The 70,540-nt window shown below is 57.5% G+C and overlaps 1 protein-coding gene across 3 annotated transcripts; it reads right to left on the bottom strand.

Annotated features, from left to right (window-relative positions):
• Positions 1–3,940: 3,940 nt before the first annotated feature.
• Positions 3,941–57,461, bottom strand: LOC102931110 (leucine-rich repeat and fibronectin type III domain-containing protein 1). Of its 3 annotated transcripts, none has more exons than XM_037884680.2 (4): positions 56,862–57,461; positions 21,685–21,742; positions 10,260–11,668; positions 4,783–6,358 (listed from the first exon to the last, which is right to left on the bottom strand). In XM_037884680.2, exons 3-4 carry the CDS (start codon positions 11,633–11,635, stop codon positions 5,533–5,535), a joined length of 2,202 nt encoding a protein of 733 aa, XP_037740608.1. In that variant the 5' UTR covers positions 11,636–11,668; positions 21,685–21,742; positions 56,862–57,461; the 3' UTR covers positions 4,783–5,532. The 3 variants fall into 3 exon arrangements, with proteins under 3 accessions (XP_043390709.1, XP_037740608.1, XP_043390708.1); XM_043534773.1 differs by lacking the exon at positions 56,862–57,461 and adding an exon at positions 37,570–38,291; XM_043534774.1 differs by lacking the exon at positions 21,685–21,742 and having other exon boundaries at positions 3,941–6,358.
• Between the last annotated feature and the right edge of the window lie 13,079 nt (positions 57,462–70,540).

Here is a 70,540-nt window from a genome sequence, read left to right on the forward strand (position 1 = left end):
GAGATCGCAACCCCGTTGGGAACTGGGCTTTGATCCTAGGAAAGCCAGGTCTCTTCTCCTGCCTTCCCTCACCCGGCTCCTGGGGTCCCTTCTCCCGTCAGGCCAGATCATTGCAGGGAAGCATTTGATTGGGCGAGCTGGCCAGGATCTTTCCATGACCCCTTGGGGCGGGTGGGTTACCGGGCCCGGATCCACGGATGATTTGAGCCTGGTCCAGCACCAGCCCCCTGGCTGATTAGCTCACGACGTAGAAGCCCCTGCTGCAGACAGTACCTCCGGCATGCCAGCCAACCAGTGCCCTTCCCAGCGTGGCAGACGAGCTCTGCACAAGCCGGGACTCTTGTCTCCGTCCCCACCAGCTGCTGAGCCAGCAAGAGACATTGCCTCGCCGCATCTTGTCTCTCTGCTTCCCTGGGACCAACGACACAGTTGCAACACTTCCACTGCACTGCAGGGGGCGCAGTAACTGGAGGGGTCGGAAGTGATGCATTGTGGGACAGTAGCAGGAGGACAGGGCAGGGGGGCGACTTTGGGAAGTGGGAGGACGGTAAGAATCCCTGGCTCTTATGATTAGAGCACCCGTAGCGCTTTACAATGGATCATTAGCCCCCTTTTATCGCTGGGGAAACTGAGGCACGGAGCAGGACAGGGACAAGTTCACCCAGCAGGCCAGTGGCAGCGCTAGGAGCAGATGCTGCTGAGTCCGAGTGCAGTGCTCTGTCCACTAGACCGCACTGTAGCAGCCCTTGATTGTCAGGTCACGGGACCAGGCGTCAGAGGGAGCAGCTCTGATGGGAAACTCTCTTGAGCCTGAGCCTGTGTCCTCCCACCCCAGTAGTGCGAGCCCCGTGACCACAGGGTGCTCCAGCCAGGCATTGGGGGTTTGTGGCTGTCTGGGGCTCAGGTGCCATTGCTGGCATATGGCCCCCGGGCATCCCCCAAACCAGCCTTTCCAAATCTCCCTCGAGCTCCATGTCTTCGTCACCTCGCCCTAATCCAGGCCGCAGCGCTGGGCTCCGCCTGCGGCTTGTTCTCCGCAGCCGGCCTTCGCTCACACCCCCAAGCCGACTACGCCCTTTCTCTGCTCACACAGCCAGGAGGGACGGATTGGCCCCCAGGTCATCAGGTACTGAGCTGGTTCCTCCAGGCAATGTGCCTGCTCAGAGGGGAACCCAGGAGTCCAGGATCCCACCTACCTGCTAGCTACATTGCATGCTCCTCACGGAGATGGGAATAGAACCCAGGAATACTGATTCCCATCCCCTCCAGCCAGGTCCCCCTAGAGGGGAAAGGCCTCATGTCCCATTCCCCGCCCCCCTGAGCCAGCTAATTATTTCTTGAAGATTTTATACATTTCCAGCATGGTTTAGCTATTGGTGGTAAGCCAATAATAATAATAATAACGAGCTTGTTTCCGTAATAAGTTAATTATCATGGCAAATCATTAACATAACAATGAGCCTCTTTATCATAACAAGCTAATTGCAACGAGGTGCTTACTGTAGCCCCTCATTAGCATAGCAGCAAGCTAATTACCACAATAATGAGCTCATTATGGTGCATCATTAGCATACTAATTAGCTCATTTGCATGGAAGCATCTGATCTCTTTTACTGGCTTCTCACTGGTAATTGTTCTTGGCCTTCCCATAATCGCCAAGACATCACAAACGTACAAAAGAACCAGACAGGGGTCACACTGAGTCCTGTATTTCACTTCCTGGAAATTAGTCAAAGCCAGCTCATCAGGGATTAGTCATCTGTGCATTGAGCCAATGAAAAGTTACAATGTCACATCACAATGGGGTGGTGTCATGTTGAGATGTCGGAGGTCGCATCAGGTTGCGCTGACCCAAAAAAAGACCAGGAGCTGGGATCTTGTGACCTAAATATCTTACCAAGCTGGGCTTGTTTTTTAATCTTCCCGGTGAGATCTACCAGACAAGACAAGTTTGACGTTTGTCCTCAGCCGCTTCTGAGTGAACCCAGGGAAGTTTTTCCAATGGGAGCATGGGAGGGGGTTTTTTGGGGGGAGGCGGCGGGGTCTCTCTTTAGACTTACCCAAAAGCAGCTGGGCTGACTGCCTGCGAACTTTCCACCCCGGCGCGTGGAAACCTGCCGCCTGGATGGGAAACTCTTGGGAAAGTTATGAGCAATTGGAAAAAAGGGAAGAAAGAATTCACAGCAAGAAGGGTTGTTAGCTGGGTGGATTGGACTAAAGTTATGGGAAAGATGGGGGGCGGTGGGGGGGCGGGATTAAGGCCAGATCAGAGACTGACTCACAGGCACGTTGTAGGAGCTCTTCTTGTTGCATCTGCCAATGGCTTCAGTGAACTGCTCAGCGTCCCATAAAATGCAAGGAGCTGGGCTCTCCGGGGAGCTCCTGTGCCTTGCTCATCCAGCTGCTCCAGCCGCTCAGCCTGCCATCCGGGCTCTGCGGCCTGGCACTGCCCCGTGCGGCTTGGGGGGCGGGGGAGAGAGTGACGGCAGCGCTGAGAGCTGGACAGGCTGGGCAGGCCAGGGGGGCAGAACCTGGCAGGCTGACACAGCCCCCAGGACACACAGGAGCTGATCAGCACTGTGCAACGCATCCCCTACTGCATGTGTGCAGGCAAACTCGCAAACACTACTCCTAAGACACACACACACACTGCCCCAAATCAGTACACACACACACTGCCCCAATCGGTACACACACACACACATACACACTGCCCCAATCAGTACACACACACACATACACACAGCCCCCAATCAGTACACACACACACACACACACACACACTGCCCCAAATCAGTACACACACACACTGCCCCAATCAGTACACACACACTGCCCCAATCAGTACACACACACACACAGCCCCCAATCAGTACACACACACACACACACACACACACACACACACACACACTGCCCCCAATCAGTACACACACACACATACACACACACACACGTCGGCTCTGCCCTTCACCGGCTGTACCTTCACAGAGACTGTTTGTAATTTCACAGGGTGTCCCCGGTGCCCTGCCCCCTTCCCGGCCCAGGGGAGGCTGAGTTCTGGGGCGGGCGCACAGGCCAGGGGCACCTTCCTGGCCCTTCCTTCAACATGGCAACCTCCCCCCGGCTCCACCAATCTTCCGCCTCCAGCAGCTTTCCTGCGCCCAGAGAGCGGGGTCAGTGCCCAGCCACACGCAGCGGTGGGGGGACTCCCAGCTACTGCAGTCCTGGCCTCTCCCAGCAGGGGGTGCTGTGGGGAGTGGGGCAGGGGCACTGGCTATGGGGGGAGCCCCAGCTATTGCAGTCCTGGCTTCTCCCAGCAGGGGGCGCTGTGGTGAGTGGGGCAAGAGCTGGGCGTGGGAGGAGCTCCCAGCTGCTCCAGTGCTGGCCTGTCCCAGTAGGGGGCGCTGTGCAGAGTGGGGCAGGGGCACTGGCTATGCGGGGAGGGCCCTTCCGGCTACTAATTCCATGTTCATGGACGTGCCGTTCTGGGCTCATCCTGTCTCTGCCAGGCGGGCAGGACGGGACCGGAGCCAGTGGGTCGCGAGATGGGCAGCAAACGATGTAGCCGACAGGGTCCAAAAGAACCGGTTCCGCCCGCCCCTCTTTGCTCGGCTCTTGGGCTTGTTAATTAGTAACATTTGCATATATTTCCATAGCCCCAAAGGCCTCAGTGCCCACCTGTAGTCCCCCCAGCACCCAGGTTACCCCCCGCCCCCAACCTGCCTGGATCCCAGCTGGTCTCTCGTCACCCCCACATCACTGATGGATTTGCCCTCAGAATCCTGCTCTCCGACACCCACCTCTGCCATCTGTGCCCCCCCCCGCCCTGTCTGGGCACCACCCCCATCCCCTCCCCCGCCTTGCTCTCTGCGCCTGCCCCCCCCACTCTGCGTCCAGCCCCCACCCCCGACATGACAGACACAGGCCGGACCCCGCTGCAGTTCACACATAAAAGGTTTTAATCACCTCCTGAAAAGGGGGGGCCATGCCCCAAAAGGGGACAGTGGGGGGGAGAGGGATCGGGGGGGGGGATGAGGAAATAAGGAGGTTCGGGGGCAGAGGGCACAGGTTTTTAATGTAAAAACTTGTGTTCGGTACTCAAACAGCGTTTTCCTTTTAAAAAGTCATGATGGGGGAAGGATGATGGGAAATGGGGTACGGTGGAGGGGGTGGGGGGATGGATGGGGAATGGGGTACAGCTGTGGGAGCTGGGTGCATGGAAGTGAATGGGGTACAGCTGGGGAGGCTGGGGGAAGGATGGGGAATGGGGTACCACTGTGGGGGATGGGGGGATGGAAAGGAATGGGGTACAGCTGGGGAGGCTGGGGGAAGGATGGGAATGGGGTACCACTGTGGGGGATGGGGGGATGGAAAGGAATGGGGTACAGCTGGGGAGGCTGGGGGAAGGATGGGGAATGGGGTACCACTGTGGGGGATGGGGGGATGGAAAGGAATGGGGTACAGCTGTGGGGGTGGGGGGATGGATGAGGAATGGGGTACAGCTGGGGAGGTTGGGAAAAGGATGATGAATGGGGTACCACTGGGGGGGCTGGGTGGATGGATGGGGAATTGGGTACAGCTGGGGAGGTTGGGGGAAGGATGGGGAATGGGGTACCACTGTGGGGGATGGGTGGATGGAGAGGAATGGGGTACAGCTGTGGGGGTGGGGGATGGATGGGGGATGGGGTACAGCTGGGGAGGTTGGGGGAAGGATGGGGAATGGGGTACTGCTGGGGGCCTGGGAGAGATGGTGGGGGATGGCTCTGGGGGTTGGGCAGGTTGTGGGGGGATGGTGGGGGAATGGGGTACTGCTGGGGGGCTGGGATGGATGGAAGGGGAGGGCACGGGGTGTAGGGGGGAGTTTGCTAGAGTAGGGTACAGTTTGGAATAACAGGGAAAAGGGCGATGACTTTTTCGATACTGAATACACTGAACACAGAAAATGATCTAGACCAGCCAGATACAATAAATAGGCCCCCCACAGTCTGTATCGGGGAGCAGGTGCCTGTCGCCCCCTTCCCAGAAACACTTGCGGGGGCAGGGGGAAATAGGTTTATTTTGCAACTAAACTCTGCTCCGTCCCCCATCCCGGACAGTTATTAATGCATAAAGATTTACTCAAGGTAAAAGGATCTTTGTAATTTCGTGTCATCTGTGCATGTGTCTTTGCTAGTCCTGCTCTGTCCTTCCCGTGCCGCCCGGTGCAGATGGGGTGGAGGGGGTCTCTGGAAACTCATCCCGTAGCCCCCCCACGCCCCTTCCTCTCCCTGCAGCCGGGCAGTCCCCTCCTTGCCCAAATGCTTGCGTTCGCTCCGTCCGTCGGGTGGCGTTTTCAGTCTCTGTCCTCCGTCTCCGCTCTTTAAGGCACCGCAGCGGAAGAGAGCCGGCGTCGGCGGGATCGGCGCAGGACCCCCGTCTGGGGCGGGTGGGTGAAACCGGAGCCGTCCCCTCCAAGCCCCCGGGGAACTGGTCGTGCGCCCCGTGGGCCCGACGAAATTGCCACCCCCGCAGCCCGCCCCGGGGCCCGTCTCAGACGGTGCTCTCCAGCATCCACTCGGTGCTGCTGAAGGTGACCCGGCGTTGGCTCAGCGGGCAGCCCTCCGCGTTCAGCTGGGACGTGGACATGTGCCGTTTTGTCCGTGCCCGGCGCGGGTAGCTGTGGCTCTGAAACAGAGAATAGTCCCCGTCGAAGGAGTGACGGTGGTGGTGAGTCCTCGACAGCTCCCGGGGAAAGAGGCCCACGCTGCCCAGCGTGGCCCGGTGTTGGCCGCCCGGCCCACTGTCCCGGAGGAGACCCAAGGAGCTGGTCACGCTGCTTTCGGGCTGGCCCTCCTCCGAGGACAGCAGGGCCACAGTCTGGAGGTCTGCACCTGGCTTGGGGTCTCTCTTGTCCGGTTCGGGGGTGACGGGCGTGTCCTTCTTGGGCTCCGCCTCCATAGGCCCCGCCTCCTTAGGCCTCGCCTCCTGGAAGGTCTCGTATTTGTCCTCGGCGGGCTTGGAGGCCGGGGGCTGCCCGCCGTTGGTCTGGGAGTAGACGTTGCTGACCTTGGCTTTCTTGGGCCCCTCGTGCCCGCCGTGGACCTTGTAGCGGATCATGAGGATGATGATGAAGACCAGGACGGAGGCGACGATGATCCCGCCGATGATGATGATCATGGTGCCGCCCAGGAACTGGGTGTGCAGGGCGTGGCACTGGGCCGTCTCGCCCTCCGTGGTGAACTGGACGCAGCCCACCACCCTGGTGGCCGTCAGCGCCGTCACCCCGTCGTCGTAGACGGCCAGCACACACAGGTCGTAGGCCCGCCCCGCCGCCAGGTCGTTCACCAGGAAGGCCCGGCTGGACGGGGGGATCATCCTGGGAGAGGGGAGACACTGGTTAATTGCTGGGACAGCCCCTTGCCCCGTAGCCCAGGCCCCAGCCCCCTGGCACATCCTAGGGATATAACCCTAACCTCATAAAGCTCTCTGGGGTAGTGACCATCTTCCTGCTCTGTGTTTGTACAACATCTCACGCCGTAGGGTCCTGGTCCATAACTAAGAGTGCCAGGTGCTACTGTAACACCCCCTAATAGTGATAAAATGTACAGCTCCTGACACAACAGGACCCCTAGTTATGGGCTAGGACCCCATTGTGCAAGGTGCTGTACATTTTATCACTATTAGGGGTGCTACGGTAGCACCTAGGCACTCTATTTATGGGGCAGGACCTTCCGTGCTGCCGTAATGTACCTTTTATTGCTCTTAGGTGTATTATGGGCAGAACCAAGGCTCCAACCCCATAACTAGAGTGCCTAGGTGCTATCATAATACACCTAATAGCAATAAAATATACAGCACCTAGCACAATAGGGCCCTGGCCCGCAAGTAGGACTCCTACCATGACATTAACTGTCATCTGTAACCGATCATTTCAATCAGCTTCTGTACTAGACGACTGGAGGGTAGCTAATGCGACGCCAATTTTTAAGAAGGGCTCCAGAGGTGATCCCGGCAACTACGGGCCGGGAAACCTGACTTCAGTACTGAGCAAACTGGCTGAAACTACAGTAAAAGAACAAAATTGTCAGACACAGAGATGAACCTAATTTGTTGGGAAATAGTCAACATGGTTTTTGTTTAGGGAAATCAGGCCTCACCAGTCTACTAGAATTCTTTGAGGGGGTCAACAAGCAGGTGCACAAAGGAGATCCAGTGGATATAGTGTATTTAGATTTTCAGAAAGCCTTTGACAAGGTCCCTCACCAAACGCTCTTAAGCAAAATAAGCAGTGATGGGATAAGAGGGCAGGTGCTCTCATGGATCGGTAACTGGTTAAAAGACAGGAAACAAAGGGTAGGAATAAATGGTCAGTTTTCAGAATGGAGAGAGGTAAATAGTGGTGTCCTCCAGGGGTCTGTACTGGGCCCAGTCCTATTCAACATATTCATAAATGATCTGGGAAAAGTGGTAAACAGTGAGGTGGCAAAATTTGCAGATGATACAAAACTACTGAAGATAGTTAAGTCCCAGGCAGAGTGCGAAGAGCTACAAAAGGATCTCTCAAAACTGGGGGACTGGCAACAAAATGGCAGATGAAATTTAATGTTGATAAATGCAAAGTAACGCACACTGGAAAGCGTAATCCCAACTCTACATATACAATGATGGGGTCTAAATGAGCTGTTACCACTCCAGAGAGAGATCTCGGAGTCAGTGTGGAGAGTTCTCTGAAAACATCCACTCAAAGTGCAGCGGCCCTCGAAAAAGCCAACAGGATGTTGGGAATCATCAGGAAAGGGAGAGAGAATAGGACAGAAAATATCATGTTGCCTCTATATAAATCCATGGTTCGCCCACAGCTTGAATCCTGCGTGCAGATGTGGTCGCCCCATCTCAAAGAGATATATTGGAATTGGAAAAGGTTCAGAAAAGGGCAACAAAAATGATTATGGGGATGGAACAGCTTCCGTATGAGGAGAGATCAATAAGACCGGGACTTTTCAGCTTGGAAATGAGGCGCCTAAGGGGGGATGTGATAGAGGTCTATAAAATCCCGAGTGGTGTAGAGAAAGTACATCAGGAAGTGTTATTTACTCCTCCTCATAATGCAAGAACAAGGGGCCATCAAATTAAATTAATAGGCAGCAGGTTTAAAACAAACACAAGAAAGTATTTTTTCACGCAACGCACTGTCAACCTGTGGAACTCCTTGCCAGAGGGTGTTGTGAAGGCCAATACTATGACAGGGTTCAAAAGGGAGTTAGATGGATTCATGGGGGATAGGTCCACCAATAGCTATTAGCCAGAATGGGCAGGGACGGTGTCCCTAGCCTCTGTTTGCCAGAAGCTGGGAATGGGCGATAGGGGATGGATCACTTGATGATAACCTGTCTGTTCATTCCCTCTGGGACACCTGGCACTGGCCACTGTCGGAAGACAGGATATTGGGCTTGATGGACCTTTGGGTCTGGTCGTTCTTTTGTTCTTATGTTCATAATACACCTAATAGTAATAAAATGTACAGCGCCTGGCACAATGGGAGGCCTAGTTATGGGCTGGGACCTTCAGTGCTACCATAATCACCTAATAGCAATAAAAAATTCAGGTTCAGGGGAGTGCTGGGTTTGGGCCAGTTTCGCCGGCCTGTTTGTGTCCTGAACATCAGCGAAGTAGTAATAATAATTCCGAAGAGGCTATAATTGTCTTTTCTTTTTTGACCTTTCGCTTGAAAATGTCTGCCAAATTTAAAACCTACAATAAGAAGCCCTCCCTTTTGAAAGAAAATGGTTTCTTTGACCGGCCATGATTTTTTTGGTTTGCTGAAAAATTCAAAACACATTTTAATTTCAGTTGGTCCGGAATCAATTTTTCCTCCCCCCACCCCAAATTTTTTTGAACCTGCCAGCAAACCAAAAAAATCTGTTATTTGTACAGCTCTACTTTTGGTCCGTGACAGCCCCTGTGCCTCACCCTAGAGGTAGCTGCATCTCACTGCTGAGCACAGGATCTTTGTATAAACAGCTGTGATGCCCCACCCCAGAGCTGGCTGCATCTCAGCAGCAGGGGGAGCAACTCCTGCACTTACCTACGCACAAAGAGTAATGTCACACACACAAGAATGTCACAAAACACGTGTGCGCACAGTAGTGGCTCACATGCACGCACACACACACACTGGGGCGCTCACACACATTGAGAAATGGCTTATAACTTACAGACACACCCACACACGGTAATAGCTCACACACACACTAAGCAATGAGCAATGGCTTATAACACAGACACACACTCTCTGCTGTCCCTGTTTTCAAAGGCTGCAGAGGGAGCCATTAGCCCTTTGTAATTTCCCTCCATTAACTCCCTGCCCTGTGCCCCCTGCCTCCCGCTCACACCCTGCTGACCCAGCAGTTGTTAATCCCACCCAGAAATGGAGTCACAGGGCCCGGATTCTGCACCTCGCTGGACTGGAAACCCCGCCATCTCCTGATACAGATTCCAGCCGCGTGGCCAGGCTCGCTACTGGTGATGACCAAAGGGTTCAGTTGCCATTCACCCCAAAGCCCAAGGCTAGCCAGGATCGCACTACTGGAACGCAGCCACCTCTGGGGTGGAGGGCGACAGCCAGGTGCACAAGGAAGGGGGAATCTTGGGCAGAGGGGCTTGGATCTGAAGCAAAGCTGTGCCAGACCTTTAGCATCTTGTAAGCTGTGGAAATTGAGGCAGCGGCGGTGGGATTTGAACCTGTCACTCTGGGAAACCTAATTATATGGAGCCAGATAATTGGAGCTCAAAGCCCTCTGCCCTGCCCCTTCCTTCCCTGCAGCATTGCTTCTCCTGGCCTGAGTTCGCCAGGGCATTGGGGTGATCCACAGCTCTCTCCCCGCATCCCCCACCCACGGAAATTTCCAGCCAGTTTCATGGCTGTGATGCTTCCCCCAGAATTTCCCCAAGGGCAGAACTGAGAGAGACCCCCACAGGGCAGTGCAGGCTGGGAGCTAGTGAGCAGAGTCTGTCCATATCCGGCCACTCTCCTACCCTTCCTCTGCCTCTGGCTGCACTGTGGCCAGTGGGGCTACCCGGGGATGAGAGAGGCCAGGCTTCAGTTACACCTGGTGCATCGCCCACTCGTTAAGTGGTGCGTACAAGCTGGGGGTGCTATTAAGAGGATAACAACCTACTACTGCCACCAGTGGCTCTTCTTTAGCATCTGCTTCTAATGCCCCTGGTTCCAGCCCTGCTGATGGCCCATGGACTCCGTCCGCCAGCCCAGCCCTCACCTGTACACCAGCGAGTCATCCAGGGAGCTGTTATACTGAATCTGGTACATGCGGATGCCGGGAATGTGCCGCTCCGAGGGCCAGTGGATCACCACCGAGGTGGAGGTGAGCTCAGCCGCCACAATCTTCTTCTCCAGGTGGTTCTTGGTGTCGTTGGCACCCGACTTGGCGGAGGTGGTGATGTCGGACGAGCCGGGGTCGGGCTCCTTCATGTGGCCCGTGTTGTTGACCAGCAACGGCAGCGGCACGATGCAGACCTCCACGGGGGCGGTGGCTTCTCCGGCGGCATTGGAGGCGATGCAGGTGAAGACCCCGTTGTCCTTGAGCGTGGTGATGTGCACCTCCAGTGTGCCGTTGTCGTAGACCGTGGCGCGGGTGGTGTTGTGGATCATCTTGCCGTCGGGCGCGATCCAGTGGATGGAGGGGTCGGGGTCTCCCACCGCCTTGCACTTGAGGCTGACTCCCTGGCCCTCCATGATGAAGGCCTTGGAGGAGTACTGGCGCGTGATGAGGGGCTGCTCGCAGATGAACTCCTCCTCGGGGATGGACCAGAAGTACTTATCCATCAGGTGCTCGGGAGAGGCGCAGGTCTCCAGGTCGTCCTCCCGCGTCAGGCGCCGGAGCCAGAGCAGCTCGCAGTTGCAATGCAAGGGGTTGCCTCCGAAGCTGATGGTCAAGGTGGACGGGTGGGAGCCCCGGACGTTCGCCAGCACCTGAGCCCGGAGGAAGAGGTTGTCCGGGGGCAGCTTCTGCAGCCTGTTGGAGGTCATGTCCAAACGCACCAGCTTGTGGAGCTGGGAGAAGGTGCCCTCGGCGATATGGTCGATGAGGTTGTGATCCAGGGTCAGGGTGTTCAGACTGACCATCTGCCCGATGGCCTCCCACGGCAGCGTCTCCAGGTTGTTATAGGACAAATCCAGGTCTTCCACGGTGGCCAGGAACTCGTCGAAGGAGGCCGGCTGGATGTTGCTGATCTGGTTGTTGCCCAGGATGAGGTGCCGGAGGTTGCCCAGGCCTTTGAAGTGCTCGTTGCGGAGGGAGGCCAGCCGGTTGCTGTTCATATGCAAGGCGCGCAAGGCCCGCAGGTCAGAGAAGGCGTAGGGCATCACCTGGCTGATGGTGTTCCGGGAGAGGGTCAGGTGCACCAGGTTGGTCATGTTGGAGAAATCCTTGCGCCGGATGATGGTGATGAAATTGTCCGTCAGCCGCAGCTCCACCGTGCGCCGGTCGATGGATGGCGGCACGAAGAGCAGCCCCGTCTTGGCGCACAGCATGGTCAGGGTGGGCGAGATGTTCTGGCAGATGCAGCGGCCGGGGCAGTGCTGACCCTTCGCCATGGTGCCGAGCATCAAAAGGGGCAGGAGGAGTTTTTCCATGGTACTGGCCCTTGCTTCCTCCCTGCCCGGGCTCTGCGGGCAAGAGGCACAAAAATCATTGGTGACAAACCAACAGCGGCAAATTGCTTCCCAAGCGCTGTCCCCCTCTACTAGCCAGCCTAAGCATTCAGGCAGCTGCAGCCCATTCGTAGGGGCAGCTCCGTCCCAGCGCTGGGTGAGGGATCCCTGTATAAACAGCCTCTGTGTCCCACCCCAGAGACAGCTGCATCTCACTGCCGTGCAAAGGATCTTTGTATAAAACAGCCCCTGTGCTCCACTCTGGATTCTAAAGCTCAGATGGCAGAGGTCCCGCCCAAGTGCCCCCCCAGCTTCTGGAGCTGTGAGGCCCCCCCCCCCCCCCAGTTCGATTCCTGTGACTGACGGACCCCTCTGGGGACATCATCTTAAAAAAAAGGGGTCCCCAACAGATACTGCCTGGATCTTTTTGTGGCTAGCCCCATCCCAGCGTCACCAGGGGGGGAAATCGTGAATCATGCCCCTAGAGAAATCGTGAGATCTTGCTCGAAAATCACGAGGGTTTACCCTAAGCGAAGCTTCAGAGCAGATCCTTTTTGTGAGTCGCCTCCTGGTTTTTGAAACGTTAGGGGTCCCGTTGCCAAGTTTTTCTCGGCCACCACCAATCTACTTATTTTTAAATGAAAGCTTAAATCCTTACAGGATCTCGTGCCTCCGGGAGCTGGTGATTGAAGGAAAAACACCAGGCATCGCCAGGCTTGGGATAAAAGCATGAGAGGTGACAACGCGGCCAACACCCACTGGGTTGCTTTCTCATGCTTGATTTGCTTGGAATTTTCCAACCCCGCCCCCGCAAACCCTCCTCATTTCCCCTCCCCCCACCTGGAAGGGGTTTTTTTTTGTTTTGTTTTATTGGCCAGTTGTTTGTGGTTTGCTGGGGGTTGTTGTTTTTTAAATTTTGCACGGTTTGCCATTTTCCAAAAATGAGACATTTTCAAACAAGGTGATTTTAAAAAAAGAAACAAAGAAACTTTATTTTTATTGGGGGGGGGGCCGAGAATATCCCATCATTTGGTGAAAAAAAAATCATTTTTGGAAAATTTCTATCTCCAAAAACAGAAAAAAAAATGAAAAAATCACCCCTCCCCTCCCTCCCTTTTTCATAGATTTGAACGTCTGAAAAGCCAGGTATGATAGTGTAGTTTGACCTGCCCGGATATCCCGTCCCGAGGCATCAATCAGTCCATACAGCGGGCAAAATTCCATTTCTAATCACGGGCCTGTGGGTTGGGGTGTTCCTTTCAGCCCCCGTGTTCACCCCAATTCACCGTTGGCACAGACATTTGCTGATCTTTGTGGGTGTGCAACCCCCCACCCCGCCCCCCCAATCTCAGTCACTGCCCAGCACAAACAATCTTGGTCAGGCCCTCTACACACCACTGTCATCTACCTAATAAGAGAATGCCTTGAGACCAGTCAACGATCAGAGGTGAAGACACCATTAAAAAAAAATCTCCCCCACCCCTTCAGAAAACCCTTGAACAGAAACAACTGGGAAATCTTCAGATCCTCAAATCCAAGGTTCCTTGTGGCCCAGACACAGTGCCTCAGTTTCCCCACTATGCTCTTCAGCCTTGGGTGTGACTTGATTCCTCTCACCAAGCCGCTTCAGAGAGTGTCTCCCACCTCCCCCGCGTCTGGGGCAATGGACTGTGACAAAGTGGGAATTTTCTGTCATATTTTTATGAAGCCTATGTGTGCCTTAGTTTCCCCTATTTTTCACAAGGCTGTCGGGGTGGGGAAGGACTGTTGGCTCTCCGGAAAAGTGCAGCCCTCCTGTCACACCGCTGCTCACATTTCTCTGAAATAGATGTCAACTCCCTGACATGAGGGATAAATAGGGACAGGACTGATGGCTACAAAACCACGAGGGGTGTGGGGGGCGGAGAAGGGCGATCAGGAGCTTCGGCTCACCCCCTCTCGTCATCCAAGGGCGAAAGGATGTTGGGCGGAAAGGGGACAAATTCAAAGCCAGTCCCTTTCCACATGCCACGCCATTGGCCTGTGGAACTCACAGCCACATGAATCCCACCCAGGTCAGGATTCAGGGAGGGATTGCTCATGGCTCAGATATGAAGACTAGCCGGGATTAGAACAGCTCATGCTGACAAGGATGAAACAGCTTCTCCTGGGCTTACGCCGCTCTCTGGCTAATAGAGACCAGCACGAGCCCGAATGTGAGGGGCAGATTGTCCCCCATCTGCTACTGTGGGGTTCCTACCCTTCCTCTGGAGCCATGCACACAGCCTCACCCTGGGAGACCCCCCCAAAAACATGCTCTAGGCATGTATCCCAATATCCCCACACAATCTCTCTCCAGAGACTTTCCGGTGCCCAGTAGGAGCGTGGGGGGCTGATGCAAACCCCCATGGCAATGAGAAGCAGCCGCACTCAGGCACCTGGCTAGCCTCTCATCCTGTCTCCATCGGGGGGAGGGCGGCTTTGACCCATCAGTATTCCCCCCACCCCACCCCCAAGCGTCTAGTCGTGGCCCAGCGCTGCGCTGTCAGCCTGCACCCTGGCAGGCAGGCTGGTGACGGGATCGCGGCTGACAGCTGCGATGTGACTTTTATCCGGAGCAGCCGAGTGTGACGGCACTGAACCGGGCCCAGGAGATGGAGCCGGATCCAACACGTGGCGGCTCAGACACGGCCCTGGCCCCCATGGGCTGCCCAGGCTCAGAGCCGGCGCCTCCTAAAGGCCCCATGTCCCATTCCCTGAGCCAGCCAGTCCCCTGCCCTGGGCTGGATCAGAGTCAGCGCCCCCTCCTGGAAGAGACTGGGACTGCGGTAGCTGGGAGCCACCCCAGCCTCCCCCAGCTCCAGAATCTCCCCCCGCCCCCACTCCACAAAGCAGAGGCCTGGAAACTCATCACAGAATCTCTGGCCATTGCAACAAGCCTGTCCCCTCCACTCATTCACGCCATCCGTCCCTCTAGGTCCTCAGCCTGCCTCCGCTGTCCCTGAGCACCCCCGTCCCCATGCCCAAACCCCACAGCGCACCTCCCAGCCAGAGGGCACCATGGCCGGGTAAAGGGGCACCTGACTCTCATACCTGGCTGGCTGCATCTGTGAGGTCCGCTCCTCACACTCCGGGCCAGGGAGATCTCAGCCACCCAGCTGCAGATCCCCAGCATGGTGAGGCCACTGCCAGGCAGGCCCCGTCATGTTACCAGCCTTTCCTTGGAGACGCAACCCTCGGGGGGCAGGGGGTGTCTTTGCAAGCACCTAGCCTGCCACACGGGGGTATCTACGAACTTCCAGAGCCACCCCCACCAAACTAAGGGGATCCCCACTGCAAACCATAGGCTCTCATCTCCTTGACCAAGGAGATTGCCACCAGCATCTCCATTTTGCAAGTTGGGGAAACTGAGGCACAGAAAGAGTAGCGAGCAGCTAGTCAGCAGAAGAGCCAGCATTAGAACCCAGGCATCCTGCGTGCCTGTCCCATCCTCTTCACACTGGGCCAAGCAGCTGCTGTGGAATAAGGTTACACTTGAGAGAAATTGTGACCCAGTGCAGAAATGCTCAGTACACCTGGGTTCCAGTCATAGAATCAGAGAAGATTAGGGTTGGAAGAAACCTCAGGAGGTCACCTAGTCCAATCCCCTGCTCAAAGCAGGACCAACCCCAACTAAATCAGTCTGGTCTCTGTCACTTCTCTGCTGGGTGAGCTTGGGCAGGTCATCTCGCCGCTCTCTGCCTCAGTTTCCCCGTTCAGTCTTTAGCTGTCAAGACCGTGAGCACTTTGGGGGCAGGGATTGTCTCTCACTTGGGGTCTGTGCAGCACCCAGCCTGACAGGGGACCCCGTCTGATCTCGGCCGGCGTCTGGCACAGCACCTGGCCTGACAGGGGACTCCCCGCGCATGGCCAGGGTCTGACACAGCGCCCGGCCCGACGGGGAACCCCCCATCCTGCTCATAGCCGGGGCTTTTAGGTGCTACACTTAATAATAATCCAACACAGGTGACGGGGAAAGTTTCACCCTCAGCCACACACTGACCACCCCGCTCCAACTGGCTGCAATTTGAGAACTGGGGGGCTAATTCCTAGCCCCCGCTGTCTGTACCATGATCTTGTTTCAAGGGGCGGAGGGAAGAAAGCACCATACGAACTGCAATGGAGGGAGGGTCCTGAGTCGTTATGGTTCAGTGTTTTACAAAGGGAAAAGCAACGCTTGTTATACCCTACAATCCCACCACCCCCACCACGTTTTTAACCCCCCTGGGGAGCTGCCTTCCTAAGAGGAGTCACACACCCGAGACGTGAGTGAGAGCCTCTGCTCCTCATCATTGCAATATCTGAGCACCTCCCAGGCTGCAGTGTATTTATTCACACTACCCCATCCCCACAGGAGCCCCATTGTACTGATGGGGAAACTGAGGCATGGAGCGGCTGCTCAAGGAGGCGCATCAGTGGGAGAGCCGAGACACTAGTGCCCTAAGTCTGGCGCCATCCTGCCGCTCTCAAGCAGCTGCTTAATGCCGAGCAGTTTCACGAAAGACCAGAATGCAACTCAGGAGTCCTGACAGCCAGTTAGCTTGGTTCAAACCTCTACACGCCACTCCCCTCCCAGAGCCGGGGATAGAACCCAGGAGTCCTGGCTTCCAGCCCCCCTGCTCTAACCACTAGACCCCACTCCCCTCCCAGAGCCAGGGATAGAACTCAGGAGTCCTGGCTTCCAGTCCCCCCAGCTCTAACCAACCAGACCCCACATCCCAGAGCCAGGGATAGAACCAGGAGTCCTGGCTCCCAGCCCCCCAGCTCTAACCAACCAGACCTCCCCTTCTCAGAACCAGGGATAGAACCCAGGCATCCTGGCTCCCAGCCCCCACTGCTCTAACCACTAGACCCCACTCCCCTCCCAGAGCCAGGAATAGAACCCAGGAATCCTGGCTTCCTGCCCGCCCCCGATCTAAACCCTAGAACACCGCCCCTGTGTGCGGACGAAAACAACCCCTGCTGTTGCCAGGCAGATGTGGATCGAAGTCAGCGGCGGCTCTGAGCCTTTATCTCTCTTTCTCTCCCCAAGGAGAAGAGAATCAATTACACCGAGCGAGAGAGAAATGGCGGGGAAGAGAGAGAAATGGAGGGCGGGGGAAGAGGCTACAGCCACTGCCCTGCTAAGCTCAGCTGGTCAGCCACAGCCCCTCCCCACGACTGGGAGCCAGACCCTCCCCCTGCTAACCCGAGTGCCCCCTCCCAGCACCTTATCATGGGGGGAAGATAGGAGCTACAGAGGGCATGGCTGGGGCTTTTACTATGGTGGGGGTGTCACAGGCTCAGCTGCCGTGGTGCACCCCCTGCTGGCCAAGCCTGGCGGGGCAGGCACGCCCTGCCTCCGTTTCCCCTCCCCCAGGTGTTTGGTCTTTCCCAGATCACTCTCAGCGTGAAATCCCCTCCCAGGGTAACAGGCCAGGCAAACAAACAGTCAGTTCCTCCACCCGGCTCAGATGCCTCTTCACCCACCTCCCGGACTCCCGTTCCCACTCCGGGGCCAAGCCCTGACTCCCAGGAGCCCCTCCCCCAGACCAGCACCACGTACTCCCCATAGTTCCTGTCCCCACCCCCCTGTGTTCTCTGCCCTTTGGTGGGACCCAGACATTTCTCAGGCTGGCTGAAATCCCAGTTAGTCCTGGCTCTTAGGCTGGCAGACAGCAGGTACAGCAGATTGTACATGGCTGGCTACCCCAGCACACTGCCCCATTACGGGGCTGTGGGGGGGGGGGGGTAGGTACAGAAAGAGCATCAATGGAGCTTTTATTGTGAGGGGGGGTACGAGTTGCATAGAGCACGGTTGGCTGCTATTGTGGCGGGGGTATTACAAATGCCGTGATGGCAGGACTTGTATTCTGGCGGGGAGGTCTGCGTGTCAAACAAGAGCCATCCATGCTTTTCTGCTGGCATAACCCCGCCCTGGGCCCGGCAGTGCTGAGGAGCAGTGCCTCTATTGGGGTCCATCCAGGCCCTCTTCTATCCCCGCAGACAATTCCCAGACGGGGGTGTGACGTTATTGACTTGAACTGGGACCGTATAGAACACTGTTGCAACCAAGGTCCTGTAGTGGCACCAAATCTTGTATAAAGGGGGTCAGATAAGGTGTCTAAGACAAGGTTATGGTTTGCTGGTTATAATGCTGCTGTCTGTTTGCGTGTATCATTTTTGTATTTAAAGATATAAGTATTGGCTCTAGACTGTCTGTATTTCAAACTTGTGCTCTGCTTCTGGGGGACACCCCAGACAAGTTGGTCTCAGCTCTGCCTAGCCTGCTGGATGGCCCATTAAGGACCATCAGCGACACAAGTGACCCACTGAGAGAAGGCAGACACGCCTGGGGACTCACCAAGGTGTGCAGGGACCTGCCTGAGGACAGAACTCTGAGGTTTTTCCAGGCCGTGTGCTGGGCAGCTTGTCTTTGGGACAAAGACAGAAAGACCACATGGCAAGAGACTATAAAAGGCTTCTGCAGCTCCTCCATCTTGTCTTCAATCCTGCTTCTGACCTCTGGAGGGGCTTTGCTACGCTGAAACTTTGAACCAAGGACTGAAAGACCCATCCCAGCTGTGGATGGACTCCAGAGACTGGATCTGAACCTGCAGCCTATTCCATCCCTGCGACAAGCCTGAACCAAGAACTTGGCCATGACTGTATGGAATTGATTCCATGTAACCAGTTCTCGCTCTCATCTGTATCTTTTTCCTTTTATGAATAAACCTCTAGATTTTAGATTCTAAAGGATTGGCAACAGCGTGATTTGTGAGTAAGATCTAACTTGTATATTGACCTGGGTCTGGGGCTTGGCCCTTTGGGATCGAGAGAACCTTTCTTCTTTTACTGGGGTGTTGGTTTTCATAACCATTTGTCCCATAACGAGTGGCACTGGTGGTGATACTGGGAAACGGGAGTGTCTAAGGGAATTGCTTGTGTGACTTGTGGTCAGCCAGTGGGTAAAACCAAAGTCTTCTCTGTCTGGCGGGTTTGGTTTGCATTAGAGGTGGAAAAACCCCAGCCTCGGGCTGTAACTGCCCGGCTTGAAGCAATTTGTCCTGAACTGGCACTCTCAGTTGGGTCCCGCCAGAACCAGCATCGTTACAGGGGGTAGCTGCGCCATGCCAGCTGCCGCTTGGCTACCCAATGGATGGCACAGCAGGGACACAGCCGTGGGTGCTCATTTAGACACACATCTTAGCCGGCCCATGTTCACAGCCCCGCCGCACTGACGCCTCTGTTTATGGAGGAGCTGGGACAGAAGCACTCTCCTCCCCACCCGCTGTTCTCAGGGGCTATATTTAGGAACAGAACCCAGGTGTCCTGACTCCCAGCACCCCCTGCTCTACCCAGCCTGGCTTCCCGACTCTTCCATTGATAGAGTGGGGTGCGCCCCCTCTCCGGCCCGTACAGCTGTCTGCAGCCCTGAGCCCCGGAGATAGGACCATTAATTTTTCACAAGCCCTAACGAGCTGGAAGTGGAAGTTAGCTGCTCCGCACAGTGGCATGGGCACTAACCCTGTAAGCATGATAATACAATCCCGTAATATACCAGCGAGCGGAGTAATGAGGCAGAGGAGGGAGTGGGAGCTGTCCCCTGATGGATGGAAGCGGACTGCGTTTCATAGGACCTATACCGCAGACATCAGTCCGGGGGGGCGGGATACTCCATGATGGCACAAAAGGCTCCTCCCCGAGGAGCAGCTTTGGAATTGAATAAAGCTAAACAGAATTAAGGCCCCTTTAATTCTGAATCAGAGTGTCCACAAAGGGTTTAACTAACCCATTTTAAGAGTTCATTTGGATTAGCTCCCCCTGTAGACAAGCAAGGGTCTGTCGCAGTTTGCTGCCAATGCAGGATTCAGATCCCCTTGGAACCTGGGGTGCCAGCCTGGGGAGGAGTCGCCCGGGCCAGCCAGGACATAGCCAGATAGGCAGCCACCACCCAGCTGTTCCAGGGCCTGGGAAGTGGGTTACCCTGCCATTGCCATTCACATCATTTCCTGCCGGTGTTTCCCTCCACAGATCCCTTCAAACGGCCATCAGGCCGGTTAACATGGCACCGATCAGCCGGGGGGGCAGAGGGTTCTCATAACAAACATACCACCCTCCTCCGCCCCAAGACACAACCCTCGGACTGTCTCATCTGCTTAGATGGGCAGCGCTCTGGGACAGGGACCGACTTTGTGTTCTGCATCTGTACAGCACCTGGCGCCCTGGTCCAGGAGTGGGGGCGCCTGGGTACTACTGTAAAACACCTAATAGCAACAAAAAACGTACAGCTCCTGGCACCATGAGGATTTGGTGCATGCCTGAGGCTCCTAGGTGCTACCGTAATACAACTAATAGCAACAGAAATGTACAGCTTGTAGTGCCATGGAAGCCGGGTCCATGACGGGAGCACCTAGGTATTACCATAATACACCTAATAGGAATAAAAAGGTACAGCCCCTGGCATAATAGGGTCCTGGTCCGTGCCTGCAACAGAACCTTGCAACCCTGCTGTTAATCGCTCAACACCCTCTCAAATTCTGAGTAATCCTTTAAAATATTCTAACCCTATTGCATACGTCTAAATCGAATGAATTATCATTTTAAATAAAAGCCGGCTTACTTGCATTAGTCTTTCATCAGCCAAAAGCGCGGTGTTCCCATTCATGTATTCCTAATGCCGTCCAAAATAAACCAGTTAAGGAACCACTGCTCTGGGCTCTGAAACCCCCGGGGAACAGACTGGGCGAGACAGCCAGGAGTCAAGCACAGAATCTTCTGATTCCAATAATCAATGGCAATGTTTTAAAGTATTGGCGAGATGCCCACCACTGTGGCTGGCACCCCAAGGACTGAACTCGGGTCTTCCAGGGCTAACAGCACGGGTGGCTCTGGCTTCAGTTAAAGCTTCCAAGGCAGGGCCATCCCTGACCCTCTTCTCTGCAGATGTCACACACACTGGCCAGTGGGTCCCCCCAGTGTCTAGCCTAGCGGTAATGCAGCACATGTCTGAGAGGGGCCTACACGGGTTCATCAGCGTTCAGCTTTAGAATCATAGAAGATCAGGGTTGGAAGGGACCTCAGGAGGTATCTAGTCCAACCCCCTGCTCAAAGCAGGACCAATCCCCAGCTAAATCATCCCAGCCAGGGCTTTGTCAAGCCGGGCCTTAAAAAGCTCTAAGGAAGGAGATTCCACCACCTCCCTAGGTAACCCACTCCAGCGCTTCACCACCCTCCTAGTGAAATAGTGTTTCCTAATACCCAACCTAAACCTCCCCCACTGCAACTTGAGACTATTGCTCCTCGTTCTGTCATCTGCCACCACTGAGAACAGCTGAGCTCCATCTTCTTTGGAACCCCCTTTCAGGTAGTTGAAGGCTGCTATCAAATCCCCCCTCACTCTTCTCTTCTGCAGACTAAATAACCCCAGTTCCCTCAGCCTCTCCTTGTAAGTCATGTGCCCCAGCACCCGGATCCTTTTCGTTGCCCTCCACTGGGCTCTCTCCAATTTGTCCACATCCTTTCTGTAGCAGGGGGCCCAAAACTGGACACAATACTCCAGGTGTGGCCTCACCAGTGCCGAATAGAGGGGAACGATCACGTCCCTCGAGCTGCTGGCAACGCCCCTACTAATACAGACCAAGGTGCCATTGGCCTTCTTGGCGACAAGGGCTCACTGCTGACTCTTAACTTGCCTTCTCAGAACAGCAGCGGGGCAATGGGGTCTCCTCGCTGCTCATTGCGCCGAATGCTCCTTCCGCTGAGATGGCCTGTGCCTGGCAAGCACAGAGCCTGCGAGGCCCATGCCACGCCTGCGCCAGGCCTGCACCAGGCCCTGCAACACCCATGCCAGGTCCACCCAGGCCCTGCAACGCCAGCCAGGCTCTGCGATGCCCTCACAAGCACAGCCCAGCTGCCCTGGGCTCGCCCTGTGCAATCTGGGCCCATCTCAGGTCACACTCGCACCCCAAATCTGGCCATGCCCTCCCCCCCTCGCCCTGCCCCCACCCAGCACATGGCACGTTGGCAATTACCTCTCCTCAGGAATTCATCCCGCCTCTCGCCGGGCATGCAAGCCTCCACCGCCACTGCCTGGGGAGAGAGAGCGAGAGAGATGTCAGCAGCCATCCCGCCTGCCCCCATCATCACCCTCCCCAAGTCCAGGGGCCAGGGCCATGCGGAGGTGGAGGGGGTGGGGCCTGAGGGCGAGGTGGCACGGCCTCCCCCCCATGGCATAGTGGCTCACAGCACCTAGCACCACACCTCGGCACCACCATAATACACCTAATAGCCATAAACATGTACAGCACCTAGCACCATGGGGGCCTGGGGTGCCTCGGTGCTACCGTAATACACCTAATAGCAAAAGAAAATATACAGCACCTGGCACAATGGGAGCCTGGGCCATAACTGGGCCACCTGGGTGCTAACCTGATCTCCAGTCCTTTCTTCCTAGGGACCCTGCGGGGCCCCTTCTGCCACTGCCCCTTTTGGTCCCTGGGAGATCTCATTCTGCCCATCTTCAGGGCCAACTCCAGAGACCCACCATTCTTTCCCCAGGCCCCCCTCTCCCATCAGGAGGAATCACGCCCATCCCTCAGCTGTGCATTAGTACAGAGCCTTGAACTCAGATCCTGGACTCAGGCCCCTGGGTGTTGCGTGTCTGCCCTCGGGTTGGTCTGCAGTGGATAAGAGCCTACTGCCGCAGGCGGCTGGAGGAGTCCCTCCCTTAGCCCAAGCAGTGGTGGCTGGCACTCTGCGCACTGCAAGGCTCAGGTTCCACCCGCTGCGGCAGCTCATGACAGTGGTTGTGTCATTTTCACCCTTCCAGTGCTTGTAGACATTGTCTGTCCTCAAATCTCTCCTTCTACGTGTCCAGCCAGGGGATCCCCCGTATCTCTCCATCCTTCTGTCTGTCCAGCCATCTCCCTCCAACCAGCCACCATAGTTATCCATTGCTCTAACTAGCCATCCAGCCATCTCTTTATCCCTCTGTCCATCCATCCCTCCCCAGTATCTCTCCATCCATCTCTCTCCGACCTTCCATGGCTCTACCTATCCATCCATCCATCCATCCATCCATCCATCCATCCATCCTTTCCTCCTATCTCTCTCTCCTCCTACCCACCATTCTCTCCATCCACAATATTTATCCACCCCTTGACCTATCCATCTATCGGTTCACCTCTCTATCCTTCTACCTCACCTTGCGTCCCTGGTATCTATCCATTTTTCCATCCTTCCCTCTCCATGCCAGGTCCACCCCAGGCCCTGCAATGCCAGCTAGGCCCTGCAATGCCCTCACAAGCACAGCCCAGCTGCCCTGGACTCGCCCTGTGAAATCTGGGCCCATCTCAGGCCACACTCACGCCCCAAATCTGGCCATGCCCCCCCCATCACCCTGCCCACTAGTTAGCCATTGTTCTACCTTCTACCCACCCTTCCATCCACCCTCAATATTTAACCATCACGATCTATCCCTCCATCCTTCCATCCATTCATCCATCTCTCTCTAACCTTCCCTGGGTCTAGCTAGCCTCCCATTCATCTGCCTATCCTTCTATTGCGCTATCCTTCTCCTCAGCCTTCCATTTATGCACATTTACCTATCTCTCTTCCTATCTATTTATTCATAGTATCTGTCCATCTCTTTATCCATCCATCCATCCATCCATCCATCCATCCATCCATCCATCCAAAGGATTTAACCATCTCTCTGTTCATCCTTCCATCGTACTTCACAAACTCTCTTTTAGTTTATCCAATCCCTTCTGTAGTCCCCTAGCAAATCTTTCTCTTGCTTTATTATAGCTAGCTGGCTATTTGTATTATGTAGCACCTAGGAACCATAGAATCAAAATATCTATTTACCTATTTATCCATCCATTCATCACCAGAAAGTTGAAGTTTCACGGACATTAATCAAAGCAGTGTTGCCGTGAACTCACTGTCCCAATCAGTGAGCTCACCCAGGATTATTTAGCTCAGTACAATATCCCAGTGATTTGACAGCACCCGAAATGTTCAGTTTTTCCCCTCCAGATGAAGCCGAAGGGCAGTACAGGGGTTTTGGGGAGTACGTGTGAGTGGGGGGAGCTCTCAGCACATGGGGAAGAGGTTTAAGATAGGCACATTAGTTGGATGTTCTCACTAAAAGGCTCAGTGGTGAAATGGTTCATACGGTTCGAGTGAACATCACTAGGTTTCAGAGTTGACACCCAATTGAACTGCTTAAGGTCTGAGAGGTGAAACTCAGTGGGACCTTCACTGCCAGCTTTGACCATCTTGGGTGGTTCTCTGATTGACCCGTTCTATCTGATTGGGGCTGGGGGGAATTGACACTGCTGAGAATCTGGGATTCCCCCCTCCCCGATGCTTTGACCTCTGGGTGGGCATCTTAGAGCTTTTTCCCCAGACCTTCCTCCCCCTCGCACACCCTGTGCGAATCGGGACCATCCACAAGTGTCTCACGCCCACCTCGTACCCATGCCAATGACGGCATGAGGGGGCCAGGTGACAGGGCCCTTTGGCTCACATGGGGCAGGAGACGTGGCAGGGAAAGGCGGGCAGGCGGGCAGGCTCTCCCCCCTGGGAGAGGACATCTAAAGCTCGGGCTGCTCACAAGCTCTCTCTGTGAGGTGCTTTGAGAGCCGCTGCTGGCCCGTGCCAGAGGAGATTCCCACGGCAGCAGCAGGCGAGCTGTGTTCCACCGTCACGTCACAGCCCCCGGCTGGCAGTGCCAAGGCGCAGCGCCGGAGATCCCGCACGGCTTAGCACAGCAGGGGCTGGCTGCGCGCGTTTGAACGGCGGCACCTAAAAGAGCTTGTCGGAGCCCGTGGTGCTGCCCTTCCCAGCAAGGGGTGTCTAGCGAGCCCGGGGACCTGCCGAGAGCCCGGGGACATGACAACCCCGCTCGGACCGGGGTGATCTTTGTTTCAAAGGCTCTGGGAACAAGGGCGAGGGGAGGGGGAGCAGGCCAGCAAAGGCAGGGAGCTCCCACCTCACCTGCTCTAGCCTGAGGCAAAGACAGAAAAGGAGCCTTGGAAAACAGAGAGCAGGAGGAGACTGTTGACATGAGTGCGGTTAGAGGCGGGCGGGGTGGCTGGGAGCCAGGACTCCTGGGTTCTGTTCCCAGCCCTGGGTGGGGAGTGGAGTCTAGTGGTGAGAGCATGGTGGGGCTGCAAGCCAGGACTCCTGGGTCCTATTCCCAGTTCTGGCAGAGGTGTGGGGGCTGGTGGTCGGAGAGGGGGGAGCTGAGAGTCTGTCCTTGAGCTATTCCCACCTCTCCTGCTCTGTGCAAACGCAAGCAAGTCACTCCCCCTCTCTGTGTGGGGCCTTGCCCCTTGGGCAGCGCACAGTGCCAGTTTCCCTAGGGAGTGCCCCCTTCCTGGGAGCCCGGCCACTCCTGGGTCACGGGGGCCACAGCAGCTATTTAACAGGCAAACTCACCCCTGCCCCATTCCAGAACAGGGCCTGAGAAACAGCCCCACGCCCTGTGCTCTGGGCTCTGTGTGACGATAGACAGGGTGTCTGCCCAGGGCCCTGAGCCTCTCGGAGCTGAGGCCAGAACCTGGCCCTGCTGCGCTGGCAAGGGGGCCCTGTGAACTGAAGGCGTGCTAGAAATAAAGGAGCACGTAACAGCAGCTCTCTGCTGATCCCAGGGCAGGGGGAGGTGAATGCTTCGGGCCCGAAACCAAAGGGAACAGGCAACAAATGGAATCAACCGGGTTTCCAATTGCAGTCCCCCTGGGGGCCTCTAGAGGGCGACATGACCCACCCAAGGTCGGAGCAGCTCTGGTCCCATCCAGCAGGGGGCAGTGGGCTTGATCTAGACCCTGGTGCTGGCGGTGGGAGAGGTGATGCCGCACAGACAGACCCGGGGAATTAGACGGGGACCGTGGGGCCGAGGCTGGGCACAGCAGGGACAGACCTAACCGGCGCCGGTGCCGTGCTCGGGGCCGCGGCCTGGGATCACCGGGGGATAAGGCCACTAAACCCACGGGAAGGTGAAAAGCCAGGGGGGCTTCAGCAGGACCTAGATTTTACATATTGTCCGAAAGAGGGCACGGCTGCCTAGTACCAACTGAAAGAGCAGAGCGCCCCCTACCGAGCCCCCCGCCCCGCTCCCCGCAGCCCAGTGCCCCCTACCGAGCCCCCCGCCCCACTCCCCGCAGCCCAGAGCCCCCCGCCAAACCCCCCGCCCCGCTCCCCGCAGGCCAGCGCCCCCCGCCGAGCCCCCGCCGAGCCCCCGCCCCGCTCCCCGCAGCCCAGAGCCCCCCGCCGAGCCCCCGCCCCGCTCCCCGCAGCCCAGCGCCCCCCTGCCGAGCCCCTGCCCCGCTCCCCGCAGCCCAGCGCCCCCTGCTGAGCCCCCCCAGCCTTCCCCACATCACGTCTCCCCACCGCTCTCCAGCCGGGGTCCAGCCCTGCTTAGCAGGACGGCTGAACCCAGCGGCTGCCAGAGAACAAGGCCCTGGGCACAGGGTCAAAATCTACTCACCTGACCCCAACCTGTCTGGACTCCCTTCGCGGGGACCTGCCAGCTGCCTGGGCTGGGCGGGGAGGGGGGAAGGGGGGCATATTACAGCCCTTATCTGCCAGGCTGGGAGGCGGATTTAATATCCGAATCCTTATTGAGCTTCCCGGCTCCCTCCCTGCCAGAGCCGCCGGCTCCAGGGCCCTCGGTCAAGCTGATGTGGCTAATGCACCTTGTATTCAATTTCGGCAATAAGGCGAGGTGATCGTGGAGGGGGACAAGGGGGGGCTGGTAGAGAGGGGGATCAGATGGGTTGTTTTTTCCCTCCTATTATCACCGATTCACTCGCTCTTGCAGGCATGAGAAGCCCCCGATCGGCCTCATTCCCAGCAAGGCCCTTTTAGCCCAAAGCCTCTTAGCGCCAACAGGCCAGGGCGGGGTGTCAAAGCCCGGCCCCCCCATCCTGCCCGGGGTCAGCACCGGGGCATCACAGGTTAACCCCCCCCCCATCCCTCCCTGAGCCCCTCTCTCGCCAGCCTGGGGACGCCTGTGATGGGGGGGCCGGGGCAGTGGGATCTGGGGTGGGGAAGGGGAAGCAGCTGGGTTTGGGGGGGTGGCTAGGGGGAGACAGCAGGCCAGAAGGGGAAGGAGGTGGCTACATTCGGGGACCCAGCTGGGGGCCTGGCACCGACGCCCTACTGAGCTTGGCCCGGTTCACCCCCTGCCCCGTCAGACTGGGAGGGCAGGAGCAGCTGATTTCAGTGGGGAGAGAGCAAAGCCTGACGGGCCTGGGGAAGACAGCGCCCCCCTCTGGTGCGTGGCAGCAGCACTGGGAGGGATGGAGCCGTTATCCAGCGGGCTCAGGCTGGAAGGGAAAGAGCACAGGGGCCAGGATGGGCTTGAGAGGAACCAAAGCGACAGGATCAGGACAGACCCTGTGAGCTCCCTGGCTGTCAGCCTGCCCCATCCCGGGACCCCCAGGGGCTCCCTGCCACCCAGGGCTACGCTGCACAGGCCCGATGTCAAATTCAGAGCTGGGACTGAGGGGTTCAGAGGGCAGGAGAGGGATCAGGGCTGGGACAGGGGGTTGGAGCATGTGGGAGGCGGGGCTCAGGGGTGCAGGCTCTGGGCGGAGCAGCCGCCATGTCCCCCCTCCGGTTCCTACCTGGAGGCACGGCCAGGTGGCTCTGCACACTGCCCCGCCCACAGGGGCCGCCCCCGCAGCTCCCATTAGCCACGGTTCCCAGCCAATGGGAGCTGCAGGGGCGGCGCTTGACGCGGGGGCAGCGTGCGGAGCCCCTGGGCTGCCCCTACACGTAGGATCTGGAGGGGGGACATACCGCTGCTTCCAGGAGCCACGCGGCGCAGAGGCTAACAGGGAGCCCGCCAGCCCCGCTGCACGGCACCGCCAACCGGACAGTCAATGGCCCGGTCAGCACTGCCACCAGGATCCCTCGTCGAGCGGGTGTTCCGGTCCAAAACCAGAGACCTGGTCACCCTAGCATGGGCCCACCCCTCGCCCGTCCCCAGTTCTGAGAGCGGGGCCCCTCCCTCCACCTGGCACTGCCCGCGGGGGTCCCCGCTCCCCTGCCACCAGGGAGAGGGGCTCAGCAACCCCACAAAACAGGACAGGCTGCCGAGCACAACCCCCCCCACCCCCGCAGGCCCAGATCCCCAGCCTCCCCCCCGGCACACACCCCAGCCCTCCCCACCACTTCTCTCCTCTCCCTCCCCAACCCATCCCTTCCATCCCCATCCTCTTCCCAGCCTCCCTTCCCTTCGACTTCATCCTTCTCTTCCACCCCGAACTCCTTTGCCTCGACCCCCATCACCCTAGTCATTAGCGTCCCCTGCCCCCTGGCACCGTTTTCAGCCCCCCGCAATCCCTCCGGGACAGGGGGCTCTTTCCTCCTGCTGGGATGGGAGGTCACCAGCATCGAGGATCAAGCCGGCCCCAGTGGGTGAGATCTCAGCCCTGGGTGATGACCCCTTGAGCCCTGCTCCCTCCACCCCATGGGCTGCCCCCTCTTCCTTTCCCTGGTATTTCTGAGCGGGTGCGGGGACGTGCTGGGAATAACACAGCGGGCCCCAGCTCCACCTGACATGCTTTGACTCAAAATCAGTGCTTGATAAAAGTGAGATTGCTTGTCGACAAACAGAGCCGCCAGCTGCCGGAGCCGCCCCGCCCCCCCCCGTCTCCCCCCGCAGCACCGTGCACAGACTGCTAATAATGCCACCCCCGCAGCCAGCCACCCAGGTGGCTGGACGGGGGGAAGGGAGGCCGGCTGGCTCCAAAGCCTGGATCGCACAGCCCTGGTTAAAGGGCCGCTGTGCCACAGGGAACAGGGTGGGGGCGCTCTCCTCTGGTAGTGAGGTCTGCCCCCAATGCCCCAGCATGGCACTAGGGGGTGCTGTGCTGCAGGGAACAGGGTGGGGGTGCTCTCCCCTGGCAGTGAGGTCTGCCCCCAATGCCCCAGCATGGCAGTAGGGGGCGCCATGCTGCAGGGAACAGGGTGGGGGCGCTCTCCCCTGGCAGTGAGGTCTGCCCCCAACGCCCCAGTTTGGCACTAGGGGGCGCTGTGCCTCAGGGAGCAGGGTGGGGGCGCTCTCCTTTGGTAGTGAGGTCTGCCCCCAATGCACCAGCGTGGCACTAGGGGGCGCTGTGCTGCAGGGAACAGGGTGGGGGCGCTCTCCCCTGGCAGTGAGGTCTGCCCCCAATACCCCAGCATGGCACTAGGGGGCGCTGTGCTGCAGGGAGCAGGGGGGGCGCAGTGCAGGGGCGTTCTCCCCACTGAACCAGCCATGCAGCAGCGAGAGGGGGACGCGCCCCACAAGTCCCGCGCAGAACCCATAGCCCACACGCTGCGATCCACCCATCCTTCCGCCGCGTCTCCATCCTTCTGCGGTAGCTTTCTTGCCATCCGCCGCAGGATCTGTCTGGCTTTTGACCCTCTCCCCGATCGCCACAGCAACTCCGCTCCCGCACTGAACTGCAGACAGACTGACATCAGCTGGGAATCTGGCCCTGAGAGTAAAACGTTCCCACCGCTGTCATCCGAGGGGGAATGTTTCGCACCGATTTGCCCAGGTGTAAATGATGGTACAAGAGTGATGGACAATCTTACCTTCATTATGTGACTCTTTGCCAGCTCCCCCTAGAATAACTGGGGACCCCTGTATTTAGGTTGCCTAATTCTTTCCATTAAAAAGGAGGCCTGTGACCCTAAGCCCTCATCACTTGCAGCAGGCCTATGAAATGAGACCGGGAGAAAACCCTCGAGTCAGGAAAGTGCCTTTTCTTTGTTACAGCAACTTCCATTCAGGGTTAGCTGAAGCCATCACAAATCCCCCTTTCTCTTCTATCACTTGCATTGCTAAGAGAAGTGGTAGCAGCCTATCAGAAGCCGTAGGTCTCAAACCATTTTACAAAGGAGGCATTAACAGAGGGGGGAAACTGAGGCATGGGGCGGGGGCAGTGATGACATGCCAGTAGCAGAACTGGGATTTGAACCCAGGTTGCCTGAGTCCCAGTTCAGGGCTCTGACCACTAAGCCCCCCCGCCACCTAATAAAATAATACTTGACAAATTAACAACAGAACAGGACCGTTCTAAACCTGGGCTGACAACACCAATGCAGATGCTGCATTGGGAATGCACGGGAATTGCCAGAGCACCTGGGGGGAATAAGGGGTGGGGAGTAGTGGGCTGACTTCCCCCTGTACTCCCAGCCCCAGCCCAGCCCCTCACTTTGGCCTCTCCCAACCACCCATGGAGCCAGCATATGGCTGCCAACTTGGTAATATTTAAAAACTGGATGCTCTCCTGCCCCGCCTCCTCCCCCCGAGACCCCACTCCTGTCCCGCCTCTTCCCCCGAGGCCCCGCCCCATCCACTCCTCTTCCCCCTTCCCCACTGTTGCTCGCTGCTTTTCCCCTCTCACTCCTCCGCCCGGGTCAGGAGGGACTCGCCTGCAGAGCCCGGGGTGGGAGCTGCAGCCGTTTGATGCAGGTAGGAGGCAGCCCTGGCTGAATAGAGGCTGGCGTGGGTGATGACCCGGTGCCTTCCCCGCCTGCAGTAACCGGACATTGGGTGTCCAGTCAGTAGATCTGACCGGACACAGTCATGTCCCCTTTTTGACTGGACTTTCCGGTCGAAAACTGGACACCTGGCCGCCCTAATAGCTAGTTCTGAAGCCCAAGGTGTCAAAAGCCTGTTTCTTAAGAGAGAAGGCTGAGACCGCAAGTCCTGCAAAGGGTGCATAAGCCACCTTATTTTTCTCTTTCACAAATAAAAATGGCAGGAAATGCCCTGCAAAAAACTCCGTTCGAACGGTATTTAGGGTGCAATGCCAGCTGGACAGTGGCCGTGCACCTGACCACTGTCCCGTTGTGCGTGCGCCCTGGAATCTCACCTTTGGTGTCCTCTGGGCCCTGCCTCCTTGCAAGTCGGGCACAGAACCGCACAAGCAGTCGCAGAGTTGGCATTTCCTGTCGCTTTCCCAGGCCTCGACTTTGCAACCTACATAACGTTCTTTTAACGACAGGGGCTTTTTCGCATGTGTCTGTAATTCTTGATTCAGTCCTCTGAATCATATAATGATGCTCCTGGACACCCTGTCTGCCTGATGCCCTTCCACTGAGATCACGAAGGAACCACAGGGCTGACCTGAACCGCGATTGTCTAAGAACTGATATTAGCTTCTATTTTCCTATTAAAGATAATCACACCACTGCGTTGCAGTCGCGTGGGGTTTGCCCCTTTTCTCAACGCTTGATCTGATCTCCTCCCTCTTGACCAGGGCTGCAAAGGGCGGAGAGGCTGGCGTAAACCAGCATGGACGGCAGTAGAGTGATGCCAGTTTACTCCAGTGAGGATCTGGCCCCGTCTGATGCTTTTTGCCACGCCGTGAAGCAAGCACAGAACATCAACTTTTCACCCCTAACAAACCCTGCAGCCGGAACGGCCAGTCCAGGCTGGATTCGAACCAGCGCCCTCGAGGGCCAGCCCCTGAGCCACTGCAGCTGCTAGGGGGGGCCCAAGTTCAAGCCATCCAGCCTCCTTTCCTTCCCCTGTCGCATCCAGCCACCTCCCTGCCCGCAGAGTCAAGGGGCACGTGCACGGGGGTGGCGCGGACGCACGCAGTCCTAGTGAATTATCTTCCCCATTTCAACTGTTCCTTTCGGGCACGGCTTAATTAACCCATATGTCATCCTCCTTAGGCTGCTTCCAATTAGGTTAGCAGAGCCAGCGAGATGTCGGCTGGCTTCTGGAGCCGGCGTGGGCGGCGGGGAGGACGGGCGAAGACCCGTGCCATTTCGTTCGGGATGTGTTTCTATTCCTGTTACCCAGGCAGGCCTGCACAAGGCCAGGAGGAAAGCGTGAGACCCGAGCGCACTGGCTTGGCTGATCGCACGCGGCCTGGTGCAACCGCCGGGCCAAATGCCGACATGGCGGCTTCCCGCACGCAGGCCCCTGGAGCCCTCCGGTTGGCCTCACGCCCGCGCTCTGCCATGTGCCGCCTGGCGCATCGATGCCAGATAGGGTGACCAATTTGGTAATATTTAAAAACTGGACACTCCAGCAGGAGAGCGGGAACCTCCCTTGCCCCGCTTCTCCCCCCCCCCCGAGGCCCCACCTCTTCCCCCGAGGCCCTGCCCATCCACTCATCTTACCCCCCCACCCTGTCACTAGCTGCTTTCCCCCCCCCTTCCGTCTGGGGGGACTTGCCCGTGGAGCTGGGTCTGGGAGCTGCCCGACGAAGGAAGGAGACGGTCCCGGCTGAGTAGGGGCTAGCGCGGGTGATGACCTGGCGCCTCCCCCGCTCCCAGTAACCGGGCTTTGGGTGTCCGGTCAGTAGATCTGACCAGACACAGTCAGGTCCCCTTTACGACCAGACTTTCCGGTGGAAAACTGGGCACCTGGCCACCCTAATGCCAGACAAGGCAGCCACGTGGTTGGGGCTCTGCTGCCAATCTCCTGTGCAACCTCCAGCCGGTGGCGTGGGCGGGGGAGGTCTTTCAAAGCCAGGGAGGACAGGCAGGTAGCTGGGAGATGCCACCCCCACCCCCACCCAGAGTCACTGTGCCTTTGAACAAAATCTCCCCCCTCGTTCGAGAAGGGTTTGATAATTTCATGAGCAGGATTAGCAAGAGGGGGTACGGGGATTAGAACCTGGGCCTAAAATGGGACACGACGGCCTCGGAAGGAGCACTGCGGAAAGGGACCTGGGGGTCAGAGTGGACCACAAGCTAAATATGAGTCAACAGTGTAACACTGCTGCAAAAAAAGTGAACATCCTTCTGGGCCGTATTAGCAGGCGTGTTGTAAGCAAGACACGAGAATTAATTCTTCTGCTCTACTCCGCGCTGAGTAGGCCTCGATTGGTGGATTGTGTCCAGTTCTGGGCACCGCATTTCAGGAAAGATGCGGACAAACTGGAGAAAGTCCAGAGAAGAGCAACAAAAACGATTCAAGGTCTAGAAAACATGAGCTATGAGGTAAGATTGAAGGAACTGGGTTTGTTTAGTCTGCAGAAGAGGAGACTGAGAGAGGACACGATAACAGTTTTCAAGTACCTAAAAGGTTGTTATAAGGAGGAGGGAGAAAAATTGTTCTTCTTAACCTCTGAGGATCGGACAAGAAGCAATGGGCTTAAATTGCTGCAAGGAAGGTTTAGGTTGGACATTAGGAAAAACTTCCGAACTGTCAGGGTGGTGAAGCACTGGAATCAATTGCCCAGGGAGGTTGTGGCATCTCCCTCATTGGAGATTTTTAAGAGCAGGTTGGACAAACCCCTGCCAGGGATGGTCGAGATAATACAGAGTCCTGCCTTGAGTGCAGGGGACTGGACTCGAGTCCTCTCAAGATCCCTTTCCGTCCTAGGATTCGAAGTACCACCCTGTGGAAGGTTGGACTGATAACTTCCCTTGCGGTTGGGCCCACCCCTGTTTAAGCAGAGAACGAGGTGGACGTCCCAGCTACCCCAGTGGCAAAACTTTCCATTTTTGAGGGTTTTTAACCTATTTTTCATGGGTTCATTTTTCCAGTAAATCGGAGCGAAATTCCAAAATGCAAAATCAAAACATGTTAACGCCAAACAAAATGGCCTTCTGATTTTTTTTTTTAATTCAACCAAAACAAAGTGCCAAAACCATGCTGGTGTTGCCAGTTGTTTCCATGGCCCCGAATCTGTATTTTTCAGCCCAAAAAAGAGATATGCACAAAAAATGTCACCCAACTCTATTTTCAGGACTCTGGAAATAGCTGGCAAAGGCCCTGTGGGTGGAGTCACAGCCCCGCTTAGCAATCCTGGAAGCTAGATGTTGTGTTCCCAGCAGACACCCAGAGAAGTTAGATAAAACCATGCAACACTCTTGTGGGAAGGTTGCAACTTAACACGACTTTATTTCTCACAGTCCAGACCCTTAAAACGCAAGAACCCCAAAACAGAGAGAGACAAAGCAGGCTGCTCACTAAGGCAGAGGGGCGTAATTCACTCCACCTTGCTGTCGGTGGCTCACTGCCGATTGAATCTGATCGCACGCAAAGCCCTCTAGCTTGGCAGCAGGATCCGGGAAACCCCTTCACGTCTGCAGTGACAGCTTGGAATTCCAACACAGTCCTCAGTACACCACACTAGACACACACAGCTCTTCCCTAGTATGTCAACCTACGTGGCTGTTCTCGGAGCTATGTACCCATCTTAGGGTTTTTTATGAGCCTACGACTGTAATATCCAAGTGCCTCACAAGCTTTTAAGGTATTTATCCCCATAATACCCCCGGGAGGTCAGGCAGGGGCCCAATTCAGGCAATTATCCCCATTTCAGAGGCCCGGCTCCTCAAAGGTATTTAGGTGCCTAACTCCCATGGGAATCAGCCCCTTGGGGAGGAGACGCCTAGCTCTCTTGAGGGATCCAGGTCGAAGTGTAAGGATTGGTGGGACTTGAACGCAGGACCGCCAACACCACCCTGCTCCCCGCCCTCCTCAGAGGCGGCACGCCACAGGAAGTTCCGCCTTGAGTGATCTGACTGACAGTTGTATTGGCAATCCCCGATTGGCTCCTTGATCCTATATAAGGGGCCTACCAGGAAGCGTCCAGGTAGCAATGGGGGTCTCCAGCTCGCTGCTGTGACCACCCTGCTTCTGAGCTCCCGGCATTGACCTCAGGTCTGACTAGGAGCCTGATTCCCGATCGATTCCCGGGGCCCCCCCAACACTGACCTGGTACCTGGTATTGCTGACCTTGACACCAGCGGTGACCCCCAGCTCCGGTTCCCAGCTCCCAAGCTCCTGCCACTCGTCCTGCCTGCCTTCACCCAGGATCCCAGTCACCCAACTGGCTCCCTCACCACTAGGCCATCCTTCCCCCAGCTCCTTCTGGCTCCGGACCAATCAGGACGTCCCAGGTCTGGCTGCATAGAACAGGCCTCGCTTCCCCCAAGCGTGCAGCCAGGGCTTGCCTCGGCTCCCCTCTCTCCACCGCCTGCCGGTGTCCCCGTAGCCGAGAGCCGCGTAGAGAAAACAAGCAAACCAGGTTTTGCAAAGAGAATGGGCAGCCCAGATGCCGGCCGGGCTCTCCGAGTAGGCTGCGAGCTCCATAAACACACAGCCCCAGGCCGGAGTGACTCACGGGGCTGGCATCACAGCCGGACGCCCTCCGCACACCTCCAACGACTTCCAAGGCCACCCGACTCACAAGGTGGGGGGGACTGCTCAGCCGGCGCAGAGGGCAGGCAGTAGGAGAGCTGAGCCCTGCGCACGTGGCATGACCAGAGGGCTGGGCTTCAGGACGCCTGGGTCCCAGTCCTGGCTCTGCCACTGAGCTGCCGGGTGACTTGGGGCAAGTCACTGCCCTGCTCTGTGCCTCAGTTTCTCCTCCTGTCCTCTGTCTCCATAGACTGTGAGCTCTCTGGGCAGGGGCCTATGCTGCACCTGGCCTGTCGGGGGGCCACTCCCTGAGCTGGCAAGGGCCTCTAGGTGCTAGCTAATAATAATCCACCAAAAGGAGCAGGAACCATTCGGTATGTTGCCATGCGATAGGCCCACCCCCATTTTAAGGGATTCACCCCTACGCCCTGAAGGCAGTCACCAATGGCATCTTTCTACCCCCACTGCCGAGGGTCAGGATTCACTCAGGACACTGCCCCTGTCCTCGTTTATCTGGTCACTGCTTTGATCTCTTGGCCATCCTCAGAAAGGAAAGGAGTGGGCAGGTGGGAGACGGAGAGCTGGGGACGAAATGGGGTCAGGAGCATTATCCCCATTTGACAGATGGGGAAACTGAGGCACCGAGAGGGGTGACTTGTCCAAGGTCACCCAGCAGGCAGAGCTGGGACTCAAAGTCCCAGCCCAGGGCTCTCCCCACTGGGCCACACTGCCTCCCTCCCAGCCAGCTCTCCCAGGGTGGGAGCAGGAAAGTGAAGTCTTGCTCTCTGGGCCAAGGAGACGCCCCGAGGCCGCGGCTGAGTGGACATGTTGATGGGGGGCTGAGTAGCGAGCACCAATTCGCCTGGGGTGGGACCAGTTAGCCACGCTGGTTGGGGAGCGCCGCGTGCCGCCCTTCACACCAGCGCAAACTGGACGTGCGACACCACTGGATCCGAATGGGAGCGCTTCACACCCACGGTGGGCTGCAGTACGTGAGCGCCCGGGGCCCCCGTGCGACGCACAAACCGGGGGTCTTTGTTTGCAGCTCAGTCACACCAGATTTGCACCAGTGTGTCGGCTGCGGAGCGACTCCTGATTTACACTGGCAGAGAAACAGTGGAACCAGCTCTCAGACTCCCCCCGTCTCTCTTCCTCTTCTCCTGGGTGTACACCCCTTACTCAACCCTCAACTGCCGAAAGGCACCGGAACCCAGTCCCCAGCTGGTGAAAATGGGGGCAGCTCCCATGGAAGGCATTGCTGATTTACACCAGCTGAAGGCCTGACCCACATGCTCACTGTAAGAGCCTTTCACGACACCCTGCATCTGGAAGCCAGGCAAAGACTATCCAAGCAGTGATCTTATGTTGCCACGAATAAAAGATGTCTTAAAATTATCTGTCCATCCCCATGCATGCCCATCTAGCCACCCATCCGTCCCCATACACATCCCTCTATTCATCCGTCCATCCATCCCTATACACATCCCTCTATTCATCCGTCCATCCATCCCTATACACACCAGTTCATCCATCCATCCCTATACACACCCCTCCATCCTCATACTCACCTCTATCCATCCATTTGTCCTCATACACATGCCTCTATCTGTCCATCCCCATACACACCCCTCTATCCATCCATCTCCATGCACACCCTTCTATCCATCCACCCATCCATCCATCCTTATACACACCTCTATCCATCCATCCATCCCCATACACCCCCCTCCATCCCTTCATCCATCCCCATACACACCGGTTCATCCATCCCCATACACATCCCTCTATTCATCTGTCCATCCATCCCAATACACACCCCTCCATCCCACTACACACCCCTCCATCCCTCCATCCATCCATCCCCATACACACTCCTCTATCCATCCACCCATCCGTCCATCCCCATACACACCCCTCCATCCTTCCCCATACACACCCATCTACCTATCTCCATTCACATACCTCTATCTATCCATCTATCGATTTACCTATTTATTTCAGGAACTCAAAGAAACACAACCCAAAACCAAGTGACCCAACAAGCCAGGAAAATACTCACGGAAATGAAAATCTACCCAAATGTTATTAATTATGACGTGGTCATAATAAATAACGATTCATAATAAATAATAATTGGACAAAGGTTAAACCTCTGGAAAACAAACTCAACTCACTTTGCTTCTTTGTATAAACACAATTTTTTTAAAGGGCAGCATGAGGCAGGAATCCAATTAAAAAATAAATAATAATAAAAATCTCCAAGCAGGAAAAGGGAATTTTAATGAGCCGTCGTTTTAATATAAACACGGTTTGACAAACAGAAATATCAAAACAAGCGGAGAAATGCAATGCAATGCAAGTGGGGATGGGGGGGGGGGGGCTAAAAAAGCACCATCTGACCTCACTGCCTTCATTAATTATTATTACCTGGTGTCTAGTAATGGGTAAGGGATTGGGAGTCAGGACTCCAGGGATCTATTCCCAGCTCTGGGAGAAGAGCGAGGTCTAGTGGTTAGAGCAGGGCAGCCTGGGAGCCAGGACTCCTGGGTTCGCTCCTCAGATCTGGGCAGGAAGAGGGGCCTAGTGGTTAGAGCAGGGGGGGGGCTAGGAGTCAGGACTCCCGGGTTCTATCCCCAGCTCTGGGAGAGGAGAGATATCTATTGGTTAGAGCAGGGTGGGCAGGTGTCAGGGCTCCCAGGATCTAATCCCAGCTCTAGGAAGGGAGTGGGGTCTAGTGGTTGGAGCAAGGTGCAATAAATCAGGCCAGCCGGGCTCTAGCCCCAGCTTTGGGACTAACCTGCTGTTTGACTGGGCTCCAGAGGGATTCCCTCTGCCCTGGGGGGCAAAATTTCACCTTTCATGCTCCCCTCTGGTCCTGTTGCAGCCAAGGGAAGGTCTCCACGTAGAGGAAGCAGATTTCAAAACAACCAGCCTGCCCCTGCCCGCTGACACACAAGAGCAACTCTGCATGGGGAGCTGCCCATTCAGGTCACTGGCTCTTCCCAGGTGTGCAAGGACCCATCCCTTGGAAGCCAGAAACTCAGGCCCAAACCCTCCACTGATGGCCAGTGGCATCATCGGATTCACACCAGCTGAGATCTGGCCTCATTGAGTCCAGTGGAGCTATGCCCGATTTCACAGCTGGGGATGCGGCCCATGCTCTGGAGAGCCCTGTCTATTTAAATGAATAATGACAACGCCCTACTCTTCGTCTTCAAATGGACCTTTGCGTGGCACGGGCCGTCCTGCGCCTCGACGCCGAGGCTCTCAAAGAATTAAGGGCCAAATCCCCAATCAGTGAGGCCACTTGCAATGCCCTGAAGGAGAAAGCCAATTTCTTACCTCCAAGGGGGAAATGGCAGGACCATGGTCACCCAGTGGGTCAGTGGCAGAACTTGGAATTGAACCCAGGAGTTCTGACTCCTAGGCCCTGCTCGACGGACAGATGCCTGAAAGCCTGTTCTCTGGGCAGCACGAGTGCTCCTTGGGACCGTGCCTGGCTAGCCGCCAAAGCTCTGTACAAAGACAGAGCGAGATTATTAGCCCTACTTTACAGATGGGGAAACTGAGGCACGGAGTGGATGGGGGTAGAGACACTTGCCCAAGGTCACGCAGAGCTAGGAAAGACAACCAGAAGGCCCGGCTCTGAATCCCCCCTGCTCAAACCACTGGACCCCACTCCTCACCCAGTGCTGGGGATAGAACCCAGGAGGCCTGACTGCCAGCCCACCCGCTTCTAACCACTAAACCCCACTCCCCTCACCCCTGAGCTGGGGATAGAACCCAGGAGTCCTGACTCTGCCATTCTGCCCAGCTGTCAGAGGGGGTCAGGAGAGAACTGGGCAGCCCAGAAAGGCCCTGGTCCCGAGTGGAAAGTCCAGTGTACCTGCCCACCCAGCGCCAAGCTGCTGGTGGTTGCATGGGGGTGGCCAGGGTTATAAAAGATCCCTGCATGATGCACGGGTCACCCAGACAGCAGGTCGGGGGAGACACAGTCAGGGCGGGTGGATGCCTGAAGCGTGAAGCCGGCATGGGCCGGTGCTGGGAGAGGCTCATTGCAAGGCTACTATATCGGCACCGCAAGTGCTGCAAAAGGGGGAGGAACAGCCCCAGCCCGCCAGGGGGAGATCCCAGGCCGCACGGCGGGTGGAGCCCCCCTGTCAGGTTGTCATTCGTGGCAGGGCCCTGGTGCCCGATGTCCAGCGGGCACAGCCCGGCCTAACCTGGGGTACATCAACCCCCAGAGTTTTGCGCAGAGAAGGGTTGCCCCAGGCACGGCAGCCTTGCTCCCATGCCTGGCCCCCCAGCCCCGCGCTGGGTTGTAGAGGATGGCTTCTGGGTGCTCCGGCAAAGCCAGGGAGGGGAGGAGGCGGGCGCAGAGCCAGTGGACGAGCGCCAACGTCCGTCTGTGAGCCAGGAAATGGAGCAGAAAATCCCCTTTGTTTGAGGGGCAGCCGGCTGTGGGCAGGGGCACTCTGGCTGACCCCGCTGTGCCTCCCCCGAGTGCCGGGCACGGGGCGGGCAAGGGACTGAGTCCGCATTGCTTGATCCCCTCCCCGCAGCCGCCAGCTCCCTCCTTGGCGGGGAGGGCGGGGGGAGGAAGGAGACTCGCGCCCTGATCTCTCCAGCTTGCAGCAGGACCAGACGGCCAGGTGACCCTGCAGCCTGGGCCCCCCCCGGCCTCCATTTCGCCCCGACACTTCTGTCACGGTAGCGGTACCAAAGAGGGGCGCAAGCAAAGCCAGCGCTTCCCCTGCTGCTCGATCGCCTCCGTTGCTCCCGCCCTGGGCTGGGCTCTGAGTAATGCTTTGGGGATGGGACTGGACCCGTGAGATCTACCACCCTGGGCAGGGTCCCCAACCCCGGCACAAGGGCCCTGCCCGAAGCGTCGAAATCTCCAAAATTTTCACAAATGGAAAAAACAAAACCAAAATCCGCCCCCGAAGGTTTCGATTCCCGTCAATCAAAATGGTTGGATCGCCGTTTTTCAAAACATTTTCTTTGGATTTGGACCTTTTCCCTTCTTGTCATCTTGGTTTCCAGCCCGAATCGCTTACGTCTGGAACCAAAATGTCCTTTCGAGCTGGGGTTTTTCATTTCCAAAATGTCCCGAGGCAGCGTTTTGAAGATCTCAACTCTTCGCCTCCCCACCGACTCGGGACAGCCCTCCAATCCGACCCCCTGTTGCAAAGACTTTCCACTTAGACGCACCAGGATTTTCGATGGCAGTCGATTCACCGGGAAATTCCCCGACCGGTTCTGCTCGGGTGAGCTCGAAGCTTGGGGAAGGGTGGAGGGTCGGTTCTGGTCCTGCTGCCCCTGGCCCTGGCAGGAAGACGTCTCCCGGGCCAGGTGGAGGGGGCAGCTGGCTCCATCACAGCGCTCAGCGGTGCTGGGAGGATGGAAGCACAGGCCGGGCTGAGGAAGAAGCTGGTTTCTGCAGGGGGATTTATGGGTCCCCTGCCCCGGCTTGGCTCGCGTTTCTGTTTCAAGCTCCTAATGATCCTGGTGCAAGGTTGGTTTTCGACCCCTCGGGCTTGCTGCTGGCCACAGCTCAGGAGGGGACAGAGGTGGCCGGGATACCCTCGGCTCACCATGCGGCCGCAGCCATCGAGTGGGGGGCACAGGGCTTTAGGGGTGGGGGAGGGGGAATGTGACTCCGCGGCTGGCCCCGCTCCCACCCACTGTAGCTTTGTTGGAGTCTAGGGGCCAGATCCACAGCTGGTATAAATCAGTGTCACTCCACTGGAGTCAATGGGGCCAGGTCCCCAGCGGGTGTGAATGGGCCGTAGCTCCATCCGAGTCAATGGGGCCAGATCCCCAGCTGTTATGAATGGGCTGTAGCTCCACTGGAGTCAATGGGGCCAGATCCCCAGCGGGTGTGAATGGGCCGTAGCTCCAGCCGAGTCAATGGGGCCAGATCCCCAGCGGGTATGAATGGGCCGTAGCTCCACTGGAGTCAATGGGGCCAGATCCCCAGCGGGTGTGAATGGGCCGTAGCCCCACTGGAGTCAATGGGGCCAGATCCCCAGCGGGTGTGAATGGGCCGTAGCTCCACTGGAGTCAATGGGGCCAGATCCCCAGCGGGTGTGAATGGGCCGTAGCTCCACTGGAATCAATGGGGCGAGATCCCCAGCGGGTGTGAATGGGCCGTAGCCCCACTGGAGTCAATGGGGTTGATTCCCCTCTCACCCTGGCATCAATCAGGAGGCAATGGAGATACACTAGTGGAAGTGAGATCTGAGGGAGTGATTGATCACTCAAGCCACCTGGGCTCCTTTCTCCTCCCTGATTGGACACGCATAATAATAATCATCATTCATAAATCCCCAGTGACACGCTTCCTCGTCCAGACTTTCCTTTCCGCTGGATGCTTGGAGCACTGGCCAGGAGCTGCAGAGCTTCCGGTTGGGAAAGAGTTAACAAACAGGCATCGGCCTCATCTGGCAAGGCCTGCCTAGCCCCCTGCTGCAGATATCCCACCTGGAACAGCCTTAGCCCCATTGCAGAGACGGGGTCACTGAGAGGGCAAGGGACTTGCACCCCGTCATACAATGGCAGAGCTGGGGATAGGACCCAGGAGTCCTGACTCCCACCGCCCCTGCTCTAGTCACTAGACCCTGCTCTCTCCCAGCTCTCTAAATAGAACCCAGGAGTCCTGCTCCTCCAGTTTCCTGCTCTAATCACTAGACCCCATTGACCTCCCACAGCTAGGAAAAGAGCCTAGGCATCCTGACGCCCACGGCCCCTGCTCTAACCACTAGACCCCACTCCCCTTGCAGACCTAGGGACAGAACCTAGTAATCCTAATTCCCAGTGCTTCTGCCTTAACCCCCTAGACGCTATTCCCCTTCCTGAGCTGGGAATGGAACCCAGGAGTCCTGGTTTCCAGGACTTACACACAAGCCCCATCCTTCTTTGAGATTTTCACAGGTATTATTTGGGGTTAACATCCCAGCGAGCCAGTTCCAGGTCAGAACCACAGTCCAGCCTCCTGATTTGATTTTCAGTCCCTGATGATGGAAATAAAGCAAAGGAAGCGAATCTCACTTTATTCCTGGCCCATAAACGGTTCCCTGGGCCCCTGAAAAATGCAACCGAATGGAAACCCAATCTGCTGCATTGTGCTAGCATCACTGCCCGGGAAGTCTGCTATTTCCTGCCCTGGATAAAAGATCTCCCGAGGTTGCGAGGCGAGCAGGATCTGGAGAGATGCCAGCGGAGAGGAAAAGCTTTGCTGGAACGCCGGCAGCTTTAGAGCGGCCGTGTGAGCTAGTGGGCAGCGTACAGGATTCAAGAGACCTGTGTTTTATTTCTGGCTCGGCCGCTGACCTTCCCCTCTCTGTGACTCAGTTTCCCCCTTTGTAAAGTGGAGATAATGAGACTGGCCTCCAATGGAAAGCGCTTGGAGATCTATGGATGGAATGCGTTAGGTGAAACTGAGGGATTCTCTGTGTGTTTGTCTGCCTGGCCAGGCTATGATCATTGGTAGGGTTTGCGTAGGAGTGTATACAGTCAGAAAATGAAATGTCCACCCTCTGGGAACGTCCTAAATGCTGACAGTCATTTTCCTTCCGAATTGGGACCGAAAAGTCAAAACAAACTGAAACATTTTTACCGCATGAAAAGTCCTGAAAAACCTTAATTTGGAAACAAAAAAAAGTCAACATTTTGATGGCGACAGTTGGACATTTTTCATTATCAAACAGTGAGTCCAAAAGCAGCCTAATAGCAATAAAAACATACAGCACCTGGCACGATGGGGGCTGGTCCATGTCTGGGGTTCCGAGGTGCTACCGTAATACACCTAATAGCCATACAAATGTACAGCGCCTGACACAATGAGGTCTGCTCCATGACTGGGGTGCCTAAGTGCTACCGTAATATACCTAATAGCAATACAAATGTACAGCGCCCGACACAATGGGAGTTGCTCCATGACTGGGGTGCTGAGGTGCTCTCGTAATTCACTTAATAGCAATACAAATGCACAGCGCCCGACACAATGGGGGCTGCTCCATGACTGGGGCGCCGAGGTGCTACCGTAATACACCTAATAGCAATACAAATGCACAGCGCCCGGCACAATGGGGGCTGCTCCATGACTGGGGCTCCGAGGTGCTACCATAATACACCTAACAGCAATACAAATGTACAGCGCCCAACACAATGGGGGCTGCTCCATGACTGGGGCTCCAAGGTGCTACCATGACAAACAGGATTAATAATAATAATAGGTCTCTGCTGTGGCTGACATTTTACATGGAGATACCAATTTGTGGCAACATTTCCAAACCAGATTTCCCCTGTCTGAAGCCGCATGTTGAAGTGAGTCGATTCCAGGCTAGGTTTCTCCAGTCTGGCTTCCCAATGGAAAAGCAGAAACGTTTAGGCTTTGCCTCCACTACAAACAAAAGGGCATCTAAACAGCAGACTCACGATAGCTTCCCCCAATGCCAGATCCTCCTGAAGATAAGACACGGATCATTTTGTAACCTCCATGGCGCAAATTAAAGTCACATCTATACCCTCACCTCCACCTGCAGCTTAGTCAAAATTGACCTTTTCCCACCGGAGAGTTTGATTTTGACCGACCCACATTTTGCCTTCTGGAGAAACGTCAGCCAGCTCTCAAGAGGAGCATTTGGGTCTTCGCACGATGGAATCCTGTGCCCAGTTCGGGGCACCCGTCCCCAAGGAAGATGAATTCCAACAGGAGGAGGGGCAGCCCAGGGCTGCTCGGATGATCCGGGGACTGGAGAACTGATCTTAGAAAGGAGACTGAACGATCTGGGCTTGCCCTGCCTCAAACACAGTCTGGGATCTGAAACACATCCGGAGGGGAGACACCAGGCAGGGAGAAGAGCTATTGGGGTTCAGGGATGATGCTGGCACAAGAACAACTGGGGATAAACCAGTCAGGGTTCAGTGGAGGCTGGAGAGGACGGGGTCTAACTATCGGGGGAGGGAAGTTCTAGAACAGGCAGCCGCGAGGAGTGGGGGGAATGTAAAGCTTAAGAATGGCCAGACTGGGTCAGACCAAAGGTCCATCTAGCCTGGTGTCCTGTCTTCCGACCGTGGCCAATGCCAGGTGCCCCAGAGGGAAAGAACAGAACAGGGAATCATCAAGCGATCCATCCCCTGTTGCCCATTCCCAGCTTCTGGCAAACAGAGGCTAGGGACACCGTCCCTGCCCATCCTGGCTAATAGCCACTATCCTTCATGAACTTATCTAGTTCCTTTTTTGAACCCTGTTATAGCCTTGATCCATTTATGAACGGGATGATTTCATCAGGCCGACTGTGATAGCAGGGACTGGGCTCCAAGACCCAGGCAGTCTCTTCCAGTCCTATGTTCCCACATAGCGCCTAGCAGCCCCGGTCACGGATCGGGTGCTAGGAGCTGTACAAACACAGAGTGTGCCCCAGAGATCTTACAATTGACGGGTGAGCCAAGGGACAGCAGATGGATCCAGACAGACAGACGGGGAGCACCAGGGGACAATGAGGGGATAGCAATCAGCCCCTAGTGGCAGCAATCTCACTCCTGTAACCACTTTACCATCATAGGGTGTGTTCATAGATTCATGGATTCCGAGGCCAGAAGGATCCACTGTGCTCAACTAGCCAGATGTCCTGCAGAGAACAGGCCAGTGAATGTCCACAAATTATTTCCTGTTTGAACTGAGCAGATTTTTTACGAAAACATCCTGTCTTGACATAAAGCCTGCCAGGGATGGAGAATCCACCACCCTGACCCTCCTTGAGTTGCTCCAGTGGTTAATTTCCTCTCATTGTTAAAACTTTGCAACTTATTTCCAGTCTGAATTTGTCCTGCTTCAGCTTCCAGCCAGGGGATCTTGTTAGACCTTTGCCTGCTAGACTGGAGAATCCATGATCAGTTTTCGCTTCCCCATCCAGGTACCTATAGACCGGGATCAAGTCACCCTTTTGACCTTCTGTGACGTTGCACTCCACAGGTTTTATGGAAGTATGCTTATGAGTGTGAATATGATGTAACTGGAATATGCTTCATGCACAAGGTCTCTTGTAAGGTATCATTACAAAGCTTATAATCTACTGAGTGTGGTCATCTGATTTGTTGCATGTATTATTTCTACGTCTGGAGTTAGGAGAATACGATATAAACTTGTATCACTGATGTGACCATATTAAGTGGAAGCCTTTAAGGGTGCTTCTGAATCAGTGACCTGTACACGGCTCTGTTTACTTGCCAACCTTCCTGGGTACGTGCGGGCCAGCCCAGGAAGAATGGAAGCTGGGGTCTCACAGGACATGTGACCATGTCACCTGATACTGAAATGCATCTTAAACCTGGTACTTTTCCATTTAGAAGGAGGAGCGGGGACCCAGAGAGACAAAGGATTCCCGCCTTTGCCAAAGCTATAAAAGGGGGTGGAACAGAACAAAGGGGGTCCCAGTCATGAGAAAATCCCTGCTTACCACCTAAGGTGTCTACTGGAACTAACAAGGACTGTCCCAGGGGAAAGGATTGGGCCCAGATTAGGAAGGAGTCTAGTCTGTGAAAGAAACTTATTGGATCATCTCTGAGGGTGAGATATTACCTGTAATCAGTTTCTCAATGTATTAGGCTTAGACTTGTGTGTTTTTGTTTTATTTTGCTTGGTGACTTACTTTGTTCTGTCTGTTATTTCTTGAAACCACTTAAATCCTACTTTTTATACTTAATAAAATCACTTTTGTTTATTAATAAACCCAGAGTAAGTGATTAATACCTGGGGGAGCAAACAGCTGGGCATCTCTCTCTATCAGTGTTATAAAGGGTGGAAAATTTATGAGTTTACCCTATATAAGCTTCATACAGAGTAAAATGGATTTGGATCCCATTGGGAACTGGGTGTCTGGGTCCTGGAGATAGGTAACTTGCTGAACTGTTTTCAGTTAAATCTGCAGCTTTGGGGCCATGGTTCAGACCCTGGGTCTGGGTTGCAGCAGGCTAGTGTGTCTGGCTCAACAAGGCAGGGTTCTGATGTCCCAAGATGGCAGGGAAAATGGGCTCAGAGGTAATTTCAGCACATCAGGTGACAGTCCCAAGGGGGTCTCTGTGACCAAACCTGTCACACCTTCCCTTTGTCAAACTGGTATACGGCCCATTTCTATAGCCATATAATCCCTCCAGCTAGTCACCATGTTATCAGTTGACCAACTTTTTAGCATGGTCTAGTAGCTAAGGGAGTCTGGAGACCCAGGTTCTATTCTCACCTCTGCCGTGAACATCTGTGCCTCAGTTTCCCACCACTGTCTATCTAGACTCTTTGGGGCAGGCCCTGTCTTTCACTCCGCAGCCAAGGGTGTGTCTCCACTGCCAATAAAAGGCAGGTCCTTAACTCAGGTTAAAATAGCAGTGAAGATGCAGTGACTTTGGTTGACCTTTATAGGGGAATTGGGATTGCGGACGTGACTTTGGTGCTATTTTGACCCAGGTTGGAATAACAGAATCATAGAAATGTCGGGCTGGAAGGGACCTGCAGGGTCCTCCCCTGCACTGAGGCAGGATAAAGTATCCCTAGACCACCCCAGAGAGGGGTTTGTCCAGCCTGTCCTTAAACACCTCCCACGAAGAGGATCTCACAACTGCCCGGGGTCATCTGTCCCAGGGCTCCACTATCCTGAGATTTAGCAAGTTTCTCCCAATATCCATCCTAAATCTTCCCTGCTGCAGACTAAACTGGGACCTTCCTGCCCTACCTTGGCAGATGGGGAGAGGCTCGCTGAGCTGAGTTCCAGACACACGCCTTTGGTTTTAAAGTGGGGGACTCACCCCTGTGTGCCGTTGAAAGCCGAAGCTGACTCAGACACCCTTGAAATCAACGGGGACACTCTGGGTTTGCCCCAGGGTGTAATCTGGCCCCTGTTCCCCTCCAGCCAGCGCGGCAGTTTGCACCGGTGAGGCCAACTCCACCAGCTCCAACCCGAGCTGTTCGCTGGTGCACCTGTTCCTTCGCAATCTGTTGGGTTTAGATGCCCCCTCCCTCTCTCCCCGCCAGCGATCCACCGTGTCTGCTAGGGGACCGACAGCCTTTCCTGCCAAGCCCTGACTACAAAGGAGCCTTCGCCGAGAGCCCTTCAGCTACACATCAGCCTATGAGTTAACTCAATTAAGAGCCCATGCTCCAAAAAGGGGAACAAGAGACATGCAGCAACATCAGGCCGCGCTTAAAACAAGAAACATTAAGCAGGAAATAATCACTGCAAAGTGGAGAGCTCTCATGCAAGGTAAATGTGCCCCTCAAGTAGCTTTCATCCTATCTCCCTGGGTTTTGTAGCGTTATCAGGGGTGTCTCAAGCAAGGTCCCCGCACAGAAGCAGTGCCAGCTCGCTGATATGAATAGCGACGGATCGGTTTGCTTGGGTTCTGTTCCCCCGATAACCACCCTTCACTCCTGAAACACACACGGCTCTTGAGAGGCGCGTTCCTTATCAGATGGCGGGGGAGCGAGGAGCGGCTGCCGGGCAAAACATTTGGGGGGGGGGCGGTTTCCTCCTGTTATTATTATTAGCAGGATTCATTTCTTCTTCCTTGGTAACGTTCCCCGCTAGAGCTGACGGGACAACCGGAAAAATCCCTGCGAAAAGTGGCACCGTTTGGAACAAAACACGGAGTCCCAGGAAAAGGCCAATTTTGTCACAGGCAGGAATGTCAAGAAAAACCAGGCGAACCAGCCAGGAAGGGTTTGGCTGGGAGATAGGGAAATTGGCAAGAACCTTTCCACAGCAGGAGCCGAACCAGACCACTTTACCCACCCCAGCTGCAGGGTTTGAGAGGCCGAGAATCAGGGTGCTGACCCTCCGCAGCCCCCACCCTTCTTTTGTCAATTTCACTTTCCCCTGACCGTGAAATAGACAAGAGCCGGGGGAGGGCCGGGGAGACAGGGACGGGGATGGGGGAGCAGTGTCTTAATTTTCCCCACGGCAAATTAAATTTTTTCACCAAAACTGGATTTTCCCCATGGAAAATGTTGGTTTTGTGAAAAGGGCGGGTTTTTTGTGGGAAAATTATTCTGATGACAGTCTTCCAATCTGCTCTATTTCCCGCCCCCCTCCTCCCCCTAAGTCTGGTTTTAAAGACTCCGTTGGCCGGGTCCTCAGCTGGTCTAAACTGGCATCGCTCCATTTAATGGAATTACATTGATTTACACTCTCTGGGGATGTGGCCAATTCGTGTTATGTCAGCATAAAACTCAGAGGAACCCAACCCAATTCCTCTTAAAACAAAATTAAATAGCCAAGCGAGGCACTTGCCAGGAATTATTTATACAACAGATTTATTATTATTGCCGTATATAGTGACCCCAACCCAGATCAGGGCCCCATTGTGCCAGGCGCTGCACAGACCCCAACCGCGATCAGGGCCCCCTTTTCACCAGGCACTGAACAGACACAGTGAAAGTCCCTGCCCTGAAAAGTTTACAATCTAAAAAGACAAGTGATCATTCTTCCCATAGTATAGCGGGAAACTGAGGCACAGAGGGTTTTGTTTTGTTTTTTTAAGGGGCCTGCCCTTCTAAAGAGCTCATCTCCTATTTCGGCATTGAAGCAAGCCGTCAGGTTTTCAGAAGATCTCGGTGCTCTGGGTGCTCTACTTTATGGAAACCCTGGTCATAAGCATCAGGAAGGGCACTTTGGAAAAAAATCCAGACATGGTCCCACCAGCACTGCCGGGAACTGAACCCACAGTTCCTGCATCCTAAGTGAAGGCCTGAAGCACAAAGCCAGCTACAAACCTGTCCTGTTCAACAAACCCAGAAGGTGACTTTCCTCCAGCGAGGAGTTCCGCTGAGCCCCATGGGGTGGCTCAGGTGAGGAAAGCTACTCAGGTGTGTAAGTGTTTTCAGGATCGAGCCCCAGCTCCTCTAGGGTAACACACGGGGAATATGCACAGCAGCCCACCCGCCATCAACCCAGAAGGAATCACCAGCCAACCAGATGCCCCAGTGTCTGCCAAGAACAAGCCTGGCTCAGGACAGGCCCATCCACTGGTGGTCGTGTACCTGGTGAAGTAGCACCACGGCCCTGTGTCAGGGTGCTGGGAAGGCCTGGGTTCAATTCCTGTCTATGGGGCAGACCCTCCTGGGTGACCGTGGGCAAGCGTCTCCCCCTCTCTTTGCCTCGGTTTCTCCATCAATGGGGATAATAATTCTATTTAGACTGGAAGCTCTTTCTAGGAGGGGCTGTCTCTCACATTGAGTCTGCACAGTGCCCGGAATGACGGGGCCCTGATCTCAGCCAGGGTCTGGGCAGCTCCCGACACAAGGGGGGCTCTGATCTCAGTCGGGGGCTGTGCAGGGTCTGGCACAAGGGGGGCCGTGACCGCAGGTGGAGTCACTATGCTACCACATTACACCTACTAACCGGGCCAGGTGGTGCAATCTACCCATGGTACTGCCACATTGCCTATTACCATAACATCTGAGCACCTCACAATCACCCCTCACACACCCCGGGGTGCGGAGCAAGGCTCTCGTGCCGCCGGAGAACTGAAGGCTAAGCAATGTGCCCCTTGCCACACAGGGAGTCACCGACAAAGCTAAATCCCAGCTTAGCACCCAGCCCACTGCCCCATCACCTGAGCCCCACCTCCGTGCTCTTCTCCAGGGGAAATCATGGCCAAGACTCCCACCAGCGGTGATCTTTAGCTACCTCCAGAGCGGCCCCTTAGTGGCCACCCTCTGTCCCGCCCCACATCCGCCCCTGCCCCTTCACCGGGGCTCCGCCATCTGAGTGGGGAAAGTCCTGGCACGCTTCGCCAGCCTTTCTGCCGGACACCTGCGGAAGAGACCAACTGTCCCGCGCCCTGGACCTCGCCTCCCTGATGCCCTCTGTGTTCGAGCAGCGACAGGACCGACAATGGGCTGCCCCGGGCGCTTTGACACCCTTTTAACCTGCCCTCGAGCTTTGGGCGACCATTTTCCAAATGCACTTCCTCCCTCCCCCCACCCCCGTCCCTCTGACAAGCTCCTTCCCCTGGTCTCGCTTGTGAAAGAAGACAACAACAAAAAACCACCCCTAAGTGGCGGCTGAGTGTTGTTGAATCCAATTAAATAAATCCCCATCGTGGGCAGAAGACGGACCCTTTCAATGACCTACGTGCTGGGCGGAGGAGCCAGGCCGGGATGAAAGAGGGAAGCAGGGGTATTGCAGGGCCTATGGGGTTTTTTGTGGGGCGGGGAGGCTCTGAACCCTGGCATGTGAAACTGATGCCACACTATGCAGGGAGCTCAGTGCCAGCGCCTGGCACCAGGTATGTCACCCTTTGCCACATGGCATCTGCTTCTTTCCCGTGGCGCCCCGTCATGGGCATGGATTATTCAGGGTCCCCCTGCAGCTGAGCCCATTGGTGAGTTTGCCCCCACACTGCCCAGGCCTGGAGGTAATCAGCCTGTCATGGGGCCGGGGGAGGGGGGGACAGGCACACTCCAGGTATGTTCACTCCCAAAAGTTTGCTCCAATCTATTTCGTCCAAATGCCGTCTCCTGAGTGCACAGAAGGGCTCGTTCACTGGGATCAGCTTCTACTACTGGGCCAGTGCAGCCCTGCCAAAGCTGGAGCATCTCCATCACACTGCCAGTGCACCTCTGCCGCTGCCCCAGTGCACCCCATCACACTGCCAGTACGGCCCTGCCACTGCCCCAGTGTACCCCATCACACTGCCAGTGCACCTCTTCCACTGCCCCAGTGCACCCCATCACACTGCCAGCACAGCCCTTCCAGTGTACCCCATCACACTGCCAGTGCACCTCTGCCACTGCCCCAGTGCACCCCATCACACTGCCAGTACGGCCCTGCCACTGCCCCAGTGTACCCCATCACACTGCCAGTGCACCTCTGCCACTGCCCCAGTGCACCCCATCACACTGCCAGCACAGCCCTTCCAGTGTACCCCATCACACTGCCAGTGCACCTCTGCCACTGCCCCAGTGCACCCCATCACACTGCCAGCACAGCCCTTCCAGTGTACCCCATCACACTGCCAGTGCACCTCTGCCACTGCCCCAGTGCACCCCACCACACTGCCAGCACGGCCCTGCCACTGCCCCAGTGCACCCCATCACACTGCCAGCACAGCCCTTCCAGTGTACCCCATCACACTGCCAGTGCACCTCTGCCACTGCCCCAGTGCACCCCATCACACTGCCAGCACAGCCCTGCCACTGCCCCAGTGCACCCCACCACACTGCCAGCACGGCCCTGCCACTGCCCCAGTGCACCCCATCACACTGCCAGTGCACCTCTGCCACTGCCCCAGTGCACCCCATCACACTGCCAGCGCAGCCCTTCCAGTGCACCCCTCCACACTGCCAGTGCACCTTTGCCGCTGCCCCAGTGCACCCCACCACACTGCCAGCACAGCCCTGCCGCTGCCGCAGTGCACCCCACCACACTGCCAGTGCACCTCTGCCGCTGCCCCAGTGCACCCCACCACACGGCCAGCACAGCCCTGCCGCTGCCGCAGTGCACCCCACCACACTGCCAGTGCACCTCTGCCACTGCCCCAGTGCACCCCATCACACTGCCAGTGCACCTCTGCCACTGCCCCAGTGCACCCCACCACACTGCCAGCACGGCCCTGCCACTGCCCCAGTGCACCCCATCACACTGCCAGTGCACCTCTGCCACTGCCCCAGTGCACCCCATCACACTGCCAGCACAGCCCTTCCAGTGTACCCCATCACACTGCCAGTGCACCTCTGCCACTGCCCCAGTGCACCCCACCACACTGCCAGCACGGCCCTGCCACTGCCCCAGTGCACCCCATCACACTGCCAGTGCACCTCTGCCACTGCCCCAGTGCACCCCATCACACTGCCAGCGCAGCCCTTCCAGTGCACCCCACCACACTGCCAGTGCACCTTTGCTGCTGCCCCAGTGCACCCCACCACACTGCCAGCACAGCCCTGCCGCTGCCGCAGTGCACCCCACCACACTGCCAGTACAGTCCTGCCACTGCCCCAGTGTACCCCATCACATTGCCAGTGCACCTCTGCCGCTGCCCCAGTGCACCCCATCACACTGCCAGTGCACCTCTGCCACTGCCCCAGTGCACCCCATCACACTGCCAGCACGGCCCTGCCGCTGCCGCAGTGCACCCCACCACACTGCCAGTACAGTCCTGCCACTGCCCCAGTGCACCCCATCACACTGCCAGTGCACCTCTGCCGCTGCCCCAGTGCACCCCATCACACTGCCAGCACAGCCCTTCCAGTGCACCCCACCCCCTGCCAGTACAGCCCTTCCAGTGCACCCCTCCACACTGCCAGCACAGCCCTGCCACTGCCCCAGTGCACCCCACCACACTGCCAGCACGGCCCTGCCACTGCCCCAGTGCACCCCATCACATTGCCAGTGCACCTCTGCCGCTGCCCCAGTGCACCCCACCACACTGCCAGCACGGCCCTGCCACTGCCCCAGTGCACCCCATCACACTGCCAGCACGGCTCTGCCGCTGCCCCAGTGCACCTCCCTCTGTGACCCTGGTTAGAGAAGCTGCCCTGCCCTGCCTGTGATTAATTCCCTGCATTACCTGAACCTCTAATGACACCACATGCTTCCAGCCAGTGCCCATGACGTGGCTCCGCTGCTCCCGGCATGTACCCGCCAGCTCAGCAACGGCTGCCCATGTAGAGCCAGGATGTGCCGAGGAGCGTTTGCAGGGCACACCTTGCTAGAGACACGAGGCTGCAGCATGGACTCCATCCCTCCTCTGTGCCTCCCGCTGCCCCGTCCCCCTGCCCGCCACCCCGCCACAGAATTAAGTGGCAGGAAAAGAAAGAAAGAAAGAAAGAAAGAAAGAAAGAAAGAAAGAAAGAAAGAAAGAAAGAAGGCTGGAGGCATAGACCAAGATGTGTGCATGGGGACAGCAAGAGAGATGGTGTGTATAAGGATTGGGAGTGGGTGTGGGGATAGAGAGAGACAGAGGGGGGTGTATGGGGCAGTGGGGGTGTATGGGGTCAGTGGGGTTATGGGGTAGAGATGGGGTATATGGGGGCAATGGGGGTGTATGGGGATAGAAGGGGTGTATGGAGATAGAGATGGGGTTTATGGGGGTAGAGGGGTGTATGGGGCAGTGGGGGTGTATGGGGATAGAGATGGGGTATATGGGGTAGAGATGGGGCAGTGGGGGTGTGTGGGGATAGAGGGGTGTATGGGACAGTGGGGGTGTATGGGGATAGAGGGGGGTGTATGGGGATAGAGATGGGTATATGGGGGTAGAGGTGGGGAGTATGGGGATAGAGATGGAGGAGTGGGGATGTATGGGGCAGTGGGGGTGTATGGAGGTATAGATGGGGTGTATGGGGCAGTGGGGGTGTATGGGGCTAGAAACAGGGGATGCATAATGGGGACAGAGAAAAAGGGGTTGTATATGGGAATGGGGGGGGGGTGTATGGAGATAGTGAGGGGGTGTATGCAGATGATAGAGAAAGGGGTGCGTATGGGGATGGATGGAGGGATGGGATGTAGGGGGGAAAAGGATGGATGGATTGAGAGAGTGAGTGTGTGAGGATGGATGGATGGGGACAGAGGATGGATGGATGGATGCATGGTTGAACAAGGAGGCTGGATGGATGGATGGAGGATGAGGATGGATGGATGGGGTGTAGGAAGATGGATGGATGGATGGATGGATGATGAGGATGAATGGACAGACGGATGGATGAACGGATGCTTGGAGACCTAGCTAGCTAGATGCCAGGGAGGGGCTGGGAGGAGCAGACGGCTCTGGAAGGAAGAGAGAGGTGCAGGAGACCAGAGGACTAGCAAGGTGAGGGGCAGGCCATATGTCCTGAACATGCCACAGCCCCGCAGCCCTGTTGCTCTCACAAACGGGGCTGCTCATGGCTCTGGATTCCCTGGGATCCGGGCAGGGGCAGACCCCAGGCGGTGAGACATGAGGCTCTTTGCTTTCCCCGAGGCCCTCCACGGCTGCCCCCACTGGGCCAGACCCTCCGCTGGGATCAATGGCTGGGAGCGCCCTTCCTTCCACACCAGCTCACGCCAGCTGGGAGCCAGCCCTGCAGGCCTCCTGCTTTTTACCCAGGTAACGCACACTCATCACACTCTCACACTGGGAATGACACAGCACACACAGAGCTACACACACAGAGATACATACACAATGGCACACACCCAGAGATACACACGCACTGATACACACCTACACACACACTGACATACAAGCACTAACACACACACAGCTACACACACTGATACACACAAACACACTGATATGTACAAACTAACAAACACACAGACACACACACAAATACACACACTGACCCACACTGACATGCACACAGTAACAAACACACACACTCACAGCTACACATGATTACACACACACACAAAAACTGAAACCCACATACTAACACTGACAAACTGACATACACACAAACACACTGATACACACAAACATACACACAGAGATACACAAGCACTAACAAACACACGCAGATACACACTGACACACAAACACACACACCGACCCACACTGATGAGAACACACTAACAAACGTTTACGACTACACATGATTACACACACACAAACACACTGACACACACACTAACAATCAGACACACACCAACAAACTAACACTGACACGCACAGACTCCCACATCCACACACACGGGAAGGGCTCAGGGGTCTGACAACTGGCAGGAAAGGCAAGGAATGAAATGCACATCTATATTTCAAGGGGGAGGAGGGAAGGAGTAACCTCTATGGGGCACCGCAGCCCTCCCCCCCCATCCCCAGATCTCCCCAGCAGCCTGCATGCAACAGAGGGGAAATTTAGCCAAGCGAAGGGGCCTGGTTATTAAAAAAAATACAAACCAGCCCCGACTATACAGAGACCATTTCAAAGCCACTTTCTGGCCCCCCCAGTCTGGAGCTGGTCCGAGAGCTCCAGGCCTGAGCCAGCTCAGCAACTGGTGTAAATCAATGTCATTCCTCTAAAGTTGCGGGACTGTGGTGATCTACACCAGCTGCGGCTCTGCCCCTCCCCGCCTGAGACACTCCTTGCACGAGAACTGCCGTCCCGGGGGGTGAACATGCACCGAGGAGTGGAATGTGTGTGCGAGAGAGATTGGGCATGCCAGTGTACGTAGGTGCACCAGTCAGTATGTGTGGGAGGGTGTGTGTCAGTGTTGGTGTGTGTGTCAGTGCAGGCCCGGGTCTATAGCAGACTGGGTGTCAGTGTGTGTGCGTGTGAATGTGTGTCAGTGTGTGTGTCTATGTGTGAATGTGAATGTGTGTCAGTGGGTATCATTGTTTTCATATCATGTGTCTGTGTGTGTGAATGTGTGTGTCAGTGTGAGCAAGTCAACATGGGTCCGTGTGTGTGTGAATGCGTGTGTCAGTGGAAGCACGGCAACGCATCAGTGTGTGTGTGCGTGAATGTGGGCCAGTGTGCAGGTCACTGTGTGTGTGTCAGTGTGTGACTGTCAATGTGTGTCCGTGTGTGTGTGTGTGTGAATGTCAGTGGAAGCACGGCAACGCATCAGTGTGTGTGTGCGTGAATGTGGGCCAGTGTGCAGGTCACTGTGTGTGTGTGTGTCAGTGTGTGACTGTCAATGTGTGTCCGTGTGTGTGTGTGTGAATGTCAGTGGAAGCATGGCAATGCATCAGTGTGTGTGTGCATGAATGTGGGCCAGTGTGCAGGTCACTGTGTGTGTGTGTGTGTGTGTGAGTGTGTGACTGTCAATGTGTGTCCGTGTGTGTGTGTGTGAATGTCAGTGGAAGCATGGCAATGCATCAGTGTGTGTGTGCGTGAATGTGGGCCAGTGTGCAGGTCACTGTGTGTGTGTGTCAGTGTGTGACTGTCAGTGTGTGTCCGTGTGTGTGTGCGTGGCTCTGTGTGTTTGTGTGTGTGTGGATAGATGAGAGCCAGCTGCAGGTTTTAAACAAACAGAAAGTGCTCCCCAGCTTCCGATCCACCCTGCAGCCCCAGCTCCAGAAGCATCAGCCAGCAACCTTGGGGCAGGAGCCAGAAACAAGCCAGTCTAGCAACAAGCTGCATCTGGGCACCAGGGGCCAGGTGCGACTGGATTCCACGGGGATGCGCGTCTGGTGTGTGTGGAAAGCACCCTATTCCGCCCAGCTAGCAAGAGGGTGACCGACACCCCCACCCGAGGGGCTGTGGAGGGAAGTGGGGTGGGGTGGGGGCCGTCAGATCAAATCCAAAGCCTTGACAAGGTTTTCCAGGTCTCGATGGGCTGGCGCTGCAGCTTCCTGGGTGCAATGATTTTCCATAGGACTCTGCAGGGCTCCGATGGGAGAGGCAAATGCACCAGATCGAGAGGGATCTGTGGGCCAGCTCTGCCCTGTTATTTATCTGAGAAGCTTCCCCCCACTTCCCCCCCCCCCCCCCCCCGATCCCATGCACCAGGTGAGGAAATGCCTCTCTCCATCTCCAGGCTGATGCACTCCCCAGAGAAGCTCTCTGAAGCTCAGCACCATGGACAGCAGCCCAGCAAAGATCCCACCCTGCGCTGGTTGGGGGGGGGGGGTCTGTCTAAGAACCAGCTTCCCCGAGAGCTGGCAAGGAGCTCTCACACACACACACACACACACACACACCATCTTTGTAACCAGGTGCCACCCCAGCGTCTGGCAACGCCACCCAGCCCCGGCAGCGGAGGAGAATCGGAGCCTGGCAGAGATGCCAGACAATGCCCCCTCCTTGCCCCCCCCCCATCAAAAAAAATCCCTATCGCCTTTCCAAATCCAAGTGCTGGTATAACACAATACAACTCCCCCCTCCCTTTTCCCCACCACACACACACACAACTCCCCCTCCCCCCCATCCCTGGCACGATCCCACCGAACCCCCCCATTCTTGGAATGATCCCCCCAACCCCCCCCCCCACCAACCCACCAACACACACACAGCCCAGCCCTGGCAGGGTCTCATACCCCCATTCCCCCCCCCGCACATTACCAACCCCCAGCCTTGGCATCACATCGCCAAACCTCCTCTCCCCCCCCCCGAAAAAACCCAGCCCCAGAAGCCCCCACCCCAAATCCGCTGGCGAAGGGGGGATCCGCACCTACCTTTTCGGGGAGCAGCGGGGCTCGCTCAGCCTAGGGGAGGCGCCATCCTGGATTTTTTTCTCTCTCCCCCTCCCCCGCCCCCCAGGGATGCCGGATGGATCCAGAGGGCTCCGTGCGCCCTGCTCGGAGCGGGGGCGGGGAGGGGGGGCGTTCAAGGGGCCCCACCAGGCCGGTCCCCTGCAGGCTCCATCGGAGAAATCCACAAACAAAAGCAGGTCTCGGGGCTGGATCCGCAAAGGGAAGGCTCGGGGGGGGGGGGGGGGGGAGGAGGAGGGGTTGGGCGAAGGGCTGGCTGGGCCCCGACTCCCGCCTGAGCTGGGGCTGCCCCGGATGACCGTGCGCTTTGGAGAGGCGGGGTGGAGGGCTTTGGCCCGGCTCGGTTCCCCGGCGATCCGGATCAAGAAGGGGTGTGTGGGGGGGGGGGCGATCCGCCGCCGTCCGCGGCTCCTTCCTTGGCTTCTCCCGGCCCGCAGAGCCGGGGCTGGGCTGGAGCGAAGGAGGAGGGGGAGGCGGAGCGCAAAGGGGACGCGCCTCCCCGGAGCCGGGCGGAGAGGCCAGGGCGCACGGCAGGATCGGGTCGCCTCGCAGCCCCCGCTCCCCCCACCACGCCGAGAAGGGCGGGGGGGGGGCGGGTGATGGGGAAAAGCGGGAGGCTGGGGGTGGGGGGCGGGGAGGGGAAGGGTGGGAGGCGGGTCTGCCCCTTTCCTGCAGATGGAGGGGGAGGGATTTGGGGAGGGAGGGACGCGCAGGGAGGCGGGACGGAACAACACACATTGGAAATCTTTAGCACTGCAGCAGCTGCGCGGAGGAGCCGGAGCTGGAGCCGGAGCCGGAGCCGGGAGGGAGCTGGCCGGGGAGCGGGGAGAAAGGGGAAGGGCAGGGACGGACGCAGCTGGGAAGCTGCGGGGAGGTAGGGGCAGCCGGGGGACAGGAGGAGAGGACGCTGGGGGGCATGGGAAGAGAAAGAGGAAGGAACAGAGGGATGAGGACAGGCAGGTGCCAAGGGACGCGGGGAGAGAACAGAGACCGGAGGGGAAGGAGAGGGAGCTGGGCTGGGTGTGTCTGGGGATGGGCTGAGAGAGGCAGCCGGGCAGGAGGAGGTGTGGTGGGGCGAGACAGATGGACAGGGAGGGGGCTGGAGAGATAGGCAGAGCCAGGCCGGCAGAGGGATGCGGAGGGGGCTAGGTAGGTATTTTCCACCCCGGAAAGGAACCCAGGGGAGGGCAGAAGGGCAGAGCACAGGAGGACACGGATGAAGGGGTGGAGAAGGGAAGGGGTGAAGGGGAGGGAGGATCTTCCAGAGAACTGAATAGAGGGATGGAAGGAAATGGAGAAATCGGGGCGGGGGGAAGGAGGGGGAAGGGCAGCTGAAGGGATAGATGGCAACTGAATAAAGGGGGCAGATGGGTGGAGCAGGAGAGAGCTCGCACGAGGGTGGGGCAGAAGCTCGCACGAGGGCGGGGCTGGAGCTTGCACGAGGGCAGGGCGGGGCAGGGCTTGCACGAGGGTGGGGCGGGAGCTCGCACGAGGTCAAAGCAAGAGTTTGCACAAGGCCCCCCTCTTGCCTCAGCGCCCCCTGCTGGAGTCTGCCACCCCACAGTTCTGGGCCCAGTAGGCTTTTAGCAGGCCCAAGCTCCCCCCCAACACACCAGGGACTTAGCCATTACCCCAGGCACCCTCCCTGCACAGCCAAGAGCCCCGAGCCCCCCTCTGCCCATGAGGGCTTGGCCACTGGGGGGCATCTTCCCAGGAGCCATTAGTGGCTGCAGCCAGCAAGTGGGGACGGGAACATGGCCACACATGCCCCGAGCTCTATTAACCCTTTCCCTGCTCGGCCAGGCCCCAGAGGCAGGGGTGAGACACGGGGATCTCAGGGGCTGGTGCAGTGTTCATTAAGTGATACGCACACGCCCCAGCCGCCCTGGGAGAGCTGATTGCGGGTTTGGGGCGGCTTCCGCCACTGCTCCCGTGCCCGACCCAGCCTTGACGTGCAACAGCCCAGTGTGGGTGCATGAGTGTGCAAACGTGCAGGTGCGCGTGCACGTGGAAGGACTCGATTTTCATCAGTAGCTGCCACTCCCTGTCAATTTCACCACAGATGCACACAAACCGCCCCCCCCCCAAATGTTTCCATCCCTAACAATCCCCATTTACAAACAGGCAAAGTAAGAGAAGCGCGTGTGTGGCATGGCCCTTTCCCTGGGTGGGTTTGCCATGGGAGCTGCCCACTTGTGGATTCACAACTAGAAAGCTTTCACTTTTTGAATCTCAGGGTCTGCTCGCGTCTCACCCCTCCCCCCACACCGTCTGACACCCCTTCCCCAAAATTTCCCCCCACTTTTAAAGAGGGGGAAATGCTTAAAAATAAACATGGAGATTATCAGTTGAAATTATTAAAAATAAAAACTGAAATCTGCCAGGCTTATCTATCTATCCCTATAGAATCGATCTATCCATCCCCATGCACCCCTATCATATCTATCCATCCCCTTACACCTCCCTCATCATCACACCCCCATCTTATCCATCCATCCCCTTATACCCCCCTTTATCTATCCATCCCCTTAAACCCCTCTCTTATTTATCCATCCCCATGCACCCCATCTTATCTATCCATCCCCTTACACCCCCATCTTATCTATCCCTCCCCATACAGCCCCCACGTCATCACCCCCCATCTTATCTATCCATCTCCTTAGACCCCTCTCTTATCCATCCATCCCCATCTATCTATCCATCCCCATGCACCCCCATCTTATCTATCCATCCCCTTACACCCCCCATGTCATCACACCCCCCATCTTATCTATCCATCCCTGTACACCCCCATCTTATCTATCTATCCATCCATCCCCTTTTACCCTCTATCTAATCTTATCTATCTATCCCCATACAACCCATCTATCTATCTATCTATCTATCTATCTATCTATCTATCTATCTATCTATCTATCTATCTATCTATCTTCATACACCCTCCAACCATCCACTCCTTAGTGGGTTACCATTCAGGTCCCAGACAGGTTAACTCTCTGTGCATTCTTTCATCAGCAACCAAACTGGTAACTGGGCCTGTGAAAGGCGAGGGGGAGGAGCCGTGGTCCAAGCGGGAACCACATGAGGATAGATAAGATGGGGGTGCATGGGGATGGATGGATAAGAGGGGGGTGCATGGGGATGGATAGATAAGATGGGGGTGCATGGGGATGGATAGATAAGGGGGGTGTAAGGGGATGGATATATAAGGGGGGGTGCATGGGGATGGATGGATAAGAGTGGGGTGCATGGGGATGGATAGATAAGATGGGGGTGCATGGGGATGGATAGATAAGGGGGGTGTAAGGGGATGGATATATAAGAGGGGGTGCATGGGGATGGATGGATAAGAGGGGGGTGTAAAGGGATGGATGGATAAGAGGGCGGTGCATGGAGATGGATAGATAAGATGGGGGGTGTGATGATGTGTGGGGGGTGTAAGGGGATGGATAGATAAGAGGGGGTGCCTGGGGATGGATAGGTCGATTCTGTAGGAGATGACTGACAGTGTGGGCCAAGCTCTAAGCTGGCTAAGGAGCCAGCTCCGGGCGTGGTCCTGATACAACTTGTTTCACCTAGTCCGGCGAATGGGCTAAACTGGATTGGGCCCCTCAGTGGTGGGCCAAAGATAAGATCTGCTGTGGGTGTGGTGGGGTGGCAGGATACCGGGCTAGATGGGCCCATGGGTCTACTCCAGGAGCCCGCGGGAGGAGGGAGATACCGGTCTGGCTGCGCCCACTGATCTGTCCTCACTGTTTTCTTTCCACATTCCCTTTGGCACACGCCACTTCATGCTGAGTCAACTCAGCTCCCAGAGCGGCTCCTGCTTTGAAGGGGTGTGGGGGGAGCTGACCCACCCCCCATCTCTCTGCCGCTCCAACGCCAGCCCCATAACGGAGTCAGCTCGTTAGGCCTGGGGAGTCATGAATGATGCATGCACTGCTTGGGGAGCGAAGGCCCCCCCAGCCATTAGCATCTGATTTGTGAGGCCGCGCGTCTGGCACATCTGTTCAGAGGCTGCTCCTGCAGGCGTCGGGTGCCCAGGAATACCATTGTCCCGGCTCTGCAGCCGGAGCTGGCTTTTTATCTCAGGCTAAACAGGCAGCGACGTGACCTCAGCCGGTCCAGATGTGCAGCCTCTGTTCCCTTCCCCGGCCGGTCACCGGCTGACTCAGCGCGGCAGGCGTGGGCGGGGGCGGAAATCGAACCCACGACCCTTGAAAGCGCAGAGGGCACCCAAACCGCTGTGCATGGCTTGGCCTCCAGGGGGCGACCGAGAGCACTGCATTACAGGGGACCACATGGCCTCTGTGTGGCTTTTCACCACTAAGGGGCCCAATCCAGTTTGGCCCATTCGCCGAAACAAGTTGGGTGGGTCTCAGCCCAGCTCCCCAGGGCAGAGGAGATCCCAGGGCAAAATGGATCAGCCCCACGCCCGGAGCTGGCTCCTCCTGAGCCAGGAGTGGCCTCGGCCCCAGAGGGCGAATTGTCCTGCGAAGGGCAAAGGGAGGAAGTGGGGTGGGGAGGGGGGAATGAAGGGAGAGGCCTGGCTAGTGAAAGGAGAACAAGGGGGAGTGGGAAACTGAGGGGTTGTCTAGATGAGAGGCCTGGTGGTTACAGTACTGGCCATGGAACCTGGACTCCTGAGTTCAATTCCTGGCGATGCCGCAGACTGCCCTGGGGTATGTCGCTTCACGTCTCTGGCCCCTAGAGTCCTGACTCCCAGCCCCCCCGCTCTAGCTACTAGACCCAACTCCCCTCCTACAGCTGGGGATAGAACCCAGGAGTCCTGGCTCCCTCCCAGTGCCCCCCACCCCATCCCAGCCCCACTCACATGCTCTGGAGTCTCACAACACAATGCAAAAGTCTCCCAACAGCGCCCCCTGGTGGTTACCCACCTTCCACACACCTCGGGCTGGCAGGCTGTAAGAATGGGTGGGCACCGCCCTGTCCTCGGCGCTGCCACACACACGCACACGTGTGCGCACACGACTGCAAAGGGAGCAACTGTGCATGTACGTACACACACACACGCACACACACACACACACACGCACACACACACAGGGATTGGCCGCCCTGCCTCTGAGCAGGCCGCACGGGGCACTCACAGATGGAGTCACTTTCACCCCTTTCAGGGTCACGCCTGGAAACAGCGGGAACTTGCTGGCGTCAGGCATGGACCCTGATCCAGCACTCTGGGGGGGGCAGGGGGGCCTCTGATCTGGGGGTTGAGGCTCCACGGCAACCTCCTGTCTCTACCAGCAGGCCCACGGGGTTCTTCCTGCCCCGGGGGGCTCTGTGCCAGCTGCGCAGTGCCCCCCCGCAGCAGGGAGAAAGTGGCACTTGCTTTCCCCAGAGGGCCAGGATCAGCCGCCCGCCGGTGGCCAGGTCCTGGGGCAATAACAGGCTGTCTCATAGCCTGCCACCCTTCGCAGCTGGCGCACCGCCTGTTGCAGCTTGGCAGAGCGAGCGGGGCTGCTGGAGGAGCAGATGATATCGGTGCCCACGGGAAATTAGTTTGATTTCGGAGCCAGAGCTGAGCTCCCCCCCCCCCGACTCGACTCCCCTCCCTGCAGCATGGTGCTCCTCTCGGCCACGCTGGGGTCTGCATTGACGGTGGGGGGGGGAGCGCCCCCTACTGAGAACCCCCCCCACCCTGCTCCCTGCAGAACGGCGCCCCCTACTGTGCTGATTCCAAGTTTCCTGCTGTAACTCACTGGACCCCATTCCCCTGCCAGAGCCAAATATAGAACCCAGGTGTCCTGACTCCCAGGCCTCCCTCCCCTCTTCTAAGCCAGTAGCCCCCACACTCCTGCCAGAGCCAAGAATAGAACCCTGGAGTCCGGGCTCCCAGCCCATAACACTAACTACCAGATAAATCCTTTAGGATTGACGTAAACTGGCCTGGAAAATAAGGAATGAATCCACGGACGTTCTGTTGAGATGGAGATTGGGGAAGGGGGCACTGCGCTCAGCTTCTCCCTGGTTCCCAAGCCTGCCCCGTATCAGAGAGCCCCATATGTGCTATGTCTCTTCTGCCATGTGTGTGACCCCCCACCTCCCCCATCTCAGCATCTACCCAGCTCGGGGGTGGACACGGAGAGAAACTGGCTTTCAATGCCCCAGCATGGCGCTTGGGGGGGGCTGTGCTGCAGAGTGCGGGGTGGGGGCTCAGTAGGGGGCGCTCTCCCCTCTGAACCAGCGACTCAGCAGCAAGAGATAGACATGCCCTATATTCTGGGTTTATACTAATTCCCGTACTGACCCACAGCACGCACGCCACTGTCTACCCATCCTTCCGCAGCGTCTCCATCCCTCCGCCGCAGCGAGCCATCTCCCCTCCGAGGGATTCCTTAAGTATCTGGCCCACACAAAACCCGTCATGAACCCCCCCCCCCCGCCATTATTCAGCTTACAACATCAAGAATGCCCAACTTAGCACCTGCTGAGTGAAGGACGCCCTGCCCAGGCATCGGGAATGGGGCAGAGGGCCCCTGGGGAAACGAGTGTGCGGCCACGTAACTAACGAGCAGATCGCGGCGCGTACGCCAGCCTGGAGACACGGGCAGCCTTAATTCCGGCATTTCGGGACTTCCAAGCACTTGGCTTTGCCACCCCAGTCTTTTAACGGAGGTTTTTTTGTGTGTCGCTTCCAAGTTTTAAAGAATAATAATAATAAATCAATCTGGGGGGAAATAACCCAGAAATTCCATCCTGTGGCACCATCTTGACACACACACACCCCATGGGTCATCAGCCGGGCTGGCGCCTTTAGATCCACCACACAGGCCTCTGCCACTTGAGTTAATGGCGGAACTGGTAGCAGTAGTAAGTTGTCATCCTCTATGTGGACCAGCTCTGGAGGGGGTTCGCACATTTTGCCCCAGATTTCACTGACGCATGGTGAGAATCACGGACCTTGGGCTCCATTCCAGGCTCCAGAGGACACGGCCTCTTCTGCCCATCCACCCCCACTCCCTGCCCTGCCCTTCCCCTCCAGTCGGTCCTTGTCTGCCCCCTACTCCTGGCTCCCTGCTTTAGTCCCATTCTCTTTGCCCAGCTAGTCCCAGATCCCCTCCCCCTGGCTCCTTATCTGATCGGTCTCACTGACTCTGACACGTGAATCAGGCAGCTTCCTGGGCCCAGCACGGGGCTCCCTGGGAGCACAGGAGAGGCCAGGCTCCCTGCTCTCTAACAAGTCTGGCCTGACTGTCACGGAGCCCCGGGCGATGCTCTGGAACTGCTCCCCATGAAGCCAGGCAGGACTCTGGGGAAGTCTCCTCTCTGGGAGCAGCCTGTCTGCAGGGCACACAGCTCACCCGGCTTCCACCTTCCTGGGTCTGACCTCAGAGCATTCAGCCTCCTCTGCCCCTCCATGCGCTTCCCACAGCAAGTCCGCCCAGGCGGGGTCCTGGGGAAGCCAGAGGGTCCTGCACCCCAACTCCGCAGTCAGACGTGACTCTCAGCCAGCCAGTAACACAGAAGTTTTATGAGATGACAGGAACATGGTCTAACACAGAGCTTGTAGGTGCAGAGAACAGGACCCCTCAGCTGGGTCCATTTTCGGGACAGTGAGCCAGACAACCACGTCTGCCCTTCACTCCTCGTCCCCAGCCAGCCCCAAACTAACTCATCCTCCAGCCCCTCCTCCTCTGGGCTTTGTCCCTTTCCCGGGCCAGGAGGTCACCGGATTCCTTTGTTCTCCAACCCTTTAGCTCTCACCTTGAGGGGGGAAGGGCCAGGCCATCAGTGGCCAGGAAACAGGGTGTCGGCCATTCTCTGTGTCCAGACCCCTGCACACACCTGCCCTCTAGGGCTCTGCAACAATCATACATCCTTATCCCACCCCCTAGATACTTAAGAACTGCATAGGGGAAACTGAGGCACCCCCACACTATTCAGAGGAAACATTAAAAACAGTCCCGCTTCGTCACACTGAGCATCTGCAAACTGGCTCATCCCTTGGCCCAATTTGGGCACGTTTTCCCAGGGAACGCAAAAGGCATATCCTCGGCCCAGGGGACACCCCGTTGCCAAATTTCAATGGCCTATTCCAAATTATTCGAGCTGTTCAAAGAAACGCGCCCCAGCATGCTTCAATATGGGCCAAACAGTGGGGTTCCCCCCACTCCCCACTTCTTGTCTTGTTCTCAGAAACGGCTGAACCGTGCGGGCGAAAATGTTCCAGAAAATGTTCCAGTGTGGGAAATTTCAACCCAAACCGCTCAACTTGGGCAAAGTTCCACCCAGCCGCACACAGGGCCTTAGCATGGGATTAACATCCACAGCTTCCGGCCGAGCCGTGCTCGCTGCCCTGATCTGGTGGGAAAGCATCGGCGTGGGATCTAGGGGTGTGGGGGTCCTGCAGCACCCTAGGTTTTACACAGGGCTCCGCTGCCAGCCCCCTGGGCCCAGGGGCCCCGGCTGCCAGCCCCCTTACCCCTGTCCCGGTCCCCTGATCCCAGAGACACGGCCCTGCTCCCGGCCCCAGCTCGGTGGGGACAGGGTAAGGGGGCTGGCTTTCAGCACCCCCGCTATTAAAGAGTTCCAGCGCCACTGTGGGAAAGTGCCGGTTTCGATGGAGTCCTGCCTGCCAGGATCCGGCCTGGTGTCCTACGTCAGCCCTCCTCCGCTCTCCGGGGCAGCCTGCCTGGTGTGGGACCCCGGGTGTCCCAGGTTCCCGTCCCAGAGCTGGGAGCAGTGGAAGCCGTGACTGTAGGCTACAGATCTAGACTCTGGGGGCCATGGCTGAGTGTTAGCGGTGGGGCTCCCGGATGGATTTCCCCTCTGCGGGAAATTTTGAATTTTCTGCTTTTTTGTTCCAGAACAGAACAAATTCCACCCCCTTCCCCCAAAAAGGGCCTTTCTCAGGGAAGGGAATAGGCAACTCTCCCCTACCTCCGATACACAAAGCCGTCATGGTCTCTGTTCCCAGCACAGCCCCAGCCCTGCCCAGCTATTCAGCCAGCCCAGCCCCCAGTGCCCTTGGCTCAGGGAGGGAGGCAGCCAAGGGTTCCTGAGGGGACCTTTAAGGCAGGGAGCAGAGAGGTGGGCACGTGGGAATTGTCCTTTTATCTCAGCACTTCCTGCTCCTCCACGGTTCAGGTTTGGGGAACTGAGCTCTTCCAGCCTTGACAAGCAGCGGGAGAGATGGGGGTGTCGGAGGATGGATGGATGGGGGGTGGGTAGATGAAGCGGTGTGTAGACAGATAGATAGATAGATTGTGTCTGAGGATGGATGGATGGATGGATGAAGGGGTGTGTGCAGAGGGGTATCTGAGGATGGATGAAGGGACGTGTGGACAGATAGAGGGGGCGTCGGAGGATGAATGGATGAAGGGGGGTTAGACAGAGGGGGTGTCAGAGGATGGATGGATGGGTGGAAGGGTGGGTAGATGAAGGGGGCATAGACAGATAGATAGAGGGGGCATTGGAGGATGGGTGGATTGAAGGGCGGGTAGATGAAAGGGGTGTAGACAGATAGATAGGAGGGGCACTGGAGGATGGATGGATGGATGGATGGATGGATGAAGGGGTGTGTAGACAGAGGGGGTGTCTGAGGATGGATGGATGAAGGGGGGTTAGACAGATAGAGGGGGCATTGGAGGATTTATGGATCGAAGGGTGCGTAGATGAAGGGGTGTGTGCAGAGAGGTGTCTGAGGCTGGATGGATGGATGAAGGGGTGTGTAGACAAATAGATGGGGGTGTCTGAGGATGGCTGGATGAAGGGGGGTTAGACAGGGGGTGTCGGAGGATGGATGGATGGATGAAGGGGGGTGTAGACAGATAGATGGGAGGAGCATTGGAAGATGGATGGATGGATGGATGGATGGATGAAGGGGTGTGTAGACAAATAGATGGCGGTGTCTATGGTTGGTTGGATGGATGGATGGATGAAGGGGGGTGTAGACAGATAGGAGGAGCATTGGAGGATGGATGGATGGATGGATGGCTAGATCAAAGGCTGGGTAGATGAAGGGGTGTGCAGAGGGGGTGTCTGAGGATGGATGGATGGATGGATGGGTGGATGGATGGATGAAGGGGGGTTAGACAGATAGAGGGGGCATTGGAGGATGGATGGGTGGATTGAAGGGTGGGTAGATGAAGGGCAGTGGAGGCTGATAGGCAGATCGGGTCTCTGGGGATCGGTAGGTATCTCAATCCAGAGGCTACAGTTTGTTTTGCGTGAACAGGCTCTTAAGCGGAAGCATGGCTTGCCTGGAGCTTCGTTAAGAGTGCAGCTCATTAGCATACCGTCCCTGCCTTCCGGCGGTAATTAGCAGTCAGGGTCAGAGCAGTTGACATCTTTTATTTTGATGTTGTTCTGGAAAAGGCAGCCAGGGAGTGAGTGGCAGGCAGAGGCTGGGCCTGCACCTGGCAGGGGATGGGGGCGTCTTGCCTCTCGGTGCAGGGGGACCCTGGTGGGGGGAGCGCAGTGTGAGGGGTGAAGGACAGTTCGACTGGGAGAGGGAGGAGCTGAATCCAAATTCAGACGCCTGCATTCATGTGCGTGGTCGCCTTTCGCACTCGGCTCTCTCTCTCTTGCACACCCAGCATACACCAGCAGGTCCCACTCCATCCAGCAGGGGGCTGGGCTGTGCACGCCTGCGCACACACACACACACACACACCAGGACCCACACGCACCAGGACAGTTTCTACATCCCGTGCAGCGTGGGGAGGAGCTGGCTAGGGCAGAGGGTCCAGAGGCCATGCAGTGCAGTGAGGGGAGGGGTGGTGATGCAGTGCAGTGAGGGGAAGGGACCAAGGGGTGCTGTGCACTGGAGTGGTGTGGACCTCGGTGCAGAGAGGGGAGGAGGTGATGGGTGTAGTGTGGGGTGAGTGGGGCTCTGCAGTGGGGAGGGGCCGGGAGGTGCAGTGCAGTGAGGGGAGGGCCCATGAGGTGCCAGGCAGTGCGGGGAGGGGCCAGGAGGTGCAGGGCAGTGAGGGGCGGGCCCAGAAGGTGCAGGACAGTGCGAGGAGGGGCCGGGAGGTGCAGGGCAGTGTGGGGAGGGGCCGGGAGGGGCAGGGCAGTGAGGGGAGGGCCTACGAGGTGCCAGGCAGTGCGGGGAGGGCCCAGGAGGTGCACGGCAGTGAGGGGCGGGCCCATGAGGTGCCAGGCAGTGCGGGGAGGGTCCACGAAGTGCAGGGCAGTGCGAGGAGGGGCCGGGAGGTGCCAGGCAGTGCGGGGAGGGGCCGGGAGGTGCAGGGCAGTGAGGGGAGGGCCCACGAGGTGCAGGGCAGTGAGGGAAGGGCCCACGAGGTGCCAGGCAGTGCGAGGAGGGGCCGGGAGGTGGAGGGCAGTGAGGGGAGGGCCCATGAGGTTCCCAGCAGTGCGGGGAGGGGCCGGGAGGTGCAGGGCAGTGAGGGGAGGGCCCAGGAGGTGCAGTGCAGTGAGGGGAGGGCCCACGAGGTGCCAGGCAGTGCGAGGAGGGGCCAGGAGGTGCAGGGCAGTGTGGGGACGGGCCAGGAAGGGCAGGGCAGTGAGGGGAGGGCCCAGGAGGTGCAGAGCAGTGTGGGGAGGGGCCGGGAGGTGCAGGGCAGTGCGGGGAGGGCACACGAGGAGCCAGTCAGTGCGGGGAGGGGCCGGGAGGTGCAGGGCAGTGCGGGGAGGGGCCGGGAGGTGCCGGGCAGTGCGAGGAGGGGCCGGGAGGTGCAGGGCAGTGCGGGGAGAGCCCACGAGGTACCAGGCAGTGCGGGGAGGGCCCAGGAGGTGCAGGGCAGTGAGGGGAGGGCCCACGAGGTGCAGGGCAGTGTGGGGAGGGGCCGGGAGGTGCAGGGCAGTGAGGGGAGGGCCCACGAGGTGCCAGGCAGTGCGGGGAGGGGCCAGGAGGTGCAGGGCAGTGTGGGGAGAGCCCATGAGGTGCCAGTCAGTGCGGGGAGGGGCCGGGAGGTGCAGGGCAGTGAGGGGAGGGCCCAGGAGGTGCAGGGCAGTGAGGGAAGGGCCCACGAGGTGCCAGGCAGTGTGGGGAGGGGCCGGGAGGTGCAGGGCAGTGAGGGGAGGGCCCAGGAGGTGCAGGGCAGTGAGGGGAGGGGCCGGGAGGTGCCAGGCAGTGCGGGGAGGGGCCGGGACGTGCAGATCAGTGAGGGGAGGGCCCATGAGGTGCCAGGCAGTGTGGGGAGGGGCCGGGAGGTGCAGATCAGTGAGGGGAGGGCCCATGAGGTGCCAGGCAGTGTGGGGAGGGGCCGGGAGGTGCAGGGCAGTGAGGGGAGGGCCCACGAGGTGCCAGGCAGTGCGGGGAGGGGCCGGGAGGTGCAGGGCAGTGAGGGGAGGGCCCAGGAGGTGCAGGGCAGTGAGGGGAGGGGCCGGGAGGTGCCAGGCAGTGCGGGGAGGGGCCGGGACGTGCAGATCAGTGAGGGGAGGGCCCATGAGGTGCCAGGCAGTGTGGGGAGGGGCCGGGAGGTGCAGGGCAGTGAGGGGAGGGCCCACGAGGTGCCAGGCAGTGCGGGGAGGGGCCGGGAGGTGCAGGGCAGTGAGGGAAGGGCCCACGAGGTGCCAGGCAGTGCGGGGAGGGGCCGGGACGTGCAGATCAGTGAGGGGAGGGCCCATGAGGTGCCAGGCAGTGCGGGGAGGGGCCGGGAGGTGCAGGGCAGTGAGGGGAGGGCCCACGAGGTGCCAGGCAGTGTGGGGAGGGGCCGGGAGGTGCAGGGCAGTGAGGGGAGGGCCCAGGAGGTGCAGGGCAGTGAGGGGAGGGGCCGGGAGGTGCCAGGCAGTGCGGGGAGGGGCCGGGAGGTGCAGATCAGTGAGGGGAGGGCCCATGAGGTGCCAGGCAGTGTGGGGAGGGGCCGGGAGGTGCAGATCAGTGAGGGGAGGGCCCATGAGGTGCCAGGCAGTGTGGGGAGGGGCCGGGAGGTGCAGGGCAGTGAGGGGAGGGCCCACGAGGTGCCAGGCAGTGCGGGGAGGGGCCGGGAGGTGCAGGGCAGTGAGGGGAGGGCCCAGGAGGTGCAGGGCAGTGAGGGGAGGGGCCGGGAGGTGCCAGGCAGTGCGGGGAGGGGCCGGGACGTGCAGATCAGTGAGGGGAGGGCCCATGAGGTGCCAGGCAGTGTGGGGAGGGGCCGGGAGGTGCAGGGCAGTGAGGGGAGGGCCCACGAGGTGCCAGGCAGTGCGGGGAGGGGCCGGGAGGTGCAGGGCAGTGAGGGGAGGGCCCAGGAGGTGCAGGGCAGTGAGGGGAGGGGCCGGGAGGTGCCAGGCAGTGCGGGGAGGGGCCGGGAGGTGCAGATCAGTGAGGGGAGGGCCCATGAGATGCCAGGCAGTGTGGGGAGGCGCCGGGAGGTGCAGGGCAGTGAGGGGAGGGCCCACGAGGTGCCAGGCAGTGCGGGGAGGGCCCGGGGTGCTCAGTGCGCTGCAGGCAGGGGAGAGAGCTGAGCTGAGCAGCAGATCTGGGCGTGGCTGGTGCAGCAAGGGGCGGCGTCTGGGCTGCAGTGAGGGGAGGGAATGGGGGGCTGCAGGGAGGCAGGGGGGACATGTGATCCAGGGGAGACGGGGAGAATTCTGGGGAGCACTCCCTGCTGAGCGTGCCCAATGGGCCAGCTGGGCAAAGCCACACAGCCAGCCGCCAGCAAGAGCTACGTGGGGCCAAGGCAGGGCCACAGCGGGCTGGAACTCAGGAGTCCTGACTCTCTGTCACCCCCCCCCCC

The sequence above is a fragment of the Chelonia mydas genome, chromosome 23 (genome assembly GCF_015237465.2).
Source record: "Chelonia mydas isolate rCheMyd1 chromosome 23, rCheMyd1.pri.v2, whole genome shotgun sequence".
Taxonomy (NCBI): domain Eukaryota; kingdom Metazoa; phylum Chordata; order Testudines; family Cheloniidae; genus Chelonia; species Chelonia mydas.

What these genes read in the sequence shown, in the direction of transcription:
- LOC102931110 (XM_043534774.1), bottom strand. Translation starts at nt 11,635, where the DNA reads ATGGAAAAACTCCTCCTGCCCCTTTTGATGCTCGGCACCATGGCGAAG. An exon ending in GATGACTCGCTGGTGTACAG is followed by an intron (nt 6,359 to 10,259) that starts GTGAGGGCTGGG and finishes CCCCTCTCCCAG; the next exon opens with GATGATCCCCCCGTCCAGCC.